The 57,030-nt window shown below is 34.1% G+C and overlaps 1 protein-coding gene and 1 non-coding gene across 3 annotated transcripts; one reads left to right on the forward strand and one right to left on the reverse strand.

Moving 5' to 3' along the window:
- Positions 1-23,209: 23,209 nt before the first annotated feature.
- Positions 23,210-23,316, reverse strand: LOC121220637 (small nucleolar RNA R71). The gene has a single exon (XR_005917857.1). It is a non-coding gene; the product is annotated as a small nucleolar RNA R71 (small nucleolar RNA).
- A 15,345-nt stretch (positions 23,317-38,661) lies between these two features.
- LOC107910605 (uncharacterized) lies at positions 38,662-41,590 on the forward strand. 2 transcript variants are annotated; one of them, XM_016838511.2, is made up of 8 exons: positions 38,662-39,454; positions 40,280-40,313; positions 40,417-40,629; positions 40,709-40,798; positions 40,912-40,977; positions 41,059-41,150; positions 41,249-41,296; positions 41,413-41,590. In XM_016838511.2, the coding sequence occupies exons 1-8, from the start codon at positions 39,114-39,116 to the stop codon at positions 41,528-41,530; spliced, it is 1,002 nt and encodes a 333-aa protein (XP_016694000.1). In that variant the 5' UTR covers positions 38,662-39,113; the 3' UTR covers positions 41,531-41,590. The 2 variants fall into 2 exon arrangements, with proteins under 2 accessions (XP_016694000.1, XP_016694008.1); XM_016838519.2 differs by lacking the exon at positions 38,662-39,454 and adding an exon at positions 39,528-40,011.
- The last annotated feature ends 15,440 nt before the right edge of the window (positions 41,591-57,030 follow it).

Genomic DNA, 57,030 nt, shown 5'->3' on the forward strand with positions numbered 1-57,030 from the left:
TTGGCTCAACCCGCTCGTCGACCCGACCCGCCTGAAGGATCCGCGTGTTTTCAACGAAAGGGCTAATTGCTCCTTTAGCCCTTCAGCTTTTTAATGGTTTTATAATCAAGTATTTTATTGCTTTTAATTTTACCCCGGATTGTTTTTGCGTATTCAATTTAGTCCCTACTAGAACTCTACGTTTTGCAAGAATGGGATTATTTCCCATTTGCCCCCTCCTAGTTTTCCACGCGTTCAAGCTGATCCTTTCTTCTTTATTTGTTTTCGATTTCGCCCCCAAATGTTGCTTTTTTTATTTTAGTCCTTTTCTATTTTTATTTTATTATTAAACCAATTAAGTTAGTACTATTATTATTATTGTTGTTGTTGTTGTTGTTATTATCATCATATTTCCATTTATACTTATTTATGTAAATTTTTAAATATATTTATCTTATTATAGTATTATTATTATTTTAATTACTTATATATATATATATACTCATACATGTGATTTTATAATATACATATATAATACGCATATTTTTATAATCTATCTATATATACATAAACGTACCTATATATATTTTTATATTTCACAATTTTTATACATATCTATATACATGTCTATATATGTATTTTATTTTCATAAATATATATGTACTTACATATTCTTCATATTTTAAATATGTATTTTATATATGTTCTTTATATTTTATGAATCATATATATACCTATAAATATATTTTTTATATTTTATGATAGTTACATACGTATATAGGTATATGCTTACTCATATATATATATAATAATTTTAAAATACATATATATATTTCATATTTATATAAATTTATGTACATACACACTTTTTTATAATGTACATACTTATATTTTATATTTTTTTTCATTTTATAATCTATATACATATACATGTAAATACTTATATTTTTATATCTTATAATTCATATTTTTTTTCATATTTTCATAATTTTATGTATATACATACATATATAGTTCCCTTCTATGTACATACACATGTCCATTTTTATGTTTTAGTTTATTTATTTATTTATGTATTTGTTATGGTATATACATGATTGATTCGTTTTTTTATTATTCGTTTTTGTTCATATTATTTTTGTTCACATTATCATATTTATTATTTTATTATGCATATTGACACCATACTTCAAAAAAGAAAAGAAAAGTTTTCAAAGTAAGGCAATATTTTGCGTTTGGAAATTCGAGAAAACGTGCCCTAATGTGCTGGGTTTCGATTTTTCTTGTTCAACCAAATAGCTAAATATCCTTTTAAAAATTTCAAAATAAGACAATGTTTTGTGTTTAGAAATTCGAGAAAACGTGCCCTAATGTGCTAGGTTTCGATTTTTCTCGTTCAACCAAATAACTAAATATCCTTTTAAAAATTTTAAATAAGGCAATGTTTTGCGTTTGGAAATTCGAGGAAACGTGCCCTAATGTGTTGGGTTTCGATTTTTCTCGTTCAACCAAATAGTTAAATATCCTTTTAAAAATTTTAAAGTAAGGCAATGTTTTGCGTTTGGAAATTTGAGGAACGTGCCCTAATGTGCTGGGTTTCGATTTCTCGTTTAACCAAATAGCCAAATATCCTCTTGAATTTTAATCCATGCCATTCGAGTTTTTTAAGGATCGTATTTTAAATTTCTTTAAAGTTTTCAATTTTCGACATTAAGACATTAACTAATCAACTAGGTACCAATTTTGGGCGTATCGAGGGTGCTAACCCTTCCTCGTGCGTAACCGACTCTCGAACCTATTTTTCTGAATTTCGTGGACTAAAACCGTTGTTTTAATAAAATTAAATCATTTATTAAAAACAACTACTTTTCAAGGTGACCCGATCACACCTTATCAAAAAGGATTGGTGGCGACTCCCATTTTCGTTTTCATTTTCAAAACCCAAGTCGACCCCAATTTCATCAAAAAAATGGTGTCAACGCTTGGCGACTCCGCTGGGGACTTAAAAAGAGAGTCAAGCCACGTGTTGATTACTTTTTGTCTTTTTATCGAAAATCGAGAATTTGATTTAAATTTACAATCCTTTCATTGCATTTCATTCGTCTTTATTACAATCTTCATCATTGTGGTTTTATAATTGTAATGTTGGTTTAAGTTTTGATATATTTCTCCACATTGCATTTTATGACTGTTGGTCACACCTTTTTGAGTGGAAGTGAGATGCTACTCCTTCGTGAGGTTTTCACCATCACTTTCGGGATACATCTGTACCTATGTCTTCGTGAGATTTTCATCTCCATGCAGCCATAGGGAAATGTATTCTCCTGAACTGAACTCGGTCCGTATGAGCCTATAATGGGTGAGGATCGAGGAATCTGTTGGTTCAGGTACCTTTGCTTTAGAACCGAACAGCATGTAGTGAACCTAAGAGCCTACCCTAGGTAGAACCACTTCAAACCCCTTGTGGTCACCCGAATAGGTGTTCTATTTATTATTGCTTGCTTTTGCTTTGTACTAACCTGTTTTGTTTTTTGTTATGATTGCATTGTATTTTTATCATAAAAAGAGGTGTTGATTCACATTCGATTGTTAAATAGAAAGCTTGTCATAAGGAAATGAGTTTCTTGATAAAGTGGATAATAATATGGTTGTCCGAATATGGTCCAAGAAAACGTGATAAGAAAAGGATGATAGTTTAATGGAGGACTACACGACCATTGCTCTGTTGGCCGAGAATTCAAGATGACAAAGATTATTTGAGAGCCGCTGAACTTTCTTAAAGAGAAGCCAACGAGCATCACGAGGATAAGTGATTAACGAGTCGTGGCCCGGATCAAGCAAAAGGGAGATAGAAGAGACGTCCTTTTGAAGAGTTCGTGAGATTTATCTTAACACGCGAATGAAGAGGATCGAATGTCTCCGCCTATGAGGGTAAGGCCGTATATATATATCCACTTTATGTAAAGAAATTTGTTTTCTAATAAAGTTGTTCTAATAAGAATTGAACCAAGAATCTAACGTCTTTTTTTGCATTCATGCATTTGCATTACATAACATCATGTGCATTAAGGACCATCAAAAGACTCTAATTGAATAAAATTATTTCAGTTAACCTGGAAAACCAACACCCCTACGGTACTCAGGCGAAATCAAATAACATGGATCAAAGATTAGAAAAGCTTGAACAGCTCCAAAAAGAGATGCAAGACCAAATACAAGAGCGGCTGGAAAGAATTCAGCAAGATATGACAAAAAAGATGCGAGAGTCCCAGAATGACATGATAGTATAGTTAACGCAGCTGTTGAGAGGAGAAAACGACAAGAGAAAGGACCCCGTAGTTAATACTGAAGAGGGAAATAATGATGAACACCTTTACCCTCCAGGCTTTACCCCTCCGCATGTGCATACTCAAGCTGAGATGTACCCACACAAATCTTCTGTTACAATCAGACCCCAGCAGTTTCAGATGCCAATGAACTTTCAAAACAGAGTAGGTCCTAACCCCAGAGAGAATCCTACCAATCCCGTAGTTCCTGATCTCGATGACGTAGCAGAAATGGAGAAAGCAAAGTGGATATGCCAAAAAAATTAGAAGACCAGTGTAAATGGCTAGAGGAGAAGTTTAAAGCTATGGAAAATGCTGATTGCCATCAAGGAATGGATGCTAAAGTTTTGAGCTTGTTACCCAATTTGGTCCTCCCTCCCAAATTTAAAATGCTGGAGTTTGAGAAGTATAACGGGACAAGTTGTCCCGAAGCCCATATCACCATGTACTATAGAAGGATGACTGGCTACATTAATAATGATCAACTACTAATACACTGTTTCCAAGACAGTTTGGTAGGGGCAGCGTCCAAATGGTACAATCAATTGAGCAGTACCAAGATAGGTTCATGGAGGGACCTAGCACAAGCATTCATGAGGCAATACAATCATGTGACAGATATGGTTCCTGATAGAATCACCTTGCAAGACATGGAAAAGAAATCGAATGAAAGCTTCAGACAGTATGCGCAGAGGTGGAGAGAAATCGTGGTTCAGGTTCAACCACCACTTCTGGAGAAAAAAATAACGATGCTCTTTATCAACACACTAAAACCCCCTTTCATCACGCATATGTTGAGAAGTGCTTCAAAGAGTTTTTCGGACATAATCATGAATGGCGAAATGATTGAAAATGCCATCAGAAGTGGGAGAATAGATAGTGGAGAGAGTAACAAAAAGTCAGTCTCAAGAAGAAAAGAAGATGAGGTGAATAACATAGGTTACTCAAGATCAGTTACTGTAAGTCATCCAGGTAAAGGAGTTGCTAGTCAACAAGGCTTATTGAGACAAGAACCTGGAGTGAAACCAGGTACTGAGAAGCTCCAGTTCACACCAATTCCGATGTCATATAAAGAGTTGTATCAAAATTTATTCGATGCGCACGTTGTTTCCCCTTCCTACTCAAAACCCCCACAACCTCCGTATCCAAAGTGGTATGATGCAAACGCATAATTTGACTACCATGCAGGAATTACGGGGCATTCAATAGAGAATTGCATCACATTTAAAAAGCTAGTTGAAAAACTCATCAACATGGGTATTGTTAAGTTGGGTGACTCATCTACTGCAGAAAATCCGCTACCCAATCATGATTGACAATAAGGTGAATGCGATGTATGAAGAGATGTTGGGAAATGTTCACATCAATGACATGTATGAAGACACAACTGAAGAAGAGATCTTATTAGATATTCACCCTTATAAACTAGAGAGTGTTCTGAATAATTAGACTGTAAAAGAGACCCCTATAGTCTTTAGAACTTACTTAGAGTAATATTCAGAACACACTTGTTGCTTTTAGCCTAGAGGCAATAAGAACTCTTTTGTGAAATAGGCTCATGTCTGAACGTCATTATTTTAACGGAATGCATCTTTGCGATCTTTTTTGAACCAATATTCTTTCATTTCTTATGAATGATTATTTTTATTCTTTTATTCTTTCTTCTAAATCATTATGGCATTCATAATCATATTGTACATAACTTCATATATTCTTTGTATATTCTTTTTTACTTACAATAGGTCCCTGAATATCAACGACATGAATGACACTGCTACAGACTCAGAATCTCCTTTTGAGCGAGACATGTGTTTAGAGGGATTTCACGACTTTGAAGATGACATAGATTGTAGCTTATCTCCGGACTTATTGAGGATGGTAGAACAAGATGAAAAACAGATCCTACCCTATAAAGAATCATTGGAATCCACAACTTCTCTGTATGTGGGGCATGAATGTCATTGAGCCGATCTTGCCAAATATTTATGGCGGTCAATAATTCATCTTTGCAGCCGTCGATTACTTCACTAAGTGGGTGGAAGCTGCTTCATATGCCAGTGTCACGAAGTCGATAGTCAGTAAATCCTTGAAAATCATATGTCAGTATAGAATGTCAAAAATGATCATATTTGACAGGGCACTAAATTTGAACAAGAACACGATATTAGAAGTTGATAGTCTGTTTAAGATTAACATCATGTCGTCCCAAAGTGAATAGTGTATTGGAGGCAAAACAAACTCTGCCGGGGCAATGTCGTTCTCTTGGGCCTACCACGGTTTTGCCTATTGAAGACGAGATTCTTTCTCTCTGAGTTTTTAGACCCAATCCCAATCGAGGAGGAATGTTCAAAGTAATCCATCATGGTCAAATGCACCAAAAGTAAATGATGCGAGCTCACAAAAAGTACGCCCTAGAGAATTCCATGAGAGGCACTTGGTATCGAAGAAGATCCTTCCCACACAAAAAGAACTTCATGTCAAACTAGGAAGGCCTTATCTGGAAAAGCTTCGATCTTGATCGGAAGGGATAACAAAGACATGCCTAATCCTATAAGTTCAGATTCAAAAAACAAAAAAGAAATAAAGAGGAAAAAGAAAAAAAAAGAAGAAGAAAAAAGAAAAGAAAAAAAATGAAGGAGAGGCCAAGGTGAAAACCCGCAAAGGGTGCCTTGAGACCAAAGGGGACTTGAGTTGAAAACCCGAAAAGGGCGACTCAAATTTTGGATCAAATTGGGGCATAAGGCGATCATAGTAGCTCAAATATTAATCAAATCAGGGTATATAGTGATCTTGCTATACCTGAATCAATAGGAAAGGGTAGGCGACATCTTGGGGCATCGACAAAGTCACTATAGATCTCCTAAACACATGTCAAACTCAGAATGATATTCAAAAAGTTTGTACAGAGAAGTTCGAGCTGCGATATCTGGGGCACCCAATATTTATATTATTTATATTAAATTTGTTGTTCTCGGAATACTTCATTCTTTTCCAAGATACACATTCCCAATCAATTGCTTTATTATCTTTCTATTTTGATAATTTATTCCTTTCGAGCTATGCTCAGAACCAACTTTATTCTTATCCATTGTTATGACCCTTTTTGCAAGCATGTTGCATTGGAATAATGATTAATGGACTAATAAAACTTTCACAAGGGAAGTTTTGCATATTACTCTAAAAGTTTCTAAATAATACAGGAACCTGAAACTGGACTATTATTTAGAACGCACCAAGTTTAAAGGAAGGAAAACTGAAAAGGAAGAGTCTAAATTAAGACTTTCTCTTCGGATTTTGTTCTCAAAAATATTGATTGAGAAAAATGACAAGATGTTGCATCGGAAATAAGGCTTCAATAAACAAGCAAGCAATAACCACCAGGCAATACGAAGAGGTTTCCTCGGAGAAGAAATTCCTCATTTTGTGCATAAGCATTTGGTATGACACCATTAGAATGGCATAAAGGACCAAAGAGCTTCACATTCTGTATCCTTAGGAGAAGATTGAGAAAAAGCCATATCTTTCTACCCTTGGGTTACAGGGAGAGAATGATGATGTAAATTTTACGCCCCAATGGATTGAACTTTTTCGTTCATGGTGGGGGCAATATGATTAAGTGTTTCTTTGGAGATGCTTGCCGGGCAAGAAGGTGTTGTAGCACGTCAATGATAAAGCCTTAATAAACTTCGAACAATGATAACTTCGTTGTCAAAAAAAATGACATTTTGCAGTCATGCAAACATCATTCATACATACCTAGTTAGGAGCATTTGACTCATTCTGATCATGACATCCTAATCACTAGGCATAATTAGGCTCATAAAATAAATTATACAGATCATGTTCCCTAGATAACAAATCGGGGAAGATTGTAAATCCTAGCTCCCTGACCAGCATTGGAATAGGTGGAAGACTGCAAGTCCTAGCTCCCTGAATAGTAGTGGAATAGGCGGAAGATTGTAATTCCTAGCTCCCAGACCAGTAGTGGAATAGGCAGAAGATTGTAAATCTTAGCTCCCTGACCAGCAGTGGAATAGGTGGAAGACTTTAAGTCTTAGCTCCTTGAACAGTAGTGGAGCAAATCGAAGATGGCAGATTTTACTTTCCTGTGATTACAGTGGAGTACATTGAAGCCAGTAATTCCATCTCCTTGGTTGGCAATGGAAAAGATTAAAGATTTCAGATATTATCTCCCTAAGTGGAGCAGATCGAAGATGATGGATTTTACCTCCCTGTGATTACAGTGGAGTACATTGAAGCTAGTAATTCTATCTCCCTGTTTGGAACTGGAATAGATTGAAGATTTCAGATCTTATCTCCCTAAGCAGTAGTGGAGTAGATCGAAGATGGCAGATTTTACCTCCCTGTGGTTACAGTGGAGTACATTGAAGCCAATAATTCTATCTCCCTCGGCAGCAGTGGAATAGATTGAATATTACAGATTTTATCTCCCTTAGCAGTAGTGGAGCAGATCGAAGATGGCAGATTTTACCTCCTTGTGGTTACAGTAGAGTACATTGAAGCCAATAATTCTATCTCCTTGGGCAGCAGTGGAATAGATTGAAGATTACAGATCTTATCTCCCTAAGTAGTAGTGGAACAGATCGAAGATGGCAGATTTTACCTCCCTGTGGTTATAGTGGAGTACATTGAAGCCAGTAATTATATCTCCCTGATTGGCAGTGGAATAGATTGAAGATTTCAGATCTTATCTCCCTAAGCAGTAGTGGAGTAGATCGAAGATGGCAAATTTTACCTTTCTGTGACTACAGTGGAGTACATTGAAGCCAATAATTCTATCTCCCCGACGTTGCGGAGTAGGCCGAAGCGCTAATGCCTATACCTTTGAAGTTGCAGTAGTTGCAGCAGAGTGGATTAAAGCTACAAACCGTATCTCTCTGAAGTGCAGTGGAATGGATCGAAGCAACAAGAAACGGAGGACTGGAATGAAGGTACTTGAAGAAGAGAAGCACCAGAACAAGTCAAGAATCGGTGAGGCCAGGCAAAATGGGCCTTTCTTAGTCTTTTCTTTGTTATCGTTACACGACAACGAGCAAAGAGGGGCAGTTGTACAGGCCCATTTTGACCTAACCCATTTCAGCCCAACCTACTTAAGCCCAATTATAAGGCTGACCCAATAGCCCTAGGCCTACTACCCAACTAACCAAAATAACCCTAGCCCAAACCCAAAATAGAAAGAAAACAAAAATTTTTCAAACCCTAGGCATCGTACATAGGGCCTTCTACCGCCGCACCTAGCCCACTTGCCTTGCACCCGCCACCTCTGACCAGCACTGCCACAGTCATGTCGCCGGATCACCACTTGCGCCTGCAAAATCAGAAAAGAAACGATAGAAAGCAAGAAAAAGGGAATAAAAAAATATGTAAAAAATGGCTATATAAAAACCATTCGAAAATGTAGAGGGGGGATCTTTTTTTTCTGTAATCTCTAGACAAGATTGAAAGGGAAAGAAATAAAAACACAAAAAGGTTGTTGCTTTTTTTTATTTTTTTCGTTCTTTTTATTTTATTTTCTTTTCCTATTTTTGAAACAAAAAGGAAGAAATGAGGCATTTTTACCCTTTTTTGCCGCCACCGGAGAGTTTAGGAGGCCGAGGAGAGGCATTAGCGAAAAAAAGGGGGACTTTTGGTCTCCCCGCCGCCGTGCACGGTGGCATCAGCGACCGGCGGTGGGTGCGGTGGCTCTCGACCGGGCCCTTGGCCGGTTTCTGGGGAGAGGAGAGGATTTTTGAGAGCTTTTTCGGAGTTTTTCTTTGAAGAGAAAGAAGAAAAATGAATTTTCGAAAAAAAACTTGGTTCAACCCGCTCGTCGACCCGACCCGCGTGAAGGATCCGCGTGTTTTCAACGAAAGGGCTAATTGCTCCTTTAACCCTTCCGCTTTTTAATGGTTTTATAATCAAGTATTTTATTACTTTTAATTTTACCCCGGATTGTTTTTGTGTATTCAATTTAGTTCTTACTAGAACTCTGCGTTTTGTAAGAATGGGATTATTTCCCATTTGCCCCCTCCTAGTTTTCCACGTGTTCAAGTTTATCCTTTCTTCTTTATTTGTTTTCGATTTCGCCCCCAAATGTTACTTCTTTTTATTTTAGTCCTTTTCTATTTTTATTTTATTATTAAACCAATTAAGTTAGTACTATTATTATTATTATTGTTGTTGTTGTTGTTATTATCATCATATTTCCATTTATACTTATTTATGTAAATTTTTAAATATATTTATCTTATTATAGTATTATTATTATTTTAATTACTTATATATATATATATACTCATACATGTGATTTTATAATATACATATATAATACGCATATTTTTATAATCTATCTATATATACATAAACGTACCTATATATATTTTTATATTTCACAATTTTTATACATATCTATATACATGTCTATATATGTATTTTATTTCATAAATATATATGTACTTACATATTCTTCATATTTTAAATATGTATTTTATATATGTTCTTTATATTTTATGAATCATATATATACCTATAAATATATTTTTTATATTTTATGATAGTTACATACGTATATAGGTATATGCTTACTCATATATATATATAATAATTTTAAAATACATATATATATTTCATATTTATATAAATTTATGTACATACACACTTTTTTATAATGTACATACTTATATTTTATATATTTTTGCATTTTATAATCTATATACATATACATGTAAATATTTATATTTTTATATCTTATAATTCATATATATATTTTCATATTTTCATAATTTTATGTATATACATACACATATCGTTCCCTTATATGTACATACACATGTCCATTTTTATGTTTTAGTTTATTTATTTATTTATTTGTTATGGTATATACATGATTGATTCGTTTTTTTTATTCGTTTTTGTTCATATTATTTTTGTTCACATTATCATATTTATTATTTCATTATGCATATTAACACCATACTTCAAAAAAAAATTCAAAGTAAGGCAATATTTTGCGTTTGGAAATTCGAGAAAACGTGCCCTAATGTGCTGGGTTTCGATTTTTCTCGTTCAACCAAATAGCTAAATATCCTTTTAAAAATTTCAAAATAAGACAATGTTTTGCGTTTGGAAATTCGAGAAAACGTGCCCTAATGTGCTGGGTTTCGATTTTTCTCGTTCAACCAAATAGCTAAATATCCTTTTAAAAGTTTTAAATAAGGCAATGTTTTGCGTTTGGAAATTCGAGGAAACGTGCCCTAATGTGCTGGGTTTCGATTTTTCTCGTTCAACCAAATAGCTAAATATCCTTTTAAAAATTTCAAAATAAGACAATGTTTTGCGTTTGGAAATTCGAGAAAACGTGCCCTAATGTGCTGGGTTTCGATTTTTCTCGTTCAACCAAATAGCTAAATATCCTTTTAAAAGTTTTAAATAAGGCAATGTTTTGCGTTTGGAAATTCGAGGAAACGTGCCCTAATGTGCTGGGTTTCGATTTTTCTCGTTCAACCAAATAGCTAAATATCCTTTTAAAAATTTCAAAGTAAGGCAATGTTTTGCGTTTCGAAATTCGAGGAACGTACCCTAATGTGCTGGGTTTCGATTTCTCGTTTAACCAAATAGCCAAATATCCTCTTGAATTTTAATCCATGCCATTCAAGTTTTTTAAGGATCGTATTTTAAATTTCTTTAAAGTTTTCAATTTTCGACATTAAGACATTAACTAATCAACTAGGTACCAATTTTGGGCGTATCGAGGGTGCTAACCCTTCCTCGTGTGTAACCGACTCCCGAACCTGTTTTTCTGAATTTCGTGGACCAAAACCGTTGTTTTAATAAAATTAAATCTTTTATTAAAAACAACTACTTTTCAAGGTGACCCGATCACACCTTATCAAAAAGGATTGGTGGCAACTCCCTTTTCGTTTTCATTTTCAAAACCCAAGTCGACCCCATTTTCATAAAAAAAATGGTGTCAACAGTGTGATTATGGGATTTGATGATATGGATGAGTACAAATGAATGCAAAAGCATATCGCTAAGTTTGTTCAAGTCGTGAATTTAACTTAGGGCTCTAAACGTTCACAAAGAAACTTGGATTTTGACACAACTTGAAACATAATCAAATCTAAGTCAAATAAAACAAATAAATTAAATAACTAAGATAAATAAATAGAATAATAAATCAAAGATTGGAACAATAAAGAAGAAAATAAGTAAGATAGATGGAAAAGATAGAACGTAATATGTAGAAGTCCTAAGAAGCCTTCGAAACACAAAGAATCTATAACCCTCTTTCAAGCGGCTTTAATTTCCCTTCCAACATAGAAAACTTAGCAAAAAAAATATTGAAAATGATCCCTACAATCTAAAGAGATTGTTAAAACTCTTTTAAAATAAACTCAAGAGAAATTCTTGAAAGGAAAAACTGAAAGAGAATTTATTAACTCAAAAGAAAAGTTGAATAATAATGCATTAATTGATTTGTGTACAATTCAAATGCCTATATATAGGTTAGCTAAATAAATCTAAATAAAACTCTTAAGTATACTAGAACTCTAATTAACCTAAACAAGAAGTAGTTTTAAATTATACTTTCTTGTTGACATAAAACTCTTAAATAACTTAAACTACTTAATAATGATTGAAAATTCAGAATAATAAAATAATAAGAGTTGATAAATACAATATTTGACTCATATATAATAAAAATTAAGCTCCAAAACTGAACCCAATATGATTTAAACTCGAATTAAAAGCCCGAAACTCGTAATTCCCATCTAGAAATTCTACTCGTCTAGTTTTAACTAAAATGATCGTAACTTGAGCTCCTGAACTCAAAATCGGGTGATTCAAAGTGTGTTACCAAACTAAGAGGTAGATCTTTGAATGCCATGAGACATCTCAACCTAGAAACTCTTGGATTCCATCCAAAAAGTCATCACAAGTTTTTTGATTTCCTAAACTTGAAAATTGACAACTTCGGTGAATGGAATTTAATAAATTTCACCCCATCTGTGCATGTATCATTCCCCCTTTGCTCAAAAAGATTCATCCTCGAATCTTGTATTTGATCGAATCTTGGTTTGATTTGTTTGGCCTTTGACATTGTTGTTAGGCCTTGAGGTAGTGTGAGCCCATCACTTTCATGGGTCTAAAATTAGGCCTTGAGACTCACATCATTCCCCCTTTCTCAAGAAGATTCATCCCCGAATCTTTAGCTAGACAAAAAGAAAAAAGGATTAGAATAAATAACAATAAAAAAAACTACTTACCTAAGCTTTCTTGTGCATCAAAACTATCTCCAGGAATATTATCTCCCAAATTAGCATGGATCAAATATCTCTCCTTCAAAAACAAATCATCAACACTAAACAAAGGAATATTAGGCACATGAGTGTTCAAGTAAAAAATAACATGTAACTTTCTTTTAATATACATGGTCATCCATAAGAATTTCCAACAATGATTCAAGAATATCACATAATTATAAAAATCAAGAAATTCCAACGATGAGTCAATAATATCACATAAATGTAAAAAAATGATTTAATAAACCTATCTAGTGCAACAAAATTACTATTTTTAACCTTTACAAATCTAGATAAACCCATAAAATCAATTAAAATTTCAGACCAAGGTTTAATGAAGTTTGACCAATGAGAAAGCATGTTGTAAGGAAAAACAAAATCAATAGCATACTTATCAAAAACATTAAAGGTATGCCTTCTTAAATCAATTTTTAATGTTTCCTTACCTTTATTACCTTATAACATTTGTTGTAACACCCCAAACCCGGCCTAGACATTATGGTTGTATCCGATGTGTCATATTGAAGTGTCTCTCAAATTTTAGACTTGTTGATAAAACTCGTTTCTTAAGTTTGGAAACCTCTTTAGTAATGTTTGACGAAACACTTAACCAAATGTTTGCCTTATTAACTGCTATTACTATATTAAGTTGATTTAAATCGCAGAAGCATTTGAAAACTCTAACGTTTAAAGTTCGTGTATTTGAAAATAGTGATTATTTTGAAAATTCGTTTTCACCTAACTAGCAGTATAAAATATGTAAGCAAAATCCCAATTAAAATTTAAAACCCAAATTAAAGGCCTTATTACAAAACAAAACCAAACTTATAAATTAAAGTAAAATAAAAGCAAATGTAAACATCGACAGTAGTTGTGTGGGCACCTTCGAGTCCCTCGCAGCCCCGAATCATCTAACGTTGAGGATTACCTACACAGTTAAAAGGAGAGGGTGAGTTTACGAAACTCAGTGTGTAATCCTCTACTAGCCAATCACTATGCAACATGCAGAATCAGTTAGGGCCTGAGCCCTATACAGATCAGTACAGTGTGGGCCTTAGCCCATTACAGTAACAGTATGGGCCTTAGCCCAATACAATAATCAATACAATGCAGTAATGCAATCCATCCAAATCCAGCCAACACACCACTCTGTACCACCAACACACCATGTGGGGATAAAATCGACCCATCCAACCAACACACCAATATCGCAGCAAAGCTGCCAGTAATAATGACGCAACAAAGCTGCCAGTAACAGTAACGCAGCAAAGCTGCCAATAACAGTATATGTGGCAAAGCCATCAGTACAGTATACTTCCCCTATATTAGAATCCCAACCCCATGTAATATGTCATGTCATAAATCATACGTGTATGCAATATGTCATATTCAGAAACAGTGAAATATATATAACATATAGCAAATCGGTCATACACTCATTTCAACTCCTAGGGGTATAACAGTCATTTTATCCTATGGGGGTATTTTGGTCATTTTACCCTATGGGGGTATTTCGATTATTTTACCTATAGGGGGTATTTCGATCATTTTACCCATCAAGGGTATTTCAATCATTTTACCCATCTAGGGTATTTTGGTCATTTTACCCATCGAGGCTATTTCGATAATTTTACCCATCGAGGGTATTTTGGTCATTTTACCTATCAAGGTTATTTCAGTCATTTGCCCACGAATCGTAAGTTAGGCTTACCACTCGAGCGATCGCACGTCAGTGTGGACTCATAAGTCGTGTTATTGGCTTTTCGGCTTTTCGCCGATCTACGGTTGTAGTGGGTGATTACACACCTAATTTGTGAAAACGCACCATGATCCACAAGCACCCAAAACCTACATTTAACCAAGAGTCTTAGTTAATCGCATAAGCAGTTACACAATCGACTAATCTCAAGTTATCACAATCGCCAACTTACCTCAACCTGATCTAGCGAAGAGGAACGGTTCACCTAACCAAAGTACTCACCAACGTTAGACCCTTCGAGAGGTTCCTAAGCACCAATTGAAAAACGGGTAAGCATTTAGATTAATTGGTAAAAAGGAATCACTCTACTACTATACTTACCAATAAAGCGCAAGAGAATTAACTACGAAAAGCAAGCCCCATGATCGGCCCCAAAAGAATGGGAGGATTCGGCAATCAGAGCAAATAAAAAGGAAAAGAGTTTGCTAGGGAAGAAACCGAAAAGATGAGGAGGAAAAGAAAAGAAGAGGTGGGGGAAGAGAGGTGTAATATTCGATCATAAGGAGAGAGGAGAAAGTTCGGCTTCAGAAAAAGAAATAAACGATTGGGGTTTTGGGCAAAGGAGAAAGAGGAAAAGAGCAACAAAGGTAGAGGGGAAGAGGAAAGAGAGATTCTGGTAAGAAGAAGAGAGGAAAGGGGAAGAGAGATTCGGCCAATAGCAAGAAGGAAAGAGAGAAGAAGAGCAGTACCGTACCCGAGACCTTGGCAAAATCCTTACCAATCAGAAATAGGTAAACTGAAACTAACCAAAATTTTCAACTTCGAAAGAGGGAAAAACTCTCCAATACTAGAAGCCTCAGCAGCCTAAACACCAATTCGGCACTTGCAATCCCCCTAGCTGAATTTCCTAAAGTGCCAGAGTCCAATTTTGGTACAACTCTTCCTCTCAACAACTCCTCGATTAACTCCTCAAATCTCTTCCCTTATCACTCCATCGATTTCTCCTCAACTCCCTCTATGACCAGTTCAAACTTCCTTCAGCAGTATTTCACTCCAACTTTGCCACTTACACGGCTCAAGCAGCAAAATAAATACCCCATTGCGCAACCTAGGACTTGAGCCTCAGACCTCATAGTTACACAACATGCCACCTTGCCACTAGACCACAAGCTCTTTTTATGACATAAAACCAACACTAAGATTTATAAAGCCTATAAACCAGTCTCCAGATTCATTTAAGGGAAAAACTAAAAATTGTGCCGAGGCCAAGACTTGAACCCAGGCTTCTCAAACACTCCCACACACACCCTTTCACTTAACCATTAAAGCAAACAAGCAATCAGTGACAAATCATGCAAAAATTAAAGACTTGAAATTTTGGGTGTTACACTTGTGGGGAATTATCAATATTCAATTTACCTTTTTCCCACAAGTAAAATCATTTATCGATAGTAGAGTAATATAATTGGAAGTCCGACAATGGATCATTGAAGTCCTCTAATAAAGAAACAACACTAAACAAATTTTAGCTAGGGTTAGTTAAAAAATAATCACTCCTCGCTTTTGTATAGGTTTTTTTTTTGCTTTTATTTTTCTTTTTCCACTTGAGAACTCTCCAATTATACCTCATATGGAATTTTCACTCACCAAATTTGGACTATCAAGTAGACTTTTATCACTCAAGGTCTCTTTTCTCTTTGTCTTTTCAGATGATTCTTCCTCACGTCCCATACCCCCTCACAAGTATTATGAATATTCAATTAAGTACAATATATCTCAGTAGGAGAACCTGACATTTGTGTTTTATCTAACTCTATAGATTCAAAGAAAAATTTCTCATCATCATTTTTTTTCGGTTCACAAAGTTCATCATCACAAATCGCTTTTCCACTAGAGTAAGAGTTAATAGAAAGCACGACGTCATACTTACTTTCTTCTCTAGTTGGATATTTAATTGGACATTGGAAACCCTCATGATCTTTTGAAATACACCAATAACATTTCACAACAGGTGAGAGATCAATTGTACTCCTTTCATTTGACCATCTTTTCTTAAAGTACTCAACAAAGGATTAGTTAACTTGAACATGGTGTCGACATTTTGTTTTGACCTCTTTGTAGTAATGAGAAGAAGCGTAACGCTTCCGCATCACTAGCTTCAACTCGTCCCAGGTTTCAATTACCCTTTCATAGTTTCTTTGACAATTAACTCCAAGTTGAATTCACCAACTCAATGCATAATCTGAAAATCCAAGGGTCGCCAATAAGACTTTTTCTTTTTCCGGGAATTTATAATAACGGAACATAAGTTTAATTTTTGATTCCCACTCACAATATGCTTTGGGATCATGCTTCCCTTGGAATGGTAAAATGTTGAACTTTGGTTTAGCTACAGAAGGTTGGACTCAATCAGGAATACCCAAAGTTTCATCAGAGTGACGCTATCTTTGTCTACCATTATTAGAACGAATACGAATTTGTTCATTGTCCCCATCATCATCACTATCACGAGCATGAGACACCAGTTTGAATAAATCTCCAAATGAGCAGCAACTTGAGTTAGCATTTGAATTTGATTGGCAAGCTGATTAATGTTCTCTTTTTATTATGTTCAAAACTTAGTCAAATTGGCCCAAATTGTATCACGTAACTCGTTCAATTGTTGATGTCGATAATTTCCCATCCCCGCAATTTTCTCACATGTAACATCTTGTTATTTTTCATTGAATGGTGTCTTATAATGGTTTTTACAGTTACAAGTGTCACGAGTCATTACGAAAGCTTGGAAAAACACAACCCTCAAAAGAAAAATTAAGCAAACCTCACCTTATGTACTCAGAAATAAAATTAAATTCCCAATAAGGTAGGAATTAATATTGTGAGTCTTTTAAAAATTTTTATATCAATTAATCAGAATGTATTAGAATCAAACTAACAAAGCAAACCTAGTAGCACTTTGAGTCCAAAATCGGCTAAACAACAAAGAACTATGTTGCACGAAGGAAGGAATGTGCAACGTGCTTTAACATACTAATATAAGAAACAATAAAGTGTTAGAATGCGTAAATAAACAATAAAAAGCAAAAAACAAATGAAAACCTAAGGCTAAGAGTAAATGAAATTTCCTAAAACTCGAAAACTAGAAAAATTGTGAAGCAACTTGAAAAACTGCATTCGAGGTGTTCCCGATTTCCAAAAATCACGAAATTTAAATTAGAGCCTCCTCAAAGAATGCAGATCTTATCTGGAAAGTTTTGGCACAAAATTCAACCTACATAATATCTTTTTTTTCTATTTTTTTCACTATTTCGATCACTTTTTTGTGAAAAATATTTTTTACATTCTAAAATAGTGTCGAGAAACAGTATTTAAAATTTTAGATCGTTTGAAAAACGTTTACCTATTGAAAAATATTTTTTTCGAAAACTGTCTAGGTAAAAAAATTATTTTGAGGCTGTTTGTTGGAAATTAGTTTTATAATAATAGAAAGAACACCTAAAATGCCCAAATTTGATATCAAATGATATAGATGAGTGCAACTAAATGCGGAAGCAGATCGTAAAGTTTGTTGAAGTCGCGGATTTGACTTAGGGATCTAGACATTCAAAAAGAAACTTGAATTTTGACACAACCTGAAACATAATCAAATCCAAGTCAAATAAAATAAATAAAAATAAACAACTAAGAGAAATATATAGAATAATAAATTAAATATTGGAACAATGCAAAAGAAAGAAAGGAAGATAGATAGAAAAGATAGAACATGATATATAGAAGTCCTAAGAAGCCTTGGAAATACAAAGAATCCACAACCCCCTTCAAGTAGCTCTAATTTCCCCTCCAAGATAGAAAACTTAACAAGAAAACAATTTGAAGATGATCCCCACAATATGAAAATATTGTTAAAACTCTTCTAAAAAAAACTTAAGAGAAATTCTTGAAAAGAAAAACTCAAAAAGAATTTATTAAATCAAAAGAAAAGTTGAATAATAATGAATTGATTGATTTGTGTATAATGCAAAGATCTATATATAGGCCAACTAAATAAATTTAAATAAAACTCTTAAGTATACTAGAACCCTAATTAATCTAAATAAGAAGTAGTTGTAAACTAAACTTTCTTGTTGACATAAAACTCTAAATAACTTAAACTCTTAATAATTATTAAAAATTCGAAACAATAAAATAATAAAATAATAAGAGCTGAAAAATATAATATTGGACTCATATATAATAAAAATTAAGCTCAAAAGCCAAGCCTAGTATGATTTAAACTCAAATTAAAAGCCCGGAACTCGTAATTTTTGTCGTAATCCCATCTAGAAATTCTACTCGCGTAGTCTTCACTAAAACAGTCATAACTTGAGCTCCCAAACTCAAAATTGATTTATTCAAATTGCGTTTTGAACCTAAGAGAGAGATCTTCGAATGCCATGTAGACATCTCAACCCAAAAATTCTTGTATCCCATGCAAAAAGTTGCCGCTATTTTGCTGATTTCCCAAACTTTAAAGTTGGTAGTTTCGATGAATGGAATTTAATAAATTTCACTCTATTTGTGCATGTATCATTTCGCCTTTCCTCGAAAATATTTTTCTTCAAATATGGTCTTTGATAGAATCTTGGTTTGATTTGCTTGGCCTTTGACATTTTTGTTAGGCCTTGAGGTAGCGTGAGCCCATCACATTCATGGGTTTGAAATTGGGCCTTGAGACTCGCATCATCTGAGGTTTAGACCAAGGAAGGACAAGAAAAGAGTAAGAAAATATGATTTTGGATGCGTTGCATGTTATGCATATTTGTAGATAGGAAAGAGATGTTGAATAAGAACTTTTGATAATATTGAGTATTAAGTGGTAAATCATGTATTTCTCCCTTTTTGTTGTGTTGAGTATGTAACATATTCATTTGGTGTTTGAATTTGGGGTATTAAGCTTGCCTTAGAGAAGATGAGTTTAGAAAGCGAGTAATGTGGTGCCCCAAAATCATGGATTATTTAATAAAACCTTAATATCAGGCTTCCGTTGTGCTACTCTGATCAACAATCAACAAAAAAGACAAATTAATAATTTAATATTTAACAGACAGTTACCTCAAAAACTTTAGTTAAACATACATGCTTGCAGTAGAGTATTTTTAAAAAGGTTATATTTGTAGGGACTTGTAAAACTGTTTAGTTTAAAAACGTATGATAAGTGATAAAAGTAACATATTTTATTCACGTTCTTAATTCGTTTTTGGATGATTATTTGAACGATGAAAATGTGCAAGTGTACACAATCACAACAAGTAATAAAGTCACAAGTAAATGTCGAGTTATCTTACCCATAGGGACTGTAAAAAAGAATATTTATGAAATTAATGTTAAAATACTTTGGTGATGGAAAATATTTTTGGTTGAAAGATGATTAAAAACTAAGGGTTAAAAACTAAGTAAAAAAATTAAAAATAAAAAGGTTTTAATGCACGATTTCAAATAAGGTTTAATCAAGATGATATAATTGTGCTGGATTAATTACATTCCTTTAACTTAGAATTATTAAACTTATGCTTATACTGCTATGAACAAATTCACGGCAACTCGGTAATTTGCTAACTACTGCTCATACATACTTATTAAATTAATCAATCTCTTGAACATTTTTCAATGTCAATCCAAGCGATTAATCAATCTTCAAAAGCATATAAAAGGTCAAGTGAGGTAACCGAGTATTTCTACCTTGAAACAGTTTAATCACAACAATCTTGCAAGTTATGTAAGGCATATGTATCGCCAAATATAATGCTAAATTAACTTTAGCTACCTTAGAAGAATAAACATGCACTGATTAAGTATTGTGTTGATTAATTACAATTTCAATACGATTTAATAATTAATTCATTATTTATCTAACAATTAATATTGCAAGAATAACTTAGGCATGATTTTACTTAATCAAACATCTTACCGAGGCCTATAACAACACAAACACAATTTCAATAATTCAAGCAGGCAAAATATAATCAACCCAACACGGATTAAATTCAAGCTAGATTGATTAAAATAACCATTTCAATAGCATAAATATTCATAAACATGTTTGTCAAAACAACAACGAAATTTAAAGAGATAGGGAACAAGAAGCAAACCCGGTGTTTCTCCATGGCTTGACTGATTTTTCTGTTCTTCGTTCTCTGTTGTCCTCGGCTATCAAGGTGGCTTATGATCACTTTAATCGCTACTCAACAATGGCTGATGAGGACCTCTTTCCCAAGAAATGGGAAGGAAAAGTTGAGAGAAAGTGAGAGAGGAGAAGAGAGAATGAGAGTGTAAGGGATGAATTGAATGATCAGCAAGGGATGGCTTTTATAGGTGATTGTGGCTGCTAAAAATATCAAATTCCATCAGCCAAAGAGACCCCCCTTGGCTGGCCACACACATAGCAAAGTTGAGAGATTCAACTTTGCTAAAAATAGCCTAGGGCAAATCCATAAAACCACATTTTTGGAGGGGTTTGAATGCAAGGTTGAAAGTTCTTCAAGGGCTTCTTTGCAAGCTTATTTAGTCAGATAAAATGCAGATTTGGTTCACCATATGGATGGTTCTGGGCAGCCCAATTGGTGGCTAGCTTGGTTCACTAGATTCGGTTCAACCAATGCGGTTCAACTAGACCCTTTTTTTTCCATAATTAATTAATAATAATTTATTTAGCCCAAATTAAATTGGGAAAAAATTAAAATTAATTATATTATGAATTAACACACATTTTTGGACCATCTTAGGCTGGAAATAAATTTGCCTCGATGCTTCAAATTGCTTCTCGGTTTTATTCTTCGAGCATTGTCTGTCGAGCCAATTTTTGTCCTTTGTGCGAATCTGTCGAAAATAGTCAAAATTAATCAAAATTAACATAATTTAATTATTTTATAATATTTAATTATTTTTCGACAAGAATTTAACCGAAATAGCATGATTTTAAGTTAAAAAGGGCATGTAAAAACACATAAATTTTCGTGTTTCCAATTATTCATGCAAATTGATGAATTTTATGCCCCTAATCCTTTAAATTCATGTTTCTATACTTAAGAGAGTATGTGGGAGCAAAAGGAGCAAAAAATTAGCAAAAAAACAGACAAATAGAGCAGATTTTAGGAGCCACACGTGTTAGGCCTTATCACACGAGTTGGACACACGGCCATGTGCTAGGCTATGTCAATTTCGCAACTCACTCCCCAAACACGCGGAGAAAGAGAAATTTTTAGGCTTTCTAAGTATTCAAAAGCTTATAAATACAAATAGAAGTAGAGAATAGGGAGCCATCAGAGAATATTGAAGAAAACGACTTGAAGAACACCACTGAGCCATCTCTGGAGCAGATTTCCATCAAGATCGAAGACCTCCGTTTAATTTCTTTTGAATTTTTTATGATTTTCTTTATTTCTTGTGATTTTTCTGACTTTGAGATGTTTTTATTCAGGATTATGAACTAATCCCCTAGATACCTAAGGAAGATGAAACCTATGATGAGTTCTATTATTTGATTTCTATTTTACGTGATAACTACTTGATTCTTGTTCTCAGTTATGCGTGCTTATATCTTGTTTTAATATTTCTGGGATGTTAATTCATGTTTAATGAGCTTAATCAGAAAAGTCTCTGTTTAAGAGTAGATCTAGCATAATTGAGTGGAGTCGCATGCAATCCTAGAAATAAGATGGCATAAATGTACCGGATTATAGTCAAATATAATAGGGGAATTTATAGATCGAGTTAATGGGATAATAGGGATTTTAATTAGAAAGAGATTTCAATTAATCAACCTAGAGTTAGTTGCTCTTACTCTCAAAAGAGATATTAGCGTAATTTCGGGATTTCTACTGATCAAGTTACCAAGTGAATAAATTGTTTAATTCATATTCATAATAATAGATGAAGTCTAGGTGAATTCTTTCTTGGGTATTGTTTCTTTCGTTGGTTATTATTCGGTTATTTTTCTGATTTATTTTCTGTTGAGTTCTTAGTTAAATTAGTTTAGTAATTTATTTTAAAACCTATCACTCTAAATTATCGGCTAAATATTAGAAAAATTGTAATTACTAATGCTTTTAGTCCTCGTGGATACGATATCTCTACTCACCATAGCTATACTATTTATCGATAGGTGCACTTGCCTTTGTCGTATTTTTAGTTAGTCACGTGAGACATATCAAGTTTTTGGCGCCGTTGCTGGGGACTAAAATATTAGGAGCACTTGATTTTTATTAATTTAGCCATTTTTTATTTTATTATATTTTTGTTTTTAGTTTAATTTTTTACATTCTAATTTTTTCTTTTATTTGCTTCTAGCAAGTTCTTTTTGTTTTTGACTAGAAGAAACTCGTCGGGACCATTACTTTTCGATAGTGAAATTGAAAGTACTGCTCGCAAAAATCGCAGAGAAGCAAGGCAGAGCTGAAAAATTATAGTAGATGAACAAGAAGAAAACATTATTACTGAGGAGATGGGTGATAATCAAATATTCAGCTACCTCCTTTAGTTAATGTTGCTCCTGTTCCTTGTTCTACGTACGATTATGCCAAGCGCACTCTGACTGGGATTGAATAGAGTATTGTGCGACCCACCATTGCTGCAAATAATTTCGAACTGAAGCGGAACACTATTCAGATAGTACAAAAATATGTTCAGTTCGCTGATTTGCAAGACGAAGACCCAAATCCTTATTTGGCCAATTTTTTAGAGATTTACGATACTTTCAAGATTAATGGCACCACTAATGACGCCATTCGTTACGGTTGTTCCCATTCTCGTTGAGGAACAAAGAAAAACTGTGGTTAAATTCTTTACCACGGGGTTCCATCACTACATGGGCTAAAATGACCGAAAAGTTTCTTTTAAAGTACTTCCCACCGGCTAAAACAACCGAGTTGAGGAATGACATCTCTTCCTTTATTCAGATTGATTTAGAGACTTTATACGATGCATGGGAGAGATACAAGGATTTATTGAGACGGTGCCCTCATCATGAGTTACCTTTATGGTTACAAGTTCAAACATTCTACAATGGTTTGGATCTCTCAACAAGGTAGTTAATTGATGCAGCAACCGGTGGAACACTGAATAATAAAACACCTGAGGCAGTTTATGAGTTTATAGAGGAGATGACACTGAATAATTATCAGTGGCAAGTCATGAAAACAAAGTCGATGCAAACCACCGGTGTCTTTAATTTAGATGCAGTCATCATGTTATCAGACCAGGTTGAATGTAACACCCTTAACCCGTATCCAAAGCCGAAACAGTGTTACAGAGCATTACCGGACTTATAGATCAAACAATCATACATGTCATATTCATTTCTCATTCAAATCAAACAAAATTCAAACTCATTCATATAGACCCTAATACGAGCTCTCGAGGCCCCAAATAGACAATAAAAATAGTTCGGGACTAAACCAAGTACTCAAGAAATTTTTAGAAAAACATTAAAATTTTTCAAAGTGTAGGGGACACACGCTTGTGTTACCAGGCCGTGTCAAAAGACACGCCCGTGTCTTAGGCCGTGTCCCAGCCCATGTCCTACCCCATGTTACTCACTGACTTGGGTCACACAGCTAGACCACACACCTGTATACCAGGCCGTGTACCCTTCGAAATGGCCTCATACACCCGTGTGTCAGGCCGTGTGAAAATTGGAGGGTATACTCACTTGTACCACACAGCCAAGCCACACGCCCGTGTGTTAGGCCGTGTAAAGCAACTGACTTATTTTCTAAGGAAATTTTAGGGGACACGCGGTTGAGACACATGCCCATGTTTCTACCCATGTGGACAAAAAATAGGTCATTTTTCAAGCCATATTTCTCACCAAAATTGGCACCAACCTAAGCACAACAATTTACATATGACCATTACATAAATAGGCAAGCAAAACCAACCAATATCAAGCTTATAACATGTAATATTCACATATAACAACATGATGCCCATAAGCACCCCAATTGACCACTTATAATCAAGTAAACTATGCATCTTAAACATACCTAAATGGTCAAATACATATATGCCTCATTGTGCCTAAAGCTTAACATGTATGTCACTTATCAAAATCAACCATTTAATACTCAAAACACCAATTCACAAACAAGGCATTTACAAAACAATCATACACCACATATAATAAGGCCATTTACACATATATACATACACAATATACCATAAATACAAGCCAATCAAATGGCTACAAACATAACAAAACATGTAGGCTATCATTAACCAAAATGACCTATACATGCCATTATAACCATAATTATAAAATCACAAATACCAAAATAGCCGATAGATAGTGTGATGAAATATCCACTAACTTCCAACCCGAACGAGCTTCCGATATTTAAGTACACAAATAAACTAACACAAAGTAAGCATGTAATGCTTATTAAGTTCGCAATTCAAAAATAAAGCTTATCATTTCAATTTTTAAGCATAATCCACTTTAGTCAATCCAACATATCTTGGCCTTAGCTTAAACAACATTAGCCTCTCAATTTTAATTATCACATAAACTAGCAATCATCTCAAAACATCATAGCATAAGTATACACTAGTTAAGTGCATTCACATTTTCAAGCATGTGTCTAAGCATATTTCAATCATCTAATAACTCATACATTTCCATGCTTTCATAGCAATTCTAATAGAAGCATTTGTCAATCCTTCATTCTTCTCATACCCGTTCAACCATAATTTAAGTAAGTAAAACAAGGCATATCACAACTCAATTTGGCCCAAAAGCCTAAAACATAATCATCAACCAAGTTAGCCATGCCATCTATTCATATGTCATAAATGTATATCATTCCCACGAATTTCGCGTACATACCTGTCCTAGTTTGTATCGAACTCATATGACCTCATAACAATACTGTGCCCGTTGAACCACTTGGGAAACTATTAGATACACAGGTATCTCACACACTATGTGCGAAAAATTGGTCGAAACCACTACAATCTCATATCTCGTATCAATGCTCTCTCTCAAGCCATAACTGGGTCTGCTCAAACAAGCTGTCAGTCAAGACGTAGCTACACGGTGCTGCTCACACAAGTTGTAAAGTAACCACAACACATGCCGAAAACTCAGCCACCGATAGGATGTACGAGACCAGCACCCAAAACACGGTAACCCCTAATGACATGTCATTTCTATCCTATATATTCCTAAGGTTCAAACGGGACTCGACAGTCGTTGTGCGTCGTTGAATTTTTCTAGTTTCATTATAAGCGAAATTGTATGATAACATATATATATCGATTCATTTTCAATAAAATTTCATATAATAACATTCAATTTAATCAACAATATACATAGTATAGTTCATACGAACTTACCTCAACTCGTACGGAGAAAAACGATTGATTAATCCAACACTTTAACTTTTTCCCAATCTAAATCCGTACGTTGCTTTTCTTGATCTATATAATCAAATTTAACTAATTCAAACTTCATTATAATCAATTTAGTCCAAAAATATTGTTTTGGAAAATTACCATTTTGTCCCTATACTTTTGATTTTTTATAATTTAGTCCCTAGGCTCGTAAATGAAATTTATGCAATTTCCTCCCTACCCAAGCCTAGCCGATTATCATATATATTCATCGCAGCCCATACATCTCATTAATTCACAATTTATACCATGATATTTCACAAATTTCAATTTAGCCTCTAATTGACAAATTTAACAAAAATCAATTAACAAAAGTTGTTTATCTAACAACAAAGATTCATTTTCTTCCCTTAAACTTCAAAACCCTACCTTATTCATCAATGGAAAAACTCAAAAAATTCTATATTTTTACAAATTAGTCTCCGGGATAGCTAGGTTAAGCTACAACGATCCCGAAAATATAAAAATAATTAAAAACAGAACAAAATTGCACTTACATGCAACGGATAGCCTACCTGAAAATTCAAGCTCTCCCATGGTGTTTTCTTTACTATAAATTTAAGTTGGAGAAGATAATGAAAGATGATAGCTTTAATTTTTTATTATTTTTATCTTTAATTGCCTTTTTACCAAATTACCCTTACCTAACTTTAATAATTTCACTTTTACCAAGCCATGCACATCCACTAACTCATTTAATGGTCTAATTACCATATAAGTACCTCCACTTTAAAGTTCAATAGCTAATTAATACCTTTAGCTAATAGAACACAACTTTTGCATATTACGCGATTTTGTCCTTTTCATCAAATTGAACATGCAAACAGTAAAATTTCTTAACGAAATTTTTATACTATAATAGTATCATGCTGTAAATATTAAAATAATATTAAAATAAATTTTTTGACATCAAATTTGTAGTCCCAAAACCACTATTCTGATTTTACTAAAAACGGGTCGTTACATGGAAGTACTTAATAAGAAAATTGATGGTTTATATCTTTCTGCGCAGGTTCATCCGGTGATGCAATGCGATACAAATGGAGGTGGAATGAATAATCCAGAATGTCCCTTCAGTCCTAGCACAGATAATGAACAAGTCAATTATATGAGTAACAATTCTAGACCTCAAAATAACTCTTATAATAATAATTATAATGCAGGTTGGAGGAACCATCCCAATTTTCCTTGGGGTGGTTAAGGAAATCAAAGAGTACAACCACCTCCAGGCTTCCAGCAACCTTATTCGTAAGAGAAAAAGTCGAACCTTGAGGACATATTGACAAAGTTTATCTCGATGTCAGAAACTCACTTTCAAAACACTAAGGCAACACAAAAAAAATCAGTAAGCATCAATTCAAGGACTCAAAAACCAAATAAGATAGCTTGCTAAACTAATTTTAGAATGACCACAAGGTAGCTTGCCTAGAAATACTGAACCTAACTAGCTTCATACAATTACTGTTCAAGACGAAGAAGGGTTAGCTGAATCTAAACAAGAATCGAGGTAAAAAATTATAGTTAACAATGATGAGGCTGTGGAAGATAGGATCGAGCAAAAGCCGGTTATCAGTGAATACAAACCTCGAGTGCCATATCCTAATGCGACGAAAACCACATGAACAAACAATTTGGTAAATTTCTCAAGCTCTTGAAAAAATACATATTAACTTACCGTTTGTTGAAACTCTTTGGCAGATGCTAAATTACATCAAAATTTTAAAGGAGTTGTTGGAAAATAGAAGGGAGTTAGACGATTCATCGACTACAAAACTCAACGCAGTTTGCTCGGCCATTCTCCAAAATAAACTACCTAACAAACTAAAAGATCCAAGGAGTTTTACTATTCCTTGTCTCATTGGTAGTTTAAATATTGATAATGCTTTGGCTGATTTAGGGGTCAATATTAATGTCATGCCCTACAAAATGTCTAAACAACTAGGTCTTGGAAAACCCAAACACACTAGGATGAGTATTCAATTAGCGGATAGAACCATTAGATATCCTAAGGGTATTATTGAGGATGTACTCGTTAAAATTGATAAATTCATATTCCCCATTGACTTTATTGTGTTAGACATGGATGAGGATAGTAAGGTACCTTTGATCTTAGGTTGACCCTTTTTAGCCACTGGTAGGACTATTATTCATGTTCGTACGGGTGAACTAGTGCTTCGTGCAGGTAACAAAACGATTACTCTCCAAGCACATGATTCTATAAGAGTCTAGTGATTGAGATGATATTAAATGTTTTGTAAATGTTAGTAACCATGTGGCTCAACCTTCTTTGCAGGAAATCCTTCAAGAAAATGTGATGGAACCATGTTTCAGTCAAGGTGATAGAAACAGAACAACTTTTGAAGAGAGAGTGGTGCAACTCGATGAACTAGATGAATGACGAACACATGTTGAGGAGAAACCGAAAGAACATGATGAAGAGCCAAAGCAACGCCATAATGAGCATGTGATAAGAACAAACCAAATTAAGGTTGGGGACAAAGTATTGCTAGATAAAACGGATCCATGAATTTCCCCTTCGGAGCTCGAGTCAAACAGATCGAACCTATTTATGGTATTGAATATCTTTCCTTACGGTACAGTTGAGGTAACTCATTTTGAGTTTGACACATTTAAGGTAAACAATACTCGACTCAAACCTTACCTTGGTATAAAAATTGATAACGAGAAAGAAGAGCTTCAGCTCTGAGAACCACCATAACCATATGTATAAAAGGTAAAGTTGAGTTTAGACTTTAAATAAACGCTTCTCGGGAGGCAACCCAAGTGTTTAACCTCTATTCATTCTTCTTATTGTATGTTAATTTAAAATATTAATTAATTAAAATAAATAAATAATTTTTTTTGACCCATATGGCCTGGACACACAGGTATGTCACAAGCCGTGTGCAAAAGAGGGCAATCGACAATGAGTCACACAGCCTGGCAACATGGCCATGTAACACACATGATCTAGATACACGGGCATGTCTTAGTCCGTATGCATAAAGGAGCGAATGACAGAGAGTTACACGGTGTAAAGACATGGTCGTTTAGGTTACAAGACCTAGACACACGGGCGTGTCCTTTGCCGTGTGAGTCTTGGGACTTAATTTTTCCAAAATTTGACTGTTACATGGCTTGGAGACACGGTCGTGTGGCACACACAAGAGTGTCCTAGGTCGTTTGGCACACAGGGGCATGTCCTAAGTCGTTCGGCATACAGGGGCGTGTCCTAGGTCGTATGTGTACTAGAGTTAATTTTTCAAAATTAATTGTAACTCAGTGAGTTACACGGGCTATAGACAGGGTCATGTGCGAGACACGGCTTGTCACACGGGCATGTGGGAGACCGTGTGCACCACACAGCCTTACACATGGGCGTGGGAGAAACGAAAGAAGATCACACACGGCCTAGACACACAGGCTTGTTCGAGGCCGTGTAAGCACTAGGCTTTGAGATTTTAATAACACATGGGATGAGAAAGCCTCACACGAGTGTGTGACACGGTTGTGTGGCCCAACACGGGCTTAAACACGACTGTGTCCCCTTTTTAAACCTTAATTCGCACTTACTTTTTACTTTGTCTTCTTCTTTTTCCCACCTCCAAGACCCTAGACACTGCTAGACCTTCCACTCACCAGACCAACCACCTCGACCGTCCCTTCTTCACATCATCTATCCCTCTCCCCTTCCCTTCTCCTTTCAACCTTGATCGCCTCACAGCCTCTTTCCCCTTCCGACGAGATAGACCCAACCCCCACCACCACCCCGGATTCCCTTTTCCCCTTCTCTTCCCCTTTTAATTTCCTCTCCCCCTAACATCATTCTCCCTCGTCGAGCAGCCCACGTGCACGATCCCCCCACACTTTCCTTTCCCTTGAAACAAACCAATCTCCCCTGTTCTCCCTCACCTTGGCCTGTCACCCTCGTCATGAACCTTCCTCATGTCGTCGTCCCTTCCCGTCATCTCCGCCGCGTGTGCCGCCATCCCCCACCGTTGGTTCCTCCATTATTTGGCCCTTCCTTTTCTTTTTGTTATTCTTATTCTTATTTGTTTTATTTTTCGATTTTTACTAGTTTTATTGTTATTGTTTTTATTACAATGCCTGCTATTATTATGTTCATTTTTCTATTTTTATTATTCTTTGTTTTACTCTTATTATTCATAATCTTATTATTATTTAGTAAGTTTTTTCTTCTTCTTTTTGTGATGACCATTTCTTTTCTGTTTATTTTCCTTTTGGTTCTTTTTCATATTTCTTTTATTATTTTCCTTTATTCTCTTAATTATTATTGAGTCTTATCCTTATTATGCTTATAAATAGTATTAATTTTTAGGAAGTTGTGATTTTTTTTTCTTTTTTTGGAAGTATGTTTTATATCATCCTTTTTGCCTTTATTCTTATAATTATGTTTTTGTTGCCTATTTCATGCTCAATATTGCTTCAAACCCTTTTAGTTGAGTGTTCGATCTTGGGATTTTGGATTTTAGCTGGATTCGACTTTTGTTTTGTGATTATTTGAACTGATCCATTGTGTCAATTCGTGTTTTAAATTGAATATTGAAATTGTTATTTGGTTATCTTTTATTGTCGATGCACCATGACAAACACTAGAGGAAAATCTAAGGTCGCCGTCCCCACTTCAAAAAAGTGAAAGACTCCGAGCACGATGCACACCATCCGTCTCTAATTTACATAGGGTCCTCTAAAGGACCTCTATTAGCATCTCCGATAATGACCGTTTGGATTAGGTCATTGTATTGATTAGGCGACTTTAGAGTAGGTCCAGTTAGCTGATCGAGTCTGCGCATTGATTGCCACAACTCCTTGGGACTAGTTCTTCTCTATCGTTGATCCCACCTACTCAGAGGTTATTTTCGAGTTTTGTTCGGCATTCCTCTTACAGCATGTGATGTCGACCCATGATGAGCCGTGAACTATTACTTTCAGACTTGGTGGCATGACGCATCATATGAGCATCCCAAATTTTAGAACTGCATTAGGACTCTACACTGAGGAATTCATGGGTGTCCAGGGGTTCCTCACTTTATACCGGCACATCCACTACTGGTCTTCTTTATGCTGGATAGACATTACTATGAGTACGATGCACTATAATCCAAGTTAGTTGAAGGTGACTTCCCTACCTCCGGCCTTGCGCTATAATCATCTCATCTTGGCTCACACTTTGACCGATCGAAGAGAGAGAATCGACATCGTCGGTACATTCGACACTTATTTCTTTTCGAGCATGGTAACGAGGCACATCCTCAATCTTTCCTACTTCATCGCTCTAGCTTGCCGCCATCAGAAAGAGTGTAGTAGGAAGGGTCATATCTGCTTAGGCCCTTACGTGACTCGACTTGCACGACACGTCAGCCTCCTCGACACTTCGAAGCAGTCTTCCTCCTTTACACTAGTTGAACGATGTTCTCGTAAGGGTTATCGAGTATGGGTCACATGAGGATGATCGAGAGACTGCGTGGAGTGGATCCTCCTCGGTACTGATTATCTCATTCTGACCCTCAGGATGAGCATGAGGACTTCACTGATGATGTCCCTTTTTCCCCCACGACGATCCACCTCATCATCCACCTCCAAGTCACCATACTACTACTTCTTCTGCTACCCTCGCAGACCTCTCCGAGCAATTCATTCGTTTCAAGCAACTCTATTTTAATAGGTTCGATAGTATTAATGTGACCTTGCAGTAGATTTATCAACACCTCCACATTTCTTCTTTAGCACTGGCACCTCACGATCTTGATGCCTCTAACAATGATGATCATTGATTTTATTTTTTTCTTTCTATTTTTGTTTTTATTTTTATATTTTTTAGTTATTTTATTCTTATTTTCTTAAACTTCTTTCGTTTATTATCTTTTGAACCATGTTTTATTTTTATGGTTATTTTTAATTGAGTTTGTAGCATCTTAATCTTCTTTAATATTTGTGTTTATTTTCTTATTAGTTTGCTCGGAACCATGCACTTAATTTGGATTTACCTACTATTCCGGTTTGCATTATTCTAGTGATTTCATCCACATTCAGGGCAGTTTCAATTTTCTCCCTCTCTTATGATATTTTATTTATTTTATGTTTATATATGTTTGTACATTGAGAATAATGTACATTGAGGATATTTTGTTTATTTTATGTTTATATCTATTTGTACATTGAGGATAATGTACATCTTAAGTGTAGGGAGGTTATTTATATAATTATTAGAAATTTCCTGAATTATCTCTTTTGTTTAAGTAATTTTCTCATACTTCCATTAGAATGAATTTGTGTAGAGTTGAGATTTTTGTTAATGTGTTTTGAACTAATTTGTAGATATTTGTGCATTGGTTGATTTAAACTTTAATATATGAGAGAGTCAAGCATGATAAGTTATTTTTCTGAATTAAAAATTTTAGGTTATTTCCCTGAATTGAGGTATTATCTTAAAGTTTTAAATTTGTAAGTTTGACATCAAAACCATAATTTTTTGTGAGCTTTTGAGCCTATAGAGCATACATTTTTCATGCTCATTCTATTATTGGTTATGAGTGTATCAACTTGATTTATTATTCTAGAACTTGCTTTGATTATGCATGTCGAGACCACACCTTTGATTTGAAATATTGAGATGATAAAGGCACTTAAGTTTAACTCACTTATCCTATAAAAAGCCTACGCATTTAATTAACCCTTAGCGAACCCCATTGAGCTTAACACACCTTTTCTTTATTAACCCGTGAATTTTAACCCATGACCCTTTTTTTGTGACTCTTTCATGTTTTATTGACTCCCTTTTTGTCGAGATTTGATTTGGTTAGTTACCTAACTATGCTTTTTTGTTTGGTTTGCTGAATTATTTCTTATTTTTCTAAAAAAAGATCGAAAAAAAGAATATTGATTATTAACTAGTTATTTGAGCTTGAACAGTTAAATTCATATTTTGAGAAGAAGCTTGTTTTCGTTCTTGAATTATTTTAATTGATGAACTTGTTTTTAATTCAGCATTTGTTTATTTTTTCTAGTTTGGTTATTTATCAAATCGATCTCGATTATAACCAACTTTTCTGGCATTTTTCCACACCCTTAACCTAAACCCAATTACAACCTCTTAAAGAAATTTTGATTGGTGTACCATATCATTTTATAGTAGTGGAGATTTTATTTTCAAACAAGCTTATGGTAATGACATTTCTTGTTCGATTGTTAAGTGCATATTTATTGAACCTTAAACACTTTGAGTGCTTTGAGTGAATCCTTAGTGAGGATGTCAATTCTTGTTGATTGTGAATTAAAGGTAATTGCTTAAATAAGGGGAGACACCTATGTTTTCGTGCTCTAAAAATTTTCGGCTTAGATGTTTGAATCTTTAGTGCCCTTTTTCTTGAATTATCAATGCATGATTCTTTGTGAATTATTTTGAAGCAGTATTGATAAGAATTACAAGTTGAGAAATATTAACTTTAATTTGAGTTGAGGATTTTGCTTTAGGACAAGCAAACACTTAAGTGTGAGAATATTTGATAAGTGATAAAAGTATCATATTTTAATCTCATTCTTAATGTGTTTATGGATGATTATTATGCAAATTACTTAGGAAAGAAATTGGGAGCGAAAATAGCAAACAATGAGCCAAAATTAGACTGTTTTCAGGAGTCACACGGCCTAGGCCTTCCTACACAGGCTGGACACACGGCCTTGTGCCAGGTCGTGTCGATTTTGCAACTCATTTCCCAAACACACAGAAAAAGAGCAATTTTTAGGCTTTCTGGGCATTCTAAAGTCTATAAATATCAAATAGAAGAAGAGAATAGAGAGCCATCAGAGAAGATTGAAGAAAACGACTTGAAGAATACCATTGGAGCCATCTTTGAAGCAGATTTCTATCAAGATCGAAGACCTCTTTTTAATTTCTTTTGAAGTTTTTATGAGTTTATTTATTTCTTATAGTTTTTTTTTTACTTTGAGATGTTTTTATTCAGAATTATGAACTAATCCCCTAGATACCTAGGGAAGATGAAACCTATGATGAATTCTATTATTTGATTTCTGTTTTACGCAATAAATACTTGATTCTTGTTCTCAGTTATGTGTGCTTATATCTCGTTTTAATATTTCTGGGATATTAATTCATGTTTAATGTGCTTAATTAGAGGAGCAAAAGTCTCTATTTAAGAGTAGATCTAGCATAATTGAGTGGAGTTGCATGTAATCCTAGAAATAGGACGACATAAATATACCGGATTAGAGTCAAATCTAATAGGGGAATTCATAGATCGAGTTAATGCGATAATATAAAAAGGGATTTTAATTAATCAACCTAGAGTCAGTTGCTCTTCCTCTCAAAAGAGATATTAGTATAATTTAAGGATTTCTACAGATCAAGTTACCAAGTGAATAAATCATTTAATTCAGATTCATAATAATAGATGAAGTCTAGGTGAATTCTTTCCTGGTTATTGTTTCTCTTATTGGTTATTATTCAGTTATTTTTCTAATTTATTTTCTGTTGAGTTCTTAGTTAAATTAGTTTAGTAATTTTAGTTTAAAACCTATCATTCCAAATTGTCGGCTAAATAATAGAAAAATTATAATTACTAATACTTTTAGTCATCGTGGATACGATATCTCTACTCACCATAGCAATACTATTTATCTATAGGTGCATTTACCTTTTTCGTATTTTTAGTTAGTCACATGAGACACATCAGTTGATATGTCATGATATTGTGTAATAAATTCTTTGATCTAGGGAAATTTGGAATGATGCTTAATGAATTCTATTCTTTGTGAGTTAAAAGATTTAGTTCAATTAGTTACATTGCACAATAGAATAGAGGCAGTCAAAATTTATGAAAAATTTTTAATTTTGAGTAAATGATGAATAAGTATGTAGATAAATGTGTAAATGCATGTGTTGAAATTTAACATTATTTTCATGGAAACAAGTAGAAAATGCTTTGATTTTGTATTCATTGAGATGTTAAGCAAAGACCTAAGACATTGTTTGTTTAGCCAAAAGTCTAAATGACTAACCTATAGGCTATGCATATCCCTAGTACCCTGATTTTGAGCCTTGATTGACCTTTTTTTGATGAACCTACATTTTTGAAACATTGAGCCTAAACTGAGTTAAGAATACAACCCTTCTTAGTTTTTGCTCTTAAAATGCACTATAGAATGAATATTAGGTCATGGATATTGAAGGTTAGGTAAAAACAACTTAATGGTTTTAAAAATGAATTTGAGTGAAAAGTGAAGAGATGGTTCGATACGTATATAGACTCTTACAAAAATATGCTTAGAATGAAAACTGTAAGTGAAAAAATCATTGTGAGAGTCAAAATCAAAACGAGTGAATAAAAAACACAGATAAAGATAAAAACATTGTGAGTGAAAAAAGCAAAAATTGTAGAATGTGCTTAAAATGATAAATCAATTTAAGAGCTTAAAATGAACTTTTTCATTGTCGTAATGCACAAGTGCTCTCTAAGTTGTATATACTCACTAATATCAAACCATGTCTTCCACATTGTTGAAGAGAAAAGGAGTGTGAGAAAATGAGAAATAAGACGGTGAGCTTAACAATCACATATGAGGGAAATGGGAACAATACCATGTGCTATATTTTTCTTATTACTTGAACCATTTTGAGCTGAGCTTGTTCTTTGAATTGATACCAACCTAAGTCTCAGAATATTACAAGCCAAAAAGCCCTATACGACCTTAATGTCCTTGTGTATAAAACCAAAACTTGCAGAACTTAATGAGAAATAAATAGTTTAAATTCCTTCATGTATAGATACACCTTATCTGTATGACTTATTTTATGGAATAATGTGAATAATGTTACTTTTTGGGGATTACCTCTATGTTTATTTACTCTATAAGTTAGTGAACTAAAGTAATTTGTTCCTAAAATTGTGAATTTATAATGCATCATTCTTAGGTTGTATGGTAGAATGATTAGCTATAATGTACATACCTATCAATTGGTTGTCAAGTCTCTTCATTGTTCAATATTCGTGTATTTTGCATGTGCTAGTGTTGTAAGTGTTTGCTTGAGGACAAGTAAAAACTTAACTGTGAGGAAGTTTGATCTGGCGTAATTTGATACGTCAAATTAGGCTCTCCATAACACTCAGGGAACTTATTCTCAAGCAATTTATGAGTCTTTTACATACTTTTTTTGATTTTTAGTATTTATCATTAATAATCATTATTGTTTAGTTTTTTTCCTTTTGAGACCCAAATTGGTAAAATGGTGTCATAGGAAACCTAATGGTGTGTTCGAGTTGGTGTAAGGAGAGACGATAAGGGCCCGACCTTGAGGAAAACAATATTCAACATGGGTGTCGTGACATTCACGTTATGGGAGTCGCGACACCGATTCTTTTACCTTGAGGATGCAAAACTTCAACAAGATATCAATCTGGTTGCGGACTGTTGACAGAGTTGCGACAATGAGGGTGTGGCGACGCGGCATCAAGCTCAAAGTCCCGACACCAAGCTTCCAAGTCACAATATCATAAGGTTGTTGAAGTGGAGAAATCATAGGCACCAATAGATATGTTGTAACACCAGCTAGTGGATGTTGTAACATCGAAAACCCCCAGAGCTACACTTGTGCCATTATTGAGGGTGTCACGACACTGAAGCCTAGATGTCGCGACACCATTGCCTGACGAGGTGAAAATTGTTGCAAGGGTAATATTTTGTCCAACACAAACCCAAGTCAACACACATTTTAAGGGTAATTTTGTCAAAGTTAAGGTTGAATTTCTCAGCTGTTTAAAGACTTTTTTTCTATCAACTAGAGGAGCCAACTTTTCTTTCATCTATTTAGCTTAGTTGTTAGTTTCTTCTCCATTTCTAGGTTTAGGTCATTTACTTTTTTTTAATTTAATTGGTGTGGTTAGTAGTTTAGTTAGTTTTTACTGTAGCCTTTTCATTTCCTTTGCAATTCAACACTTAAACTTTGTATTTGATTTTACTTCAAATCCTTCAATATATTTCAGTTATATTTATTTTTCAAAGCATAAAAAGCTTGAGTTTAGTTGTGTTTCCACCTCCATTGTTGTTGTCATCTTCATAATTGACCTTAATAATTAATATAATTTTATGTTATTATTTAAAATAAAAATAAATGATAATTCTTTATTTTTTTTTAAAAAATGTATTCATAAGCATTGCATACTTGTATTAAAAATTATTAATAGAAAAAGTAATTAATAATATTTTTATATTAAATTATAAAGTGACATTAATTTAATATAAAATTTTAATATTGTAATTATATATATATTTATTAATTATTAAAATCTATAAATTTAAAGTTTAATGATAATATAATAATATAGTATATAACTATTACCAAAACCGATTACCTAACCTGATATATTAAATTTGTATATTACTAATGCATAAAATAATAATATACATAACTATTACTAAAAATATTAATACATGTGACTAATATTAATACATAAAATAATAAAATGATATTGTAATGTTTAGTCATCGATGCATATATATAAACTATAAATATATGATATGATATGATATAGCTTTATATAATATACTAGGAAAGCTAACTTTCAAATGTATGAAAAGTATAGAGACTTAGAGCATATTTCAACAAGAATAATAATAAACAATAAGTAATATATAATGTACTACTATTATATATAACTATTATTATAATATAGATTATAATAAAAAATATAGTGTTACATGATATTGTAATGGTTAATCATTTATGCATATATATAAACTATTAATATATTATACACTATATGATATGATATAACATATATAATATAGTAAGAGAGCTAACTTTCAAATGTAGGAAAAGTATAGGGACTTAGAGCATATTCTAACCAATATAATAAACAACAATAATATATGATAATAATTAATATATTATGTACTACTCTACTATTATAGTATGTGATATAGTTTTATAATGAAATAATATATTTTATAAGTATTAATATATATTTATAACTATTATCATATTATAGATTATAATAAAATATATAACATCAATAGTTCTATGTAATTTAGTATATTAAAATACATGTTTATAACTACAACTAGCAATACATAAAATATTATTAAAAGTTTAATATATTAATAAATATTATTTTTATTAAATTAGATTTTGAATTAGACATTAACTTTTACAAATTGTATTTGGGTATTTTGGACTTGAGATTTGGGCTACAATTTTTTTTTTTTGAGTTTTGGCAATAATGAATATATTATTTGGGTTTGGACTTACTATACTATAATTTTGTTTTGAAATAAATATTTTAGAATATGAGTATTACGTAAATTTAATAAGAAAGATAAAAAAAAGTACTCAATTGTCAATATAATATAATCATGAACAATAAAATATATTTTCATTAATTCATATAATATCATAGAATAATCAATTTTACACACGATAAGTACTTTAATTATTTTATACAAAATAATTTTATTAAATATATATAATTTATGTTTTTATAAGGTAAATTTGAATTACATTGTCATCGTATAATAGTAAAATGAATTGTTACATTTGAAATTAAAATATTTATAACTTATAAAATTTAAAATTATTTGAATCCATCAAAACCGTCCAACTTGATCTGAGTTTGAATACGAAAAAATTTGAGTTCGAAAGAACCCGAATCAAAAAAAATTCGAACCCAAAACAATCTGAATCCGAATGGATCCAAATGCAAAAAAAAAAAGTTTGAATTGAAAATAAACTCAATCTAAACCTACTAGTTTGCGAAATGCATCAAATACTTTTTCTAAAAGAAAATCAGGCAACTCAATCGATTATCAACTTATATATATTTATATTTTCATTTGATTATGGTTAAACTCGCAAATCAAGGGGTAGTCTAATAATCAGAGTTCATTGCTTTTTAGTAAATGGAATTGCTTGTGCATTAAGTTTATATTGAACATAACTAATGAACCTTAGAGACTAGAAATAAAGGCATTTTAATTCATGCTACAAGGTTAGCAGCTGAAGTAATTTATTCCAAACTTTCAACCTAATCTTGCTTAAAATATTAATCTGCAGCAAGCAGACTCCCCCCTTGTCAAATTCAACAACTGTCCATTATATTTTAAAAACATTTTTGTGGTAAACATGTTTCCAAGACTCAAACCAGACAGTCAAAACTACCATTCTCCTACCAAAACCCGACAGCTAAATCTCCGCCTAAACCACTAAACAAATTTTCTACTCTCCCACATCTTAATGACACCGATGAAAGTCACTACATACCCTTCTTCCTCGAAGCTTTAACATCCCTCGTCTTTTCTTTTGCAGCAGACACTGGTCCAAAACACCCTCTGCCTGGGGTCTGGACCATGGCGCTAGTAGTCTATTGGTACGATTGCATTTGTTTCGGCATTGTGGCGGCTGCCTTCCTTGGGTCTTTATGGGTTTTATGGAGAAAAGAAGCTGCATCTAGATGCGAGGACGATAGCGTATACGAGAGTCTGCTAGCGGCTCAACAGGATGCCGATGGGTTCGTACATGCCACACCCACCGCTCACGTTGGCTCCAACCAGCTATGGACCAGTTGTTGGAAAGGGGTGCACCCTGGATGGCTAGTGTTGACTCGTTTTGTTTCGTTTGCAGCGTTGGCCGGATTCTTGTCGTGGGACATAGTCGATTGGGATGCTTCCATCTTCGTCTACTACACCGAGTAAGTATATACCTCCGGGCTCCATGTTTATAAGTGTGTGTTTCTTACAGTCCAATTGCATGGGCCAGATAATCTGAAACAACCAAATTGGGCCTATAAAATTCTAAGGTTACCAAGTCAACTTCCGTAACTTACAACTACCTATCATTGTTGTCTTTGATCACCAAAAGAGCATACAATCTTCCTTGTCTGAGACAGATCTGGGAAAACCCCGATCATTTTTCTCATATTCCCAACTTATTTACCCGTCCGAAATCTTCCTCTCCTTAATTCGAAATGTCGGATTCGAACGATGAAGGCTTGGGGTACTGGCTCAGGTGGCAAGTACCAGTGTGTGCATTAATCATCGTTTCCCCATCTGTCTTAGCTTCATATAGCATCAATAAAGTTAAAACAGACCCGTTATTTTTCAATCATTTTTGGAAGCCACAGTGGAGAAACTTAAATCCCTGTTGGCTTCTATGTTATAGAGCTTTTGCTTTTATATGCACGGCTCGGATACTGTGTGAGGTTATTGCCTCTGAGGGAGGAGCTTTTGCTTTCTATTTCTACACTCAGTAAGATCATCTCCAAACTTGCCTTCTTGTTCTTGCTTTTCCATTCTTTAATCTAAGAACACTAAATGATCACATATTTGCTTCTTCTTCTTCTTCTTCTTTTTATTTTTTTACATTAACGCTTTGAAGACTTTTCCTTCATTCTTAAGTTGTACATTTTTTACCAACAAGTTTTTTACTATTTTTCCTTCTTTCTTTTTTTTCTGAGAATGTAAAATACTAAAATTCCACAGCCTTTAGCTAATCTGGTGATGCAACAAATCTGCAGGTGGACATTTGCATTGGTTATGGTCTATTTTGGGGTATGTAAAGATTAAAATAAAATTGAACCCCGTTTCTCCTATTATCTTCTTTTCATGTATATGACCTTCTTAAAAATTAACATATAATATGCCCAATATGTAGCTGGGGACTGTCATTTCTGCTTATGGGTGTTGGGTGTGCTTAAATACTCCTCTGCCTGAAAATGGTGCAAGGGCTGAGTTTCTGAAAAGTGATGTGGAAGAGAGTAGAACTGAAAACTCTGTAACTTATAAGGAAAACAATGTGAGGGATAAAATCAGGTTGCAGAGTCAAAGGGCAGGATTTTGGGGATATCTTATGCAAACTATATATCAGGTCAGTCTTAAAGGCCTATAATATCAGGTCTGTCTTTCCCTGTAGGCAGCTAATTTACTCACTTTTGCTTCATCTGCAGACTTGTGCCGGAGCTGTCATCCTGACGGACATTGTATTTTGGTGCGTCATCGTCCCGTTTTTATCAAACTCGCACCTTGGCCTTAACACGGTGGGATTGAACTTCATTTATTTCATCTCTTCTTATGGAAATGTATTAAGCAATAATGGTTACATAATGTTGTAATTCTAGTAAGTAATTCCTGTTTATTTCTTCCTTCACAGTTAATGGGCTGCATGCACACTTTGAATGCTGTGTTCCTTATCCTAGATACCCTTCTTAATAGCCTTGTAAGTTTTGCACCGTCCCCAAACTGCTTCCACACTTGACAAGTTATGGAACTAATGGAATCTCATATTTTATTGTGTCAGCCATTTTCTTGGTTCCGGCTTGCATATTTCGTTCAATGGAGCTGTCTGTATGTTGTTTTCCAATGGGTTCTTCATGCCTGCGGTTTTACATGGTACGTATCGTTCTTTTCTCGATTCTAGTCGTCGGTAAGATTTACCGGTTTCTTCATGTTTCGGGTTTGAGTACTAACATATGCTGCAACTTTCCTAGGTGGCCATATCCTTTCCTGGAGCTTAATACGCCATGGGCTCCTTTATGGTAATGTGACGAGCTAACACTGTTCAATTTGTTTTCCGTCCCTGTTTAGAGTGAGAAAAAAAAAAGCATGTTAATACAAGAGTCTGATGAATGCCAAATTCTTTCCATTTGTATAGGTACTTTGCCCTGGCTCTGGTTCATATCCCCTGCTATGGAATGTATGCACTTATTGTAAAAGCAAAAAATTCGATCCTCCCAAGATTGTTCCCTCATGCTTTTGTTAGATCATACTAGTTTTATTTCTTTGTTTCAAATCAACTGGTTTTGTTTATGGTAAATTTTGTTTTGGATGTATGCTTTCTTTCCCTTTTTTTTTTTGGTATATGAAGAAGGGGATCTCATTCCTCATATTCATTCCCTTTCTAGGTTGTGATCTTTGCACGTTTCTTTATTCTAGACTCATCATCTGGTTTGATATTTAATTTTAATTTAATTTGTTGATGTGATTATATCAACTTCAAAATTGTAAATAGTAAAGATGGTTGCGAAAATAAGATGAAATTGATTGAATCACTTGTTAAACAGTTTAATTAATAACTTGTGTTTCAAACACATAACTGGAACACTGATAAAATACATTAAAAACAACCAATAGGGCACGGTTGGAATACGTGTATCAAGCTATCATTTTTACAAGAATTATTTTTTTGTGTAAAAGAATTACAAGCACATAAATCTTGAGATATAATAAAATCATTTTGAATGGATTAAAATAATTGACACTTATTTGTAGGAAACTTAGATAGAAAAAAAAAAGTTAAAAATATATAAAATAAGAATTTTTCTTTTGTAATTTGTATTTTTTTAATTGTCTTCTTTTTGAATTTCTTACTAATTATTAATCAATTATGTTTATAACAGGCCAAATTCATCCGGCCCAAACCCAAACAAAACAAACTGAAAGAACAATTAAAACAAAAAATAAATAAAAGTTCATTAACAGTCCAAATTACAAGCCCAGGACTCAATTTATTAACCTAAACCCTTAAGCCCAATAAACCAACAACCCAAAAGTCCAAAACCTAAAAAAAAGAAAAAACCCCAAAGTCCCCTTCAGCATCACTCCCTCGCCACGTCAGCAGGCGTGCCATCTGAGGCCTGACACCTACTCATCAATGCCACCACGACCTGCAAAAACAGAGAAACAGAGGCAAAGAAGCAGAGAAAAGAAGAAAAGAAGAAAAAATATAATATTATTTTGTAATAGATTTCAACTATAAAAGCTGAAAATGAATTGTAACCAAAAAAAAATTCAACCAAGAATACAAAAAGAAAAAAACAAGTTTAAAGAAGGTATTTTTTATTTTATTTACCTTTTTAAATTTTGAAAAAATATAAAAAAGAAAAATAAATAACAAAAGATTCAAGTTTTTTACCTGTAATACTCAAGCTATCATAGTGTCCTTGTCTCCAACTCGAGAAGCCTAAAAATCCCTTAGGGTTCTGTCGAGGACCTCGTCGGAAAAGGGAAGACACTGAAAGGTTTCTCTGCTTTCGGCCAAACTTTGGCTAAGTTTTTCGGGATTTTTACCCCAAATCTGTGTTCCACGTGATAGAAGGGGTAAAAAGGGTCTTTTGGAAATTTTCGGCCATCGGAGGCGGCGGTTGCCATTGTCGATGACCGGTGGTCGCGGGGGACGTGCGATAGTCCTATGGCCGGAAGGAAGGGAAGCTTTCAGGGAGAAAAAAACAAAATAAGAGTTTTTTTTTAAACAGGTTGAAAAATGATTTTTTTTTGTTTACTTATATAAGGGCATTATGCGACATCGTTTTATGTCGTTTTGGGGCATAGCTTAAAATGTCCAAAACGGTGTTATTTTGGGGCCAACCCGAATATATGATCCGACCCCTCCCAAGATCCACGTGCTTTTGAAGGGAGGGGATATTTGTTGTTTTGGCCCTTCCACTTTTTTGCTTGTTTTTAATTTCGTCCTGCATCTTTTTATTCTATTTTATTTTTACCCCTTTTATTTTATTCTTATGCAATTTAGTCCCTTGACCCACTATGGACTCACTAAGGGAATGACAAGTCTAAATATGATTGGGATAATTTCCTTTTCAGTCCCTTTATTTTTCTATCCCATTTTAATTTAATCCTTTATGTTATGTTTCCTTATAATTTAGGCTTTTAATTTTGTTATATTTTCATTTTAGTCCTTTATTACTAGAGGTGCTCATGGGCCAGGCTGGATTCAACTAAAAATTCAAGCCAATTTACTAGGCCCGACCCGAAAAATGGGCCTAAAATTTTGCCCAAGCCCAACCCAGATAAAATGATAAAACTCGGGCTTGACCCGGCCCGCCCGTATTAATTTTTATATTATTTTTATATAATTTTTAAATATTTCTCAACAAATTGAAAATAAATTTTAAAAAATATGTAGACTTAAATAACACTAAGATAAATGCAACTTAACAAGCAAATGCCTCTAAAATAATAACAAAATTAACAAATGCCTTTAAAATAATAACAAAATTAATAATAAAATAAGTTTTATACAATATCCAAACAATAACAATAAAATAGTAGCAACATAATAGTAAAATCGTAGCAAAATAGGGAGAAAACAACAAGAAAATAACATTCAAAAATAATAATAAAAAGCAAATTTTTTTTGTCCTTTAGTGAATTTGGGTTGAGTCGGGCTGGGCCCAGGCCAAAATGTCTTACCCAAGGCCCGGCGTGTTTTTTAAACGGGCCTTATTTTTTTGTCCAAGCCCATTTTTCGAGCTTATATTTTTGCCCAAACCCTCCCACATTTCGGGCGGGCCTTCGAGCCGGGTCGGATGACTCGACCCATGATCAAGTCTATTTATTACCCTTTTCTTTATTTATATTTTTGCAATTCATGCTTTAATTTTTTTAAAAAAATTAATTCAATCCTATATTTATTAAAGTTATCCCCTTTATTCCTTTTTTTTAATTTCTAGAATTTATAATGTATATTATCTATATTTTTGCCCATGAATTTCCTGATTATTTTAGTTTGGTCATTTATTTTTAATTATTGATAGTATTAATACTATTAATTGATTATCGTTGCTAATTAAAATTATTTTGGTTAAAATTTGCTCAAATATCAATATTTTATTTAATTATATTATTAACATACATTTTTATATTATTTCATTATTATTATCATTATTATCATATAGTATTATTAATTGAATATTTTTTATTGTTATTATTATTTCTTATTATTGTATTCACTATAGTATTATCAATTTATTTCATTATTTATGTTGTTATTTTAATAATATCATAATTTTTCCATCATCATGCATTGTAACTATTGCTACATACATTCATTCGCTTTTTGGCGTAAGCGCATAAAAAAAATTAAAACCGAGGCAATGTTCTTATTTTTGGAATTCGAGGAGTTGTGCTCCTAACTTACGGAGTATGGCCTCTTTCTAGAATCGAAATAACCAAACATCCTATCTAAAATTCAAGACACATAGAACTTAGGTAATAATCAAATGATGAGTATTTTTGTTTTTGAGGATTCGAGATATCGTGCCCTAACTTACGAGACATGATTTTTTTCTTGATTAACTCGAAATAAGATCATTTCCATAAAATTTAATTTAGTTAGCGATATTTTAATCAAATCATGTAAGAAAGGGATTGTATTTTAAATTTTATTTGAATTCTCAATTCTCGACACTAAGACATCAAATAATTAACTAGGTACCAATTTTGGGCGTTAAAAGGGTGCTAATCCTTCCTCGTGCGTAACCGACTCCCGAACTCATTTCTTAGATTTTGTAGACTAAAAATTATCATTTTCAATCTACCCTTTTTATTAAAATGATTAAGTTTCGAGGTGACCTGATCACACCTAATAAAAAGGATTAGCGGCGACTCTATTTTCGTTTTAAAATAACAAGTCGATTTTTAAAAAAATGTTTCAACAACTTGGCGACTCTACTAGGGATATAATGACAAGAGAGTCGAGCTGCGAGTTGATTACTTTTTGGTCTTTTTGTCAAAAAATGATAATTCGCTCTAAATTGACAGTCATTTCCTCGCATTTCATCATTCATGTTTTATTTTGGTGGTAAATAATGTCTTTGTTATCTTGGATTACATAGCGATTGTATACATATGTTTTATTGGTTTGAAAGTTTCTCTTTGTATGTTTTCACATATTGCATGGCATAATCATTCCATTTTACCTTCTTAAGTGGGAGTGAGAAGCTATTCCTTCATGAGGTCTTCACCTTCGTATAGGATAGTGAATCGCTTTTGGGATACATTCGTACTTATATCTTCGTGAGGTATTCACCTCCATACAAACATCGGGCAATGTATTCTCCTAAACTGAACTTAATCCGTAGGAGCCTATAATGGGTGAGGATCGAGGAATATGTCAATTCAAGTACCTTTACTCTAGAACCAAACCATATGTAATGAACTCTAATAGCCTACCCTAGGTAGAACCATGTCGGACTTTTAGCAGTTACCATAATAGGTTACAAAGAAGAAATGATTTTAATTGTTATTCTTTGCTCTAATTTGTATTCTAACTTTGAACAAAGTGTATTGACTTGTTTCGTTTTGTTTTGGTTGTGGTTGCATTGCATTTTTATCTTAGATGAAATGTGTTGATTCATGTTCAATTGCTAAATAAAGAGCTTGCCATAGAAAATGGGTTTCTTGATAAAGTGGAGTACAATGCGACCGTGCAAATATGGTCAAAGAAAAAGATAACAAGAGAAAGGTGACAACCTTTCAGAGGGGCAGGTCATAGATATGGACCATGTTATGAGCAAAGCTATGGCCCAAATACGAGAAGTGGATGACCACTTATAAACCCTAGCCGTTCAAAGCCTGAAATATAAATTGAAGTCGAATCGGGGCTGAAAATTAGCTTAGCTTCTTGGGAAAGTTAAGGTTTTGAGTGTTAAGGTGAGGTCGTATATGTATCCGCTTTATGTAAAGAAACATATTTTCTAGTAAAGTTATTCTAATGGAATTAAACTAGAATTAATGTTTTTTTTTGCATGCATTTTTCCATTCATTAGCATTACATTTCATTACATGCATTTCGTTACATAAATAGACCCTAATTAATCAAATTATGACAGTTACCCTGGAAATTACCAAGAATCTGCTAACTGAAAATCACTACGGTACCCGCGATAAAACTAAAGTCATGGATCAAAGGTTAAAAAGACTAGAACAAATTCAGAAGGACATGTAAGACCAGTTGCAAGCGTAGTTGCAGGATAATTTAGCTAAGGTGCAACAAGACATGAAGGACCAAATACAAGAGTCCCAAAGAAACATAATAAGCCAATTGACCCAGTTACTGACTAGAGGAGTTGAAAAAGGGAAGAGTACTGCGGTAAACTCTGGGGACGATAACGAAGACCCTACATACCCCTCGGGCTTTACCCCAGCAATACCAGGCTAGCACCTCAGAACCAGAGAATTACCCAATGGGTTAAGGTTCCAACCTTGGAGATAATCTAACCAATCTCGTTGTTCCGGATTTGGACGACATGGCGAAAATAGAGAAGGCGAGAGTAGAACTTCCAAAACAGCTAAAGGAAAAATTCAAAGCTATGGAGAGCGCTGATTACCATTGTGGAGTTGGTGCCAATGAGTTGAGTTTGGTCTTGGATCTAGTGCTCTCACCAAAATTTAAAACCATAGAATTCGATAAGTACAATGGGACTAGTTGCCCTAAGGCCCATATCACGATGTTTTGCTGAAGGATAATGAGTTACGTCAACAACGACCAATTGCTAATTCATTGTTTCCAAGATAGTTTGACCGGGTCAGTCGCAAAATGATACAATCAGTTGAGCTGTGCCAAGATCAATTCATGGAAAGATTTGGCGCAGGCATTCATGAAGCAATACAATCATGTGACTAATATAACGCCCGATAGAATTACGTTGCAGAACATGAAGAAGCAAAATGAAAACTTTAGGCAATACACACAAAGGTGGAGAGATGTGGCAACACAAGTTTAGCCACCTCTTTTGGAAAAGGAAATGACAATGCTTTTTTTCTACACCTTGAAGGCCTCATTCATCAATCATATGCTAGGTAGTGCAACCAAAAGCTTCTTGAATATAGTTATTTCTAGAGAGATGATTGAGAATGTGATAAGGAGTGAGAAGATAAATGCGAGGAAAAATGCTAAAAGGTCTGCCCTAAGAAAGAAAAAAAATGAAGTAAACATTTCGAGCGTATATAATAAGAGTTATTCAAAGTCAGTCATAGTGGTGCAACCTAGGACCATGACGGCCAACCATCAAGGCTCTTCGAAGCAAGAATCCAATTCAAGGCCAAGCACAGAAAAACTCTCATTTATGCCTATCCTAATGACATATGGAGAGCTATACCAAAATTTATTTAACGCTCACGTAGTATCGCCATTTTACCTGAAACCAATGCAACCCCTATTCCCAAAGTGGTATAACGCAAATGCTCAATGCGAATATCACGCAGGGATAATGGGACACTCGATCAAAAATTACACTACCTTCAAGAAACTGGTCAAAAGATTTATCACGATAAGAATTGTAAAGTTTGATGATCCCCTCAAGGCCTAATGTGGCTGGAAATCTGCTACCCAGTCACCTAGACCAAGGAGTAAATGCAATAATTGAAGATAAGAGAAACAGGACCAAAACTAATATTACGGAGGTAAAATCTTCTTTAAAGTGGGTTTGAAAGAAAATGGTAAACGTTGGTTTGATTATTCTAAATTCAGAGAATGTGCCAAAAGGAGTAAAGAACTATTGCAAGTTTCACGCTGCGGGAGGTCATGAAATCCAAAAGTGTGCAAAGTTTAGAATTCTAGTACAAAGCTTGATGGACAACAAAGAGTTGGAATTATTTGAAGATATCAAGAGTTTGGAAGGGAAAGATGTTTGTGCCTCTAAAGAGGGAACTGAAGAAGAAACCTATCAGGAATTTGTCCCTACATCCCCGGAAGTGTTCTGAACAACTGAACTGTGGAGGAGATCCCTGTAGTTTTTAAAACTATTTTAGAGTAATGCTTAGAACACACATATTGTTTTAAAGCCTGGGAGCAATAGGGATCCTTTTGTGAAAAGGCACATGTTCATTATTTTTATTTCAATGAAAATAATGCATTTTTATGTCCTCGCTTAGAAAACATTCTAGCATTTTTTTCATTTCATTCATACTTATACCACACAGTTAATCATTCTTAAATTCATTTGTTCCTTGGGTCTCTTTTTATTCCTATAACAGGTCTCTATATATCAATGATATGAGTGACATTGCTGTTAACTCGGAGTCTCCTTTTGAGTAGGATATGTGTCCAAAGAAACCTCAAGACTTTGAAGATGATCGAGATTGTAACTTGTCTTCTTATTTGTTAATGATGGTAGAGTAAGATGAGAAACATATCCTACCTCACAAGGAGTCAGTGGAAATTATGAGCTTAAAGGATGAACAAGAAAAGAAAGAGGTGAAAATTAGAATTTGCATCACTGTAGAAACAAAGCGAGGCCTCGTTGAGTTACTCCAAGAATTCAAAGACGTCTTCACATGGTCATATTAGGATATGCTTGGTCTAAATATTGATATCGTGGTACACTAGCTTCCCATAAAGAAAGGATGCAAGTTAGTTCAGCAAAAACTTCAAAAGATGAGGCCAAATGTACTGTTGAAAATAAAAGAAGAGATAAAGAAATAGTTTGACGCTGGCTTCCTACAAGTGGTCAAATATTCAGAGTGGGTAGCCAATATAGTCTTCGTCCCTAAGAAAGATGAGAAAGTGCAAATGTGTGTAGACTATAGAGATTTAAACCAGGCCAGCCCGAAAGACAATTTCTCGTTACCGCACATCGATACTTTAGTAGACAACACGGAAAGTTATTCACTATTCTCTTTCATGGATGGTTTCTCTAGATATAACTAGATAAAGATGCATCCAAAAGATATGGAGAAAACCACATTCGTAATAATGTGGGGAACGTTTTGTTATAATGTGATGTCGTTTGGACTGAAAAATACAAAAGCAACATATTAAAGAATCATGGTAAGTTTGTTTCATGATATGCTGTACAAAGAAATTGAGGTTTATGTTGATGATATGATTGCAAAATCCCGAACAAAGAAAGAGCATGTGAAAGTCTTGAGGAAACTGTTCTTGAGGTTAAGGAAATTCCAACAGAAGCTGAACCTAACAAAATACACTTTCGGGGCCACGTCGGGCAAATTGTTGGGATCTGTAGTCAGCAAGAAAGGGATCGAGATTGATCTGGATAAATTCAATGCCACATAAGAGTTACCACATTCGCGTACTCAAAAAGAGGTTCAGGGCTTCTTAGGGAGATTAAATTATATTGCCCAGTTCATTTCACAACTAACCGAGAAATTTGATCTCACATTCCGTCTTCTTAAGAAACATGATCCAAGTGTATGGGTGAGGAATGCCAAAAGACCTTCGACAAGGTTAAACATTACTTGTCTAATGCCTTAATGCTAATGCCACCTACCCTAGATAAACCACCAATACTATACTTGGTAGTATTTGGAAATTCTATGGGATGCATACTAGGCCAACATAATGAGTCAGGGAGGAAAGAAAGAGCAATCTATTAACTCAGTAAGAAGTTCACTGAATGTGACGCAAAATATTCGCCAATCGAGAAGTTGTGTTGTGCCTTAGTCTGGACCACCTAGAGGCTAAGACAATATATGTTTTATCATACGACTTAACTCATTTCAAAATTGGACCCTTTGAATTCATGATGGAGTCGACCGCATTAAATGGAAGAATGGCTTGATGGCAAATTTTGCTCTCTGAATTTGATATAATCTATGTAAACTAGAATGCAGTAAAGGGGAGTGCAATAACGGATTTCCTAGCTAGCAGAGCTTTAGAGGATTACAAGTCTCTAAATTTTGATTTTCCTAATAAAGATCTAATGTATGTTACAACCACTGAAGAAAGTGCTTTGAAAGAATATCCCTGAAAATTGAATTTTGATGGCGTCTCAAATACTATGGGTAACGAAATTGGGGCAGTCCTAGTATCCTTAGACGGAGATCGTTATCCTTTCACTAGTAAACTTGATTTCAACTGTACAAATAACATAGAAGAATATGAAGTATGTATCATGGGAATACGACCGGCTATAGAATGCAAGATCAAAGTGCTAAAAGTATACGGTTATTCGATACTAGTAATCTATCAACTCAAGAGTGAATAAGAGACAAGAGATTCCAAGCTGATTAATTATTGAAGGTTGGTTCTCGAGTTAATTAAGGAGTTTGATGACATCACCTTTGCTATCTCCCACGAGATGAAAATCAGATGGTCGATGCCTTGGCTACCTTAGCCTCCATGGTCAGAGTGAGCAAACAAGACAGTGTAAAACCTATCTAGATGAGTATCTATGAGGTTCCAGCCTATTGTTACAACATCGAGGAAGAAGAAAGGGATGATCACCCTTGGTACCATGACATATTGCAATATGTAAAGAATCGTGAATACCCTGAGCAGACAACCAAGAATGATAAAAGGACACTAAGAAGGTTAGCCAATGAGTATGTCCTAGATGGGGAGATACTATACAAAAGAAGAAAGGATCAGGTGTTACTGAGATGTGTAGATGTTGTTGAGGCCAAAAAAATCCTAGAAGAAGTCCATAAGGGTGTTTGCGGAATACATGCTAATGGTTTCACAATGCCCAGGCAAATTATGAGATTCGAATATTATTGGTTCACCATGGAAGGGGACTGTGTTAATTAAGCCAATAGGTGTCATAAATGTCAAATTTATGGGGATAAAATTCATGTGCCTCATTCACCTCTCCATATGATGACTTCTCCGTGGCTTTTCTCTATGTGGTTCATGGATGTCATCGGGCCAATCTTGCCAAAGGCTTCAAATGGGCATCAATTCATCTTCATGGTTATTTACTACTTTACCAAGTGGGTAAAAGCCGCTTCTTATGCCAATGTTACAAAGTTGGAAATTAGCAAATTCTTGAAGAAAGAGATCATATGTCGGTATGGAATGCCAAAAAGGATCATATCTAACAACGCATTGAATTTGAACAACAGTACGATAATGAGGGTTTGTAGTCAATTCAAGATCAAACATCACAACTCGTCACCATATCGCCCAAAAATGAATGGTGTAGTAGAAGCAACTAATAAGAACATTAAGAAGATTGTGGGGAAAATGACAAAGACTTATAAAGATTGGCATGAAAAATTACCATTCGCCCTCTATGCTTATCAAACATCCGTCAGAACCTCCACTGGAGCAACACATTTCTCATTGGTTTATGGAATGGAGGCGATTTTACCCATTGAAGTTGAGATTTCTTCTATCTGAGTTTTATTAGAATTAAAGTTAGATGAAGTAGAATGGATCCAATCTCAATATGATCAGTTGAACTTGATCGAAGAGAAAAGGCCGAAAGCTATCTGTCATGATCAAATGTACCAAAAACGAATGATGCAATCTTATGACAAAAATGTTTGCCCCAAAGAATTTCATGAGGAGGACCCAGTGTTGAAAAAGATCCTTCTCATGCAAAAAGACTTCAGAGGAAAATGGATGCCGAATTGGGAAGGGTCTTATGTGATAAACAAATCATTTTCTAGATGAGCATTAATTCTAACCGAGATGGATGGAAAAGATCTGCCCAATCTTGTGAATTTAGAGTCATTTAATAAATACTTTGCCTAAAAAAAGAAAGAGGACAAGATGAAAATTTCTAAATAGTATAGGGACCTGAAATAGGACCACTAGTTAGAAATAACCAAATTTGAAAGTTGGAAAGATCCTAAAACAAATAGCCCAAATTGCGACTATCTCTTCGAGTTTTCTCTCAAAGATATTAGACCTGAATGGAAGGTGTGGTAACACATCAGTGATAAAACTGAGACGAACCACGAGCAATATTGACCTAAATGTTAAAAGAAAAAAAAATCATTCTAAAAAAGGACATGTTACATTCATATGCATCTAGATAGGAGCACTTGATTCATTCTAATCATAACATCCTAATTGCTTGGTAAATATAAGCCTATGAAATAGATCCTACAGGTCATGTTCCCTAGAGAACGGTGTAACAATTCAATGAAATAGTGACTCCCATATCCCTAAAGATGCAGTAGATCAGATCAAATTTACAATGGTGAATCTTATCTCCCTGAAGTTGCAATGGAGTAAGATGAAACTACAAATCCTATACCCCTGAAGTTGCAGTGGGTTGAAAGGAAATTACAATAACAAATCTTATCTCCCTAAAGTTGCAATTGAGAAAGATGAAGCTACAAATCCTATACCCCAAAAGTTGTAGTAGGTCAGCTTAAAGCTATAATAGCAAATCTTATCTCCCTGAAGTTGTAGTAGAGCAAGATGAAGCTACAAATCTTGTACCCCTGAAGTTGCAATGGGTTGGAATGAAGCTACAATAGTGAATCTTGTCTCCCTAAAGTTATAGTGGAGCAAGATTAAGCTACAAATCCTATACCCCTGAAGTTGCAGTGGGTTAGAATGAAGCTACCATAGCGAATCTTATCTCCCTGAAGTTGTAGTGGAGCAAGATAAAGATACAAATCCTATACCCCTGAAGTTGCAATAGGTTGGAATGAAATTACAATGGCAAACTTTATCTCCTTGAAGTTACAGTAGAGCAAGATGAAGCTACAAATCCTATATCCCTAAAGTTGCAGTGGAATAGATTAAAACTACAACAACAAATCTTATCTCTTTGAAGTTGCAATAGAGCAACATGAAACTATAACACTAAATCATGCCTTCCTAAAGTTGTAGGGAAGCGGATACAATGAAGTAGAGTAGCCAATGGGTTGAAATAATGAACTACTTGAAAAAGATGAGCACCAAAGAAGTCAAGATTTAGCAGGACCGAATAGAATTGGTCCTCTTATAAGGTCTTTGCTCTCTTCCTGTTACACAATAATAAGCAAATAGGGGCAGCTGTAACAAGCCAAATTCGTCCGGGCCAAACCCAAAAAAAAAAACCAAAAAAATAGTTAAAATAAAAAATAAATAAAAGTCCATTAACAGTCCAAATTACAAGCCTAGGACCCAATCTACTAACCTAAACCCTAAAGCCCAATAACCCAACAGCCGAAAGCCTACAAGCCTAAAACCTAAACAAACAAACAAAAAACCCTAAGTCCCCTTTAGCATCGCTCTCTCGCCACGTCAGCAGACGTGCCATCTGAGGCCTGACACTTTTTCGTCCTTGCCACCACCACTTACAAAAATAGAGAAAAAGAGGCAAAGAAGTAGAGAAAAGAATAAAAAATATAATATTATTTTGTAATATATTTCTGCTATAAAAGCTGAAAATAGGTTATAACAAAAAAAAAAGATTCAACAGAGAATACAAAAAGAAAAAAACAAGTTTAAAGAATGTAGTTTTTTATTTTATTTGCCTTTTTAAATTTCGAAAAAAATATAAAAAGAGAAAAATAAACAACAAAATATTCAAGTTTTTTACCTGTAATACTCACACCATCATAATGCCCATGTCTCCGACTAAAAAAGCCTTAAAATCCTTTAGGGTTCCGTCGAGGGCCTCATCGAAAAAGGGGAGAAACTGAAAGGTTTCTTTGCTCTCACCCGAACTTTGGCTAAGTTTTTGGCGATTTTAACCCCAGATCTGTGCTCCACGTGACAAGAGGGGCAAAAAGGGTTTTTTAGAAATTTTTGACCATCGGAGGTGATGGTTGCCATCGCCGATGATCGGTGCTCGTGGTGGACGTGCAACGGCCCTATAGCCGGAGAGAAGGGAAGCTTTGAGAGAAAAAAAAAACGGAAGAAGAGGTTTTTTTAAAACATGTCGAAAAAATATTTTTTTAGTTTTTTTTACTTGTATAGGGGCATTATGCGACATCATTTTGGGGCGTAGCTTAAAATGTCTAAAATGACGTCCTTTTAGGGCCGACTCGAATATCCTACCTGACCCCTCCCAAGATCTGCGTGTTTTTTAAGGGATGGGCTATTTACTGTTTTGGCCCTTCCACTTTTTTGCCTCTTTTTAATTTCGTCCTGCATCTTTTTATTCTATTTTATTTTTACCCCTTTTATTTTATTCTTGTGCAAGTTAGTCCCTTGACCCGCTGTAGACCCACTGAGGGAATGACACGTCTAAATATGATTGGGATAATTACCTTCTGAGTCTCTGTACCTTTCTATCCCATTTTAATTTAATCATTTATGTTTTGTTTCCTTATAATTTAGGCTATAGATTTTGTTATATTTTCAATTTAGTCCTTTATTTCCCCCTTTTTTTTGCAATTCATGCTTTAATTTTTTAAAAAAATTTAATTCAATCTTTTATTTATTAAAGTTAGCCCCTTTATTCCTTTTTTTTTAATTTCTAGAATTTATAATGTATGTTATCCACATTTTTCCCATGAATTTCCCGATTATTTTATTTTGGTCCTTTATTTTTAATTATTGATACTATTAATACTATTAAGTGATTATCGTTGCTAATTAATATTATTTTTCTAAAATTTGCTCAAATATTAATATTTTATGTAATTATATAATTATCATATATTTTTATATTATTTCATTATTATTATCATTATTATCATATAGTATTATTAATTGAATATTTATTATTATTATTTCTTATTATTGTATTCACTATAGTATTGTCAATTTATTTCATTATTTATGTTGTTATTTTGTTAATATCATAATTTTTCCATCATTGTGCATTGTAACTATGTCTACATACATTCATCCGCTTTTCGGCGCAAGAACATAAAAATAAATAATAAAAACCGAGGCAATGTTTGTTATTTTTGGGATTTGAGGAGTCGTGCTCGTAACTTACGGAGTATGGCCTCTTTCTAGAATTGAAATAACTAAACATCCTATTTAAAATTCAAGACACGTAGGACTTAGGTAATAATCAAATGACGAGTATTTTTGTTTTCGAGGATTCAAGATATCGTGCCCTAACTTACGGGACATGATCTTTTTTTCTTGGTTAACTTGAAATAAGAAGGCCCTTTCCATAAAATTTAATTTAGTTAGCGATATTTTAATCAAATCATGCAAGAAGGGGATCGTATTTTAAATTTTCCTTGAATTCTCAATTCTCGACACTAAGACATAAAGTAATCAACTAGGTACCAATTTTGGGCATTATGAGGGTGCTAATCCTTCCTCGTACGTAACTGACTCCCGAACCCATTTCTTGGATTTCGTAGACCAAAAATTATCATTTTAAATCTACACCTTTTATTAAAATGATTAAGTTTCGAGGTGACCCGATCACACCTAATAAAAAGGATTGGTGGCGACTCCATTTTCATTTTAAAATAACAAGTTGATTTCCAAAAAGGTTTTGACAATGTTACTAATTTTTTAAGATGATTGAGTTGTTTAGATCAACCAAAAGTAACCAAAGATTGAAATAGTAACAACTTGACCGTCGCCAAAAGTGTGAATGTTTGATTAGAGAATACCACACCAAAAATATATAAAATTAAGTAAGCGGTGTTCACAAGTATACGAGTCAAATTGTAATATAGATGTGTACAACGAAACACAGGGAAATATTCCGAGATCATATCCAAGGGACGACGAATTAAATCAGAAATCTACTTCTACAATAACAAGTCTAAACAGTAGTGATTAAAACTTATATTACAATAAACAATAAAATAGATAACAAGCATAAACTAAATTAAATAAACAAAAAATAGACAAACAACTAAATCAGGTTAACAAACAGAAGATTAACTCATTTCAATGGTTGTAGTTAAATACAAAATTTGGGTTTAAATGGAATTAACTAGTATTACCTCCCGACTTCTACTAATTAATTAATCGACAGGTAGTTGCTTATCCCCCGACCTTACTTTCCCCACTGGGATAAACTATGATTTACTTGGTAAATTTATTTCCAGCCTCATTTAACCTAAATTACCTCCTAGGGTTGTCAATCCCAGGCTTTAGGCACACATAGTTTAAAACCAGTTAATTCTTGTGGGAAACTCACATTCCTTTGTTAACTACTCCCACATCCACTCGTTAATCTCCCTAGAGAATTAGCCTTTCATGGATCTATATTCCAAAACTCTTAGATTTAATTTAAACATGAAAAAGAACACAAATAAATTAAAGTAAGAGAAATGGTAAGAAATTTCTCAATTGATTGAATCGGATGTTTTCGGAGTTGCATAATCTATTGACAATTAATTTATCTTGATGTTTGCAGAAGAACAATAAAAGAAAATTGACGAATACTTCAATAGAAAAGAATTAGGTTCAAACCAAACCTACTCAAAAAGAACAAAGTATGTACAAACAGAAAATAAAACGAACTAAAACTTAAATATACTAACTATGGCTCCTAAAGGCTTGCTTACATATTAGCAATAACATTTCTATTTATAATGATGTTTAGTAATCCAAATTAGGTCTATTACAGACCCTAATCTCGAAAATGATTGATTGCACGAACGATTTTAGCCATTCTGATACTTGTCTCCCATGTTCAGACCTGTGTTGCAACATCGATTTCTTGAGCTTGGAGCTTTGATTTCACATGTTAGGTCTCGGGAAACTTGTACTACACTCGAGTGTTGTCCATAAGGCTGTCGGGTTGCTAAATACTCATCCTACACAATAAAACATATTTAAACTACTTAAGACCCGAATTGGCCTAATAGGTCAATTAACATCAATTCTTGTGTAAAAACGCTTATTTTTCACATAATTGAATCT

The sequence above is a fragment of the Gossypium hirsutum genome, chromosome D08 (assembly GCF_007990345.1).
Source record: "Gossypium hirsutum isolate 1008001.06 chromosome D08, Gossypium_hirsutum_v2.1, whole genome shotgun sequence".
Taxonomy (NCBI): domain Eukaryota; kingdom Viridiplantae; phylum Streptophyta; class Magnoliopsida; order Malvales; family Malvaceae; genus Gossypium; species Gossypium hirsutum.

Bases quoted from the DNA above. Each gene is read 5' to 3' on its own strand.
- LOC107910605 (XM_016838511.2), top strand. From the start codon at position 39,114: ATGGCGCTAGTAGTCTATTGGTACGATTGCATTTGTTTCGGCATTGTG. The intron at 40,799-40,911 runs GTGGGATTGAAC...CTTCCTTCACAG, and splicing joins CGCACCTTGGCCTTAACACG to TTAATGGGCTGCATGCACAC. The intron at 40,978-41,058 runs GTAAGTTTTGCA...TTATTGTGTCAG, and splicing joins ATACCCTTCTTAATAGCCTT to CCATTTTCTTGGTTCCGGCT.